The sequence below is a fragment of the Ammodytes marinus genome, assembly GCF_949987685.1.
Source record: "Ammodytes marinus genome assembly, chromosome: 16".
Taxonomy (NCBI): Eukaryota; Metazoa; Chordata; class Actinopteri; order Uranoscopiformes; family Ammodytidae; genus Ammodytes; species Ammodytes marinus.
The window spans coordinates 260,047-310,697 of NC_137220.1; the positions used below are offsets into that span (position 1 = coordinate 260,047).

Below are 50,651 nucleotides of genomic sequence, written 5' to 3' on the forward strand. Positions count from 1 at the left end.
AACCTCAGTCTTTTCATGTTTAGTTATTTATACATTTTAATCAACTGAAATTGTGAGTCTGGCACATTGTCTCTGTAAGGAGACCTCTCTCTCTCTCGCTCTCTCTCCCTCTCCCTCTCTCTCTCTCACACACACACAACTCAGTCGTGCGCTGGAACGGTGCAAAATATGATAATAGTGGGAAACAGGTGAGTGTGTTGTTTGGGCGCTGACCTGCTATAGGCTAATCACTACACTACCATTCCAAAACTGTGGAAACAGATATAGTCAAAAACTTGAGGTGACACTGACACGTAGATCTGCAGTGACAATCCGCGAGTCGCGGCCGATAATCAGTGTGCATTAATCAATACAATCGGCCATATAAAACATGCAATTTTTCTCCTTATCAATCTTCCCGTTTTCTGTTTTGTGCCCCCGAGAGCTTTCTTTTCTGCCTCTCCAACTTTAGGTCCCTGTCATCAGATGACAACACGATTCAAATGAAAGCTCTCGCGCTCCAGCGCGTGCTCGAGGGGGCGCACACTGGAGCGCTATAGTGTGGGGAGGAGGAGGCGAAGGAGCGGGGGCGCCGCCTTATCACTGACGTGCTTCTGTTATTGATCATATTATTTACACAAACGCTGTTAAATACAGAAAAATGCCGACTCCAAATAATTTTCCCCCGATCGCTTTGGCGCCCCTCTGCGCTGCATATAGTGCATACCCACTTTTTGCGCCACTGCCCCCTCTGGCAACATCTGAGAATGGACCATCAACATGATGGTCCATGATGTTATCATGTAAACATCTGGTCAATGATCAAATTCCTTTGTGATTTTCTCTACTTATGACATCTATTGCAGCATGTCCGTCCTGGGAGAGGGATCCTTTACTTTGTCGACTCTCTGAGAGTTCTTCAAATGTTTTAATCCCGGTAAAGTTTTTTACTGGGAGTTTTTTCTCAGCCGAGCTAAGGGTGTAAGGGCAGGGTGTCATATTGTATCATATTGTATGGAATGTAAAGCCCACTGAGGCAAATGTCTATGTGTGAGTAGATTTGATTTTGATCGGACATTAATTATTGGCACAACAGAACACGCGTACGACCGAGTTCTCCTACACCGCAGCAAACAGGCCTTATGCAGAGCCGGTGCATAGGCTCCATGTCAAATCATATCATATGCTCTAGTGCGGGAATGTGGCAATGGAGGATTTGCAGTACATGAGAGAACTGGATATGCCAGCGAATATGAGAGCAGTGAATCTAAACCAGATACAGACACTGAGTGCGTTTCCATGGCACAACTAGATTGGATTATCACATATATCGAACGAGACACTCGAACGGACCGTGTCACTTGTCTGTCAGACAGACAGACAGACAGATAGATCCTCCTGGCAGGATGCAGCCAGTTGGACAGAGTTGGTCTGGTCAGGTTTCATGAACTTCCCCCTGATCCCCCTGGGGCGACTGTGTCTCAGGTGGTAGAGCGGGTCGGCCGATGATCAAAGGGTTGGAGGTTCGATCCCCGCCCTGCCACCTGTGTCATGGTTGTTGTGTCCCTGGGCAAGACACTTCACCCACCTTGCCTGGTGTGAATGTGTATGACTGCTGTATGTTTGAGGTGGTGGTCGGAGGGGCCGTAGGCGCTGAATGGCAGCCACACTTCCGTCAGTCTGCCCCAGGGCAGCTGTGGCTACTATCGTAGTTTACCACCACCGGTATGACTGTGTGTGAACGAATGGAACCTGGAACCCTGTAAAGAGCTTTGAGTGCCTTGAAAAGAGCTAGATAAATCCAATCCATTATTATTATTATTATTATTATTATTATTATTATTATTATTATTATTACTGATCCAGTTTCAGCATTAATATTGTATTAACTATTCCAGGACACGTTTCTTCCTTCTTCCTCAACCATTCCTAATGTGTCTCCCCACACACACTGTCAGAGCTTAATCTCAAAGGACAACACACACCCACCACTTCACCATTATGCCCTGTGTGTGTGTGTGTGTGTGTGTGCTTGCATGTGCGTGTGCGTGTGTGTTTTAGACCAAGCATTATTTTTACTTTTCATTAAATAAAACAGTGATTTGTTCCTTTATCATTCTTAAATAAACCATGAAATTGTTTGGACAAAATGATACTAAGGTCAATGAATTCAGACTGAATGCATTTTGGTATTTCCTTTATTCACTCGGCCCTGAACAGAAATCCCTGAGAAGAACTTTAACTATAAGTTTAGTTCATGATTACTTTAAAGTGTCTGAAGGAACTTTAGAACGTTAGTAGGCCGTTTCGAACACAGCCATAGTTCCCCAACAATTCTGGTTAGGCCTGGTTAGGCCTGCTTTATCCTGGTTTAGCCTGGTTAGGCCTGGTTTAGCCTGGCCTGCTTTAGCCTGGCCTGGTTTGGTTGGTCAGACATTGGGGCGGATGGCGGCGTAGTTCTTTGTGACTCCAGAGAATCTGACGATGTGAATCTCGGGGTTTTTCTCTTTGAAATCTTGCCACAAGTATTCAGGAGACAGCACCTTACTGGGCTTATTCACCCACATGTACCTGCACACACACACACACACACACACACACACACACACACACACACACACACACACACACACACACACACACACACACACACACACACACACACACACACACACACACACACACACACACACACAGAGAGAGAACAGACATCAGACAATACAACCACAGTTAAAGGTAGAGTCAGTGATTCTGGAGAACGCTTGTTGTCAAAATACATTTTAACCAATCAGGGGCTGCCTTCCACTAACAGACAGACAGTGGGGAGGGTCCGGTTCTCTCATTCTCTTCCACTAGATCGCATTACATTAATCACTTTCTATGGGAGACACAGACACAAAGACACACACACAAAGACAGACACACACACAGACACAAAGACAGACACACACACACACACACACACACACACACACACACACACCTGTTCAGGTGACTCTCTTCTTGCCAAGCCGCCTCCACCTTCTCCTCTGCGTCGGCCTCAAAGTTGGATCGGCAGGTTTTGGCCAAACGCTGAACTGATGTTAAAAAAGATTTGATTTGATTTATAAGCACAATAAAAACAACAAGAATAACATCGGTAACCCAAATAAAACATACAGCTCTGGAAACATTCAGAGACCACTCCAAATGTCCAGCGTCTCTCGTTTTACTATCTATAGGCATCTGTTTGAGTAGAATGAACATTTTGGTTTTATTCTATAAACTACTGACAACATTTCTACCAAATTCCCCCAAAAAATATTGTCTTTTAGAGCATTTCCATGAAGTAATGTAGAGATGAAGATTGAAGAACAATCCAGACTGGTCTATATATACATACGTACAAAGGAAATATTTAAAAATAAACTAATTCTGCAGGTGACATTGTTTTAATCACAGATTTCTTTCTTTAATTGTAAAAAAAAACTATTAAATTCACAAAGTTATATAGAGGTTAGAAAAGTTAAGTTAGGTTTCTTCATTACTTTATTAGTCAATGGTTACATTGAAATTCATCTTTCCTCAACACAGGGTCAGCCATAGTACAGACAGACAGACAGACAGACAGACAGACAGACAGACAGACAGACAGACAGACAGACAGACAGACAGACAGACAGACACACTCCAGAGGGGGTCCTCACATAGGGTCAGCCATAGTACAGACAGACAGACAGACAGAGAGACAAACAGACAGACACACTCCAGAGGGGGTCCTCACACAGGGTCAGCCATAGTTTGGGGTTAAGTGTCTTGCTCAAGGACACAATGGTAGAGATGGTGGGCACCATATATGTAATAGCAGCCACCACTTTCCAGTGCCGGGGATCCAACCAGAGACCTAATGGTTACTGGGAGGAACCAGAGACCTCATGGTTACTGGGAGGAGGAACCAGAGACCTCATTGTTACTGGGAAGAACCAGAGACCTCATGGTTACAGGGAGGAGGAACCAGAGACCTCATAGTTACTGGGAGGAACCAGAGACCTCATGGTTACTGGAAGGAACCAGATACCTCATGGTTTCTGGGAGGAACCAGAGACCTCATGGTTACTGGGAGGAGGAACCAGAGACCTCATGGTTACTGGGAGGAGGAACCAGAGACCTCATGGTTACTGGGAGGAGGAACCAGAGACCTCATGGTTACTGGGAGGAGGAACCAGAGACCTCATGGTTACTGGGAGGAACCAGATACATCATGGTGACTGGGAGAAGGAACCAGAGACCTCATGGCTACTGGGAGGAGGAACCAGAGATCTCATGGTTACTGGGAGGAACCAGATACATCATGGTGACTGGGAGGAACCAGAGACCTCATGGCTACTGGGAGGAGGAACCAGAGATCTCATGGTTACTGGGAGGAACCAGATACATCATGGTGACTTGGAGGAACCAGAGACCTCATGGTTACTGGTAGTATGTCCTAGAGAACTCTAGGACATACTACCAGTCCAGAGAGTCAGAAACAGACAGACAGACAGACAGACAGACAGACAGACAGACAGACAGACAGACAGACAGACAGACAGACAGACAGACAGACAGACATATACCTTCCCTCAGTGTCCCTCCGAAGGCTCCCCCACAGTAGTAGAAGTCTCCCTCCCCCGGCCCGATGTACGCTCTGGACTCTGGTCTGCGCTCGTACGGGAACTTGCTCCGGTCGTCTCTGTAGTAACCTGCAGACACATAGAAACATGTGATAAAAACATGATGAAAAAGGGGCACAGTGGTTACAGCCCCCCCTCACATTTGACATTTCACACAATATTTTGACGCAAAAAAGGGTCATTTTGTCCATCAAATAATGAGCTAATATCTACCCACCCCACCCCTACCCATCCCAGCCTGACTGTCTACTGTATTGAAGTGTTTGTCCAAATAAGGATTACAGAAGGAGCAGTATTTTCTGATGTATACAATGGAAGAAGGCTGTAACCAACCAGAGGATTGTACTGTCAGTCATTTCCCTTCTGCCTGTTATTGCCGACTAACGCGTTGATATGAGATCGCAAGCGTTCGAAGTTCACGGGAGCGGCAGTTCCACGGGAGTGCGCCCGCTTGTCGTGCCACCTGACAGAATGCCGCGCCTTCTCTCTGCCCGCTCGCCTCTCCATTGAGAATACATTGCCAGGGGCGACAAACGCGTTCCGTCTGAAACGCCCGCAATGCGTTAATATGAGATGAGGCTGTTGTGTACTGACCTGGGTGCAACACAGCCACCAGTCCTCCCAGTGACTCCGTTCCCCAGCGACCATGGAACTTAGAGTCCACGTCCAGGCAGAAGATGAAGTCATGTTCCTGGAGCTTCTCCTCCACCAGCGTCTGGATGAACTCCATCCTACGCGCTGAGATCTGCTGCCAACGGTCTGAACTGGGCACCGCACGCACCGTCAGCTGGGGAGACACGGATAGGTGAGAAGAACTGACATGACATTCATTATTGTGAGTGAGTGAGTGAGTGAGTGAGTGAGTGAGTGAGTGAGTGAGTGAGTGAGTGAGTGAGTGAGTGAGTGAGTGAGTGAGAAACACATGCAGGTGTCCTTGCCTCTGCAAGGGACTGGCAGCTGTTTGAAGACCTTGAGCAACAACTGAAGTTCCTACAAAGTGACCACCACCTTGAGACCAGACATTGTTCTCCTGTCCCAATCCACCAAGCTCGTGCTTCTGTTGGAGCTCCCAGTCCGTTGGGAAGAAGCTTGGAAGAGGTTAGGAAGCTAACCAAGGACCAGGGACCTGGTTAGCAGTTTACAGCTGGATGGAGAGCGTGTACCTGTCTGCCGGGGGCCATCTTGACTGAGGGCACGTCCTCCGGCCGGTCGGTGAAGACGTACATGTGAACGCTGAAACCAACGAAGAAGTGCTGCTCTGCTGTCTCCAGGAAGTCCTTCAGGAACATGGTGTATCTGTTCAGAGGTCAGAGGTCAAACCACAATCATTAGCTGTGTTGGGAAAGCCTACTAACGTCCTACTAGCGTCCTACTCATACTAAAAGCCCTACTAACGTCCTACTAGCGTCCTACTCATACTAAAAGCCCTACTAACGTCCTACTAACGTCCTACTCATACTAAAAGCCCTACTAACGTTCTACTAACGTCCTACTCATAATAAAAGCTCTACTAACGTCCTACTCAGACTAAAAGCCCTACTAACGTCCTACTAGCGTCCTACTCATACCAAAAGCCCTACTAATGTCCTACTCAACTAACGTCCTACTAGCGTCCTACTAACCTCCTACTCATACTAAAGCCCTACTAGCGTCCTACTCATATTAACGTCCTACTCATACTAACGTCCTACTCATACTAAAAGCCCTACTAACGTCCTACTCAGACTAAAAGCCCTGCTAACGTCCTACTCATACTAAAATCCCTACTAACGTCCTACTCATACCACCCTCCTACTCATACTAAAATCCCTACTAACGTCCTACTCATACTAACGTCCTACTCATACTAAAAGCCCTACTAATGGCCTACTCATACTAAAAGCCCTTCACGTCCAACTCTGATTGGAAGGCAGCCCCTGATTGGTTCATGTAGTCATCAATCTAGCCTCCAGTCAGACCGGACCCTTCCCACTTTCTGTCTGTTAGTGGAAGGCAGCCCCTGATTGGTTCATGTAGTCATCAATCTTGCCTCCAGTCAGACCGGACGCTCCCCTTTGTCTGTCTGTTAGTGGAAGGCAGCCCCTGATTGGTTCATGTCGTCATCAATCTAGCCTCCAGTCAGACCCTCCCCACTGTCTGTCTGTTAGTGGAAGGCAGCACCTGATTGGTTAAGGGATGAACATTAGGTCAGAACGCAGGCCCTGATTGGCTGGAGCATTCTTTTGACCAGGCTCCTCCCCACGGAGATTGAAGGAGTGAGTGAGTGAGTGAGTGAGTGAGTGAGTGAGTGAGTGAGTGAGTGAGTGAGTCTTTCTTCTTACTTGCCCACAGCGAACACAGTGGCTGACATGCTGATGTTCTGTAGTTTGAAGACGCTGTCCAGCAGCAGAGGCTCAAAGGTTCCCTCCCACACCACCGGGGCCAGCCAGGGAGACAGGGAGACGACATCAGTACGGCTATACAGACAGACAGGCAGGGAGAGAGACAGGGAGATGACATCAGTACGGCTAGACAGACAGACAGACAGGGAGATGACATCAGTACGGCTAGACAGACAGACAGACAGGGAGATGACATCAGTACGGCTAGACAGACAGACAAGCAGGGAGAGAGACAGGGAGATGACGTCAGTACGGCTAGACAGACAGACATGCAGGGAGAGAGACAGGGATACAGGGAGACGACATCAATACGGCTAGACAGACAGACAGGGGGACAGGGAGACTGGGAGACGACATCAGTACGGCTAGACAGACAGACGGGGACAGACAGGGAGAGAAACAGACAGACAGAGAGAGAGAGAGACAGAGAGACAGACAGGGGGAGAGACAGACAGACAGTGAGAGAGACAGACAGGGAGAGAGAGACAGACAGGGGGACAGACAGATAGACAGGTAGAGAGAGAGAGACAGACAGGCAGTGGGACAGGGAGAGAGACAGAAAGACAGGCAGGCAGGGAGAGAGACAGACAGACAGAGAGACAGACAGACAGTGGGAGAGACAGACAGACAGGGAGAGAGAGAGACAGACAGACAGAGAGACAGACAGGGAGAGAGAGACAGACAGGGGGACAGACAGATAGACAGGTAGAGAGAGAGACAGACAGGCAGTGGGACAGGGAGAGAGACAGACAGACAGTCAGGGGGAGAGACAGACAGGGATAGAGGCAGACAGACAGACCGACACAACTTCAGTACGGCTAAGATTACACAGACACACTGACTTAATGACAGTTCAAGCACTATTTCTTCAGTTCCCGTGGTGTGGATGAATAATAATCACGTTACTCAGTATTAACATTTGAAGTCAAATACAGTAGAGCAGTGATACTCACCCATTGGTGATGCTTGGCTGTTTATACTGCAGACTGAAACACACAGTCACACAGACAGACAGGGAGAGAGACAGACAGACAAACACACAGTCACACAGACAGGCAGGGAGAGAGACAGACAGACAGACAGACTATGCGTTAACAAACACCGTCTCTTGAAGAGTGTCTATATGCTATTATTAAACGCCTTGCTCCTAAAGGTGTATTCAGTGATTCAAGGCAAGGCAAGTTTATTTATATAGAACAATTCAGACACAAGGACATTCAAAGTGCTTTACAGAGGCAAGATTAAAATACATAATACAAATAATACATTTAAAAGCGAATGAATAGAAGTAGAACATTTACATTAAATTAAAATTACAGGTTAAAATGGAAACAGAAAAGTCTTTCCAGAGATTCTAAAAGCTGCTTCTCAAGAGAATACTTGTTTCAAAATCTATTTCCGTCAGAAATCAGTGAATATCTCATCATGATCTACCACCTGTCTGTCTGTCTGTCTGTCTGTCTGTCTGTCTGTACTGTTTAAAAACTCTTGAAAAATAGGTAAAAAAAGATACACAATTCAAGGTGTATTTCACTTGTAATAAGTCAACATGGAACAATTGACTTCACTTGGTAAGATGTGGAATTTGTAGGAACGTTTATTCATACAGGTAAATCCCATTGAGACCTTTCATCTATAGGGTTAGGGTTATACAGGTGAATCCCATTGAGACCTTTCATCTATAGGGTTAGGGTTATACAGGTGAATCCCATTGAGACCGGAGACTCTTTATCAAGGGAGACCTGTTCCCATTCCCACGTTACCATTCACACACATTCATACACCGATAGCAGCAGCAGCTACCACGCAAGCTAACTATCTGGAGACATTTAGGGTTCAGTGTCTCTTTGCCCAGGGACACTTGGACATGTGGCGGGGAGACGGGGGATCCAACCACTGACCCTGTAACCCAGTGGACGACCTCGCTACACACTGAGCTACAGACGCCCCAGACAGACAGACAGACAGACAGACAGACAGACAGACAGACAGACAGACAGACAGACAGACAGTAACCCAGTGGACGACCACCCTACACACTTCACCACAGATGCCCCAAAATAAGAATCAATATTTAAGCCTTTCATAAAGCCCTGGTCTGATGTACTCACTCGTCAGGAGACTCCAGGTGGGACAACTCGTTCTTCATTTGTTTATGAGATCTGTGGAAACAATTACAGTCAATCCCTGCGTTCCGAATCTCATACTTTCTATATATAGTATGTAGAAAAAAGATTTAGGATGTCCCGATTCTTGTGGCCAGATTTAGGATGGTTAGAAGTACCCGGATGTCCTACTTCATCCGGCCAAGATTGTTAGTGTTTGAAAACTGCATCATATTTGGGCGATTCTGACCCACAATCCAGTGCGCACGTGAAGTGACGTCACATCGACAAAGCCTCCATATGAAAACACACAGACACAAAAGAGGAAAAAAGGCAGGCTGCATATGCTAGGACAGTGCTTCTCAAATGGTGGGCCGCACCCCCCCTGACAACTCACTGCGCCCCTTGGGGGTTGTCAGGGGGGGGGCGCGGGCTGCCTTGATTTCCAAGGGTGGTAGGATGGCCTAGAGGTAAGGTGGCCGACCAGTAACCATGAGGTCGCTGGTTCGATCCCCGGCACCGGACAGGAGGGTGTGAGTCGTAAAACTAGCAGAGGCTGGTATTGTGTCTACGGTGCCCACCATCTCTACCATTGTGTCCTTGAGCAAGACACTTAACCCCAAAACTGCTCCAGGGGCGCTGCACTGCGGCTGACCCTGCGCTCTGACCCCCTCCGAAGTGTGGTAACTTGAGAGGGGATGTGCGAAAAGACAAATTTCAATGTGCCTCGTGTACAACTGACAAATAAAGATAACTTAACTTAACTTAACTGACCAAAACAAAAATATTTTTTTTAAGTGCTAGCAAGCGCGATGAGTGTTTATGTATGATCATATCCGCGCGAAAGGCCGCGATTTGCAGTAAATACATGTCTGCATGTGTCTACCAAGTGTCTCTGTAGGCTATTTAAAAATAAATCAAGCAAGTAGACTAATAATAACATTAATGAATTATTGGTTATCGCATCACAGAAGGCCTATTGGCCTATAATAATACAAAAACACCACCTTAACTATGTTTACAGTTTAAAATGTTTTGAATGAAATGCAAACCTCAGTGAATCATTTGCTCGTGTTTCTCTGTCCTGAGATTCACACAGACTGAGCAGTCTTGTTTAAATGTTACAAATTTAGCTAATAAACTGAACTTTGAATTTTTTTGTTGCAGAAGTTCTCAGCTGGTTATCGCATCACAGAAGGCCCATTGGCCTATAATAATAATAAAAAAATTAGGGCTGTCAAGCGATTCAAAATATTAATCTAATTAATTACAGGCTCTGTGATTAATTAATCTAAGTCAGGGGTTTCAAACTCATTTTCACAAAGGGCCGAATTACGACTTGATAATCACACGAAGGGCCAGAAATGTAGCTTACTGACATGCCTTCTTTTTAATCCAAAAATCAAACAACATATCTAGGTATATAACCTGCGTACATACAGGGGCATAGGCTAGGTTTTGTTTATATATTTTGGGGGACAAATTATAGGTGGGGGGTATGGGGGTGCTCCCCCAGAAATGTTTGTGCGTCAAACACTTAATTTCCTGTATTCTGGTAGTTTATTCTGTTTCTGTTTTCTGCGTTAATTTATTGTAGAAATGTCTTTATTTTTGTAAAGGAAAAGACAACATTCAGGTTCCTGGTGAAACAATTCTAAAGGACTATAATGCAGTAAGGCTCTCAGGCATCCTGGATTGAGCCACAATATGTTTTCTCTTGGATTTTTCTAAACTTTCTGCATATTCAAAACATCACGTTTTTTTATTTTATTTTTTATAGGAATCATGACGCAGCAGTGTTAACTATTTATGACACTTTACATTGGTAATGAAATGCAAAGCCACCATTGGAAACAAAACGGGTGGGCTATCAGCGGCTATCTAACATTAGCTAGTGAGCTATATTGTAACTTGAGGCAAAAGTTAGAAACCAGATAATGTTAGCATTCATCCTTAGACAGTTTGTTAACAGAATTTAATTTGCTTTATTGTATAATATTTTAATGCACAATACATGCTTTCTGGCTGTTGAACTTTGTCCCAGTTTTGCTACAAGTGTTATTTAGCCTTGAAGAAGAAACTGCCTAATAAGATTTTGGCACAATACAGAGGTATGACGCATTCATGTGCACAGTAAGAAAAGACTCCCTAAATTTCCCATATCCTGTTATCTGCCTAATTAAAAACATTTCTGCTTTCGCCAGCAAAAACAAGGGCTGGACACACCAAACTTAGTATGTGTTTGCGCACACACCAACTTCTCTTGCATATAATCTCTGTACACTGTTCATTCGATGTATTCAATCATGTAACCCCATTTGTGATGCATGTTGTTTGACCCTTGCATGCTGTTTGCAAGTAAATTCACCTGCTTCCAAGAAGGCCTGACTCAGTTTCAATTATTCAAACACTTGGGTAGTTTGATGAAATAATTCTAGTAACACAGTTGACACAATCAATCATCAATATTAGCATGCTATTTAGCTACATAGATTGGCCTATTTACAGCCATTAGAAAACTGACATATTTTCTTCAATGCAAGTTCATCAATTCATGGCTTAAAATCCTGAGCTGTGGAACTTTCAGCAGACATTCCTAGTGGTAAGCTGCGAGTGTCCTAACGGTTGGGAGCGTGTGCGACGTGCGGATATGGCACAGGCTCCACATGAGAGAAAAAAAAAAAAAAATAATGTTTTTTTTTATGCGGGCCAAATTTAATAGAATTGCCGAATTGGTTCGCGGGCCAGATTAAATATCGAAACGGGAAAGATTTGGCCCGCGGGCCAGAGTTTGACACCCCTGATCTAAATGAATCGCATACTTATATAACACTTTTATACCTGTTTATAAACAGCTGTATAGCCTACCGTCTCTCTCTCACACAAAGAAGGAAAAAAAGACAGGCATATGCTTGGAAGAGTGAGAGGGAGCGGGTGTCCGTTTGAAGGAGATGATCGCAGCTAGCAAACAAAAGTGAGACAGAGGAAGATTGAGAGATACTGTTTTGAACCTATTGTTAATTAGGCACCCACTAAATCAATAATGCACAGACACTGCGGAGAATAACATAAGACGTATTCCTACCTTCATGCTTATTTGCCCGGAGCTTCCCATAAAACATCCCTCTCTATGCTTCTTTCTTTACTCTTTAATCCCGTGCGGGCCGTGTCCGCAAGCTACAGGTGCAGCTCCGCTATCGCCTCACCTCTTCTGCACCGGGTCAAAGGGCAATATAAGCTCAGTGAATCATTTGCTCTTGTTTCTCTGTCCTGAGATTCACACAGACTGAGCAGTCTTGTTTAAATGTTACACATTGAGCTAATAAACTGAACTTTGACAGAAAATAATTGAGAACCACTGTGCTAGGAAGAGTGACGGGGGAAGGGTCCGTTTATACGGGAGACGAGGGTTAGGGTTAGGGTTAGGGTTAGGGTTAGGGTTAGGGTTAGGCTAGCAAACAAAAGTGAGATGGGAGATTGAGAGATACTGAGAGTTTTGAACCTACATTGTTAATTCACCCACTAAATCAATAATGCACAGACACTGCGGAGAGGAAGGTGTGAAAGACCGGCTAATCTGCATCTACACATACATGCACTCACAGACACACACACACACACACACACACACACACACACACACATATATTCCTTTCTGATGACTAGACGCCTGTAAATTTGACTGACAATTTTTGTTTTATCTGTAATTCACGTTTACTGTAATACTATTATTTTTATTTAATGTTTTATGCATTTATTTAGATTTGTTTATTTATTTATTTCAAGCTATTTTATTTGCCACTATTATTATTACCGTTATTATTTTATTTTCATGGTTCCCCCTAGGTTCTATGACTAAGACAAAGTCACCTGTTCACATATACTATAGCGATTGTATGAACAAAAAAAAGTTAAAAAAAAATGTATATAGTTGTATAGTAGTTATGTTTTCAACATAAGTTATACGGTTAATTTAATTTCAATGTTCATTGCCAGACTCCCAAGAAAGAAGCTTTCAAAAAAACTTCTTTATGAAGGTTTGTGTTACACATGGGAAAAATAGTATTTTTTGGAAATCTGTTTTTACGTTTATTGTGTGATTTTGGGTCCAATATGATCATTTAATATGTAAAAAAGATAGAAATAACTATCAGGTCCTATATGTGAGGGTGTGCAGAACAGAAATATACTAAACATTGGCATGATGAACATTTCTTAATGTAGTTTAGTAAGGATCATTCAAAAGTATGGGAGAACGGGGGAATCTGAGGCATCGGGTAATGTGAGCCACCCCCTGTATCTAGGCAACGGAAAACATTTGTGGTCATGTGAGATATATGTTTTCAAGCCCCTCTCATTTCCCCATGGCCCTGAAAGAGAGGACCTCATGGTGCTGTGGTAAGCATGTTTTTTTCACCAAAATAGGTATGTTGCATGTAAAAGTAAATGTTCTTGCTGTCAACTTAATCAACTGTTGTGCCAAAGCAAATGTATTCACGTAGTTCTGGAATGTGTGGCTAGCTTTCAGGATTATTACTGTTACAATATGTGTTGTTATGGTAGTTTCAGAGTGGAAAAAGTAAGTGGATCAATTTACCCCACAGCTGGGGTAAAGTGAGCCACATGACAACTTTTTTTGAAACAATCATATTTTCACTGCCCTTTGTCTTGAAAAAATTCTGCTAATGCCCATTTCTAGGAAACATCCTGAATTAATGGGGCATGTGTAAATTTGAGTGATAAATAATTTTAGCTCGCTTAGAGGGGAGCAAATGTAAAAAGTGGCTCAGATTACCCCGTTCTCCCCGGCTAAAATAGCCCCGGGCCTCAGAGGGTTAAGTGAATGGTGGCGTCCCTATTTTTTATTTTTATTTTTTATTTTTTTTAACCGTTATTTATACAGGTAAATCCCATTGAGACCGAAGACTCTTTATCAAGGGAGACCTGTTTTCCTTTCCCACGTTACCATTCACACACACATTCATACACCGATAGCAGCAGGCTAACTATCAACATTCACACGAGGCAAGGTGGGTGAAGTGTCTTGCCCAACACAACCATGACACAGCTGGCAGGGCGGGGATCGAACCTCCAACCCTTTGATCATCAGCCGACCCGCTCTACCACCTGAGCCACAGTCGCCCAACTTTAGTAAATTATTAATGTATTGTTATTTTCAGATTAATTTCTAATATCAAAATGAATCCGAATGAGCCGTAACCACTACACACTGAAGTTTGTCTGTTCTGAGCTACTGTACAAACATGGCGGTGCAACAGGTCACAGATAGAAGAGGTTATTCTACACTAATTAAAACACACTGATGAATATCGTATCCCATCTCTACCAACTCTGTTCTGACACATGAAAACAAACACTACACACTGCACCTTGTATTGTTGTGGGTCTATCAGTATATTCAAATTACATTTAGTGTGTGTGTGTGTGTGTGTGTGTGTGTGTGTGTGTGTGTGTGTGTGTGTGTGTGTGTGTGTGTGTGTGTGTGTGTGTGTGTGTGTGTGTGTGTGAGTGTGTGTGTGTGTGTGTGTGTGTGTGTGTGTGTGCGTGTTACCTGCAGTTCTGGGTGATGTAGTTGTACGTCAATCTGTGAATTCAAACACAAACATAATCAATAATTAATAACTGACCTCTAGTCACACACACACACACACACAAGCACCCACACACACACACACACACACACACACACACACACATTATAGTTACTCACAGCAGCAGGACCATTGCTGACAGCAGAGTCACAGTCACAGTTCTACCAGGAAACAACGCCATGTTCAAACCTGCAGAGAGGACACATGTGACTTCTTTGTCTACTTGTGATCGGATTCCATGAACCCGCTCTGTATGTAAATCAACACGTACATCATTTCCATTTGCGTTGGTGTTTTTAACCGGTGATGTTCCAACATGTAAACATACAGGGCTGTATCGGTGATGTTCCAACATGTAAACATACAGGGCTGTATCGGTGATGTTCCAACATGTAAACATACAGGGCTGTATTGGTGATGTTCCAACATGTAAACATACAGGGCTGTATTGGTGATGTTCAAACATGTAAACATACAGGGCTGTATCGGTGATGTTCCAACATGTAAACATACAGGGCTGTATCGGTGATGTTCCAACATGTAAACATACAGGGCTGTATCGGTGATGTTCCAACATGTAAACATACAGGGCTGTATTGGTGATGTTCCAACATGTAAACATACAGGGCTGTATCGGTGATGTTCCAACATGTAAACATACAGGGCTGTATTGTCCTATTCATTCTGGTGCATCACTGGATCACATAATGTGGAAGCTTCTGAAGAAACATTATGTTTTTCCATTAGAATATCTGTTAAAAATGAATGAACTACACGTCATCAATCAAAATGAGTGTGCGACGTGATCCCAATTTAGTATAATTTAATATGACCAAGTCAGCATGTAATTATTGAAAATAATGGGTTTTGTGTTGACTACACATTATTTTATTGAAGGTGAACTGACCATGTGGTTATTATAAGACTTAATGGAACATTTAGTCATTAAATGGCCCTTCAGATCCTACATTTAAATCTGACACATCCTTTCTTTATACTTGTTATGTTTCCACGATAAAAGCAGCTCAGCCAGAATGATTCAAGGTGTTCAGAAACGCCCTGCAGGTTTCACTGATGACGTGAGCTCAGACTACAATCAACCTGCTGTTGATTCTACTGAACGAACTAACAATACTACATGTGAAACTTTATAAACGCATTGTTCTTTAACTCGGATTTAAACTCTACAGCAAATTTCAAATAGATATAAAGAAACAGCCAATCAGCATCAAGAAACATTTCTACCGTCCAGTTAAACAGCGACACAGCACAATGTGATCAAAGTGATCCTGATGATCAGACATTATATATATCAACAGGTTTCTGTGGGAGGATTCTCACCTGCTGAGCTGACTTCAGGTCGACTTACAGACACTTTCCAGCTTCATGTGGAGGAAACACAGAGAGAAGATGCTGCTCATTCCATCCTGCTCAGTCCTGGTGTTATACCACAATCAAAGTTTAATATCAAACACGGAAGCAGGTGTGGCTAATCTCGTAGTTTACCACCACCGGTATGACTGCCAGGAAAAGCGTCTCTGAGTGCCTCGGCAATAAAGCGCTATAAAACCTATCAATTAAACTGCAGTTTTCTCTGGAAAGTCCCGACTCTTTAATTTCACTTCTCTGATTGTATCAAGCCTGGACTGTTTTTGACGAATGCTTACACACATGTTTGGCCCACTGTGTCAAAACACACAGGCAGAATAGGACAAAGCACATGGAGATAAACTTCCAACTTATACGTAGGGATGGGAATTGTTAAGAATTTAACGATTCCGATTCCGATTCTGCTTCTCGATCCGATTCCTTATCGATTCTCTAATCGATTCTCATTGGGTGAGAGAATAAGTACAAATTAGTTTGTTTGTATTAACTCTCTTTAATATCTGATCAGAGGTGTGTCTAGTCTGTGCCTTGAAAGATTATCAAGAGTAGGCTACTTGAGGATTAGGAAAATGTCAATTTTCACATTAATTGGTCCAAACAAAAAAAAAAATGTTTGGCTTTTAAGCCCAAATGCCATTATGTTCCTAAAAACTAAAAACACAGACTGAAAACAGTCAAGGAAGAGCTTGTGCCTTTTGGAATATTAACAGTGCTGATTGGCACTTGAAACCAAATTCAACTGACATAATAAATATAAACAAGTCTTTTGAAGGCAAGGCAAGGTAAGGCAAGTTTATTTCTAAAGCACAATTCAGACACAAGGCCACTCAAAGTGCTTTACAGGGGCAAGATTAGAATACATAAAACACATTATAAAACATTTAAAAGCGAATAAAAGAAGCAAATAAAATGAAAATTGCAGGTTAAAATGGAAATAAAAAAGTCTTCAGACTCGATTTAAAAGAACTGAGAGTTGCAGCAGACCTCAAGTTTTCTGGGAGTCTGTTCCAGATTGTTGGTGCATAAAAACTAAAAGCTGCTTCTCCTCGTTTAGTCCTAACTCTAGGGACTGTAAGTAGACCTGTCCCAGATGACCTAAGGGCTCTGGACGGTTCATAACTTATCAGCATATCAGTAATGTATTTTGGCCCTAAACCATTTAGTGCTTTATAAACCAACATCAGAATTTTGAAATCAATTCTTTGAGTGACTGGAAGCCAGTGTAAAGACCTCAGAACTGGGGTAATGTGATCCACTTTTTTGGTCCTAGTGAGGACTCAAACAGCAGCGTTCTGAATTAGCTGAAGCTGTCTGATTGATTTTTTTGGAAGGCCAGCAAGGACACTGTTACAGTAGTCAAGTCTACTAAAGATAAATGCATGGACAAGTTTTTCAAAATCTTGCTGAGACATAAGCTAAGACCAACTATCAACTTTGGCAAATTAACCATTTTTATGCAGAACAATCATCATGTTTGCCCTCTCAGGAAGGATACGAGATATTTAATTTATGTTCAGTGTTATTATATGATGATTGCGCCCTTACTCTGAAAGGGCAACGTGATGATGTCACTACGTTCACGTGAAGGAACCCTTTCCTTATAGGTCCGTGGAAGGAACGCCTCAGGTCAAACTGTCACGTTGTACGTTGTTGTTGAACTGATGTGCACAGCAGTCAGTCATGTAGGCTATTCAAGAAGAGAATAAATTCGGCAGAAAGGCTAAAAGAGAATGTATCGCTTTGCTTATTCTTCACCACGCCAGCGACGAGGAGTCACTGCTCCATCTCAGCTTTACAACGTACATGCTGTTCTAATGTGCAGCGCGCTGTTTATTATTAATATAACGGCCCGTCATCAGACACACGTAGCGGATGGGTTTATACATCGATCGCTGCATCAAGTAATCCAGGGCAGAGCTTTTTGTATCGGGCAGAGAGCGTTATTTTAAGTGTGTCTTACTGTCTTTATAAAGTGTCTTGTTAAACGTTTTCTTATCACCGGACCGCCGAGTCCCGCTGTGTGTTGTTTTCGGTCTGTCTCCACCGGCGTGCGTAAAGGCAGCATGATAACAGCTGATGAACGAGAGTAAACAGCGGGCCTTTGGCAGCGGTAAAGACATCCTTTTAGCTTTGCTTTATGCTGCTCTCGCCTTTTTATGTATCTCCCTCTTTCACTTGCCCACACCTAGGCTTACACACACGTTAATTCATACATTGTATGTTCAAATCCAAGTGATGGGCAATTCTGGTGCCGACTAGTAAGGCAGCGGACGTTTAAACGTTTAACCGTCAGGATCGCAGTCTGCGCGCTTGCATGTTTGATGAAATGGAAACTTTACAATTGTTGCAAGTGGCCGTATTGTCGCCTTTTCGCGTGAAATACAACCACACTTTAGAGTGCTGCTGCCTCGATGTCATGTTTGCTGCGTTCTGAACCAAAACAAAGCAGCGCGTGTCTGAAGTCATGACGCATTTGCTACGAGCGGAACCGATAAGCGGCATCGTTAAGCATGTTAACGATTCCAAGGAATTGGTTCACTAGGCAACCGGTCTCATTGATTCCCATCCCTACTTATACGGCAAAATGAAACTCGTGAAACAAAACCATTTCAAAACTGTTTTTAGCATCAAAACAATACACACATGCACCTTTGAATTACTCTTTCCTTGCAGCAACAACACACAGATGTGCTTTATGCAACACACAGCTGTATTCAGTACTTTGGATGGTTTTTGACTTTAAAAGTCTCATACAGATTTTTTTCCGTGAAAGATTGTTTATAATCTATTTTATTTTCATATCTAGACACATGAAAATAAAAATAAAAAAGCTTCAGAAAAAAAAGTCTATTTTACAATGTCATGGTTTTGGCAAACAGAAAACCAATAGGTAGGATGCAGTTCAAAAAGCACTTCAGTGTGTCACTATGCTGTAAACTCTGAAACAATTACGAGAAAAAAAAAAAACAGTGTTGTACGGAATGGTGGATTATGAATCCTTTGGATACCGCCTCACGCTTGCGTCTGGCCACATCGCCTCATCGACATCACATGCAATGTCATCCTTTGAGAAGCAACAGGGAAATGATCACCTGATATCCAGTCTAAATCTCCTAATTATGGAGCTATTGTGTTGTTGGGCTGGAATCTCTGCCCAGGCTCCTATATTGTTAGGCCATGATCTATAACATGGTCCACTATAGTGTCCCTGTCTCCGTCTGTTGTCTCCTTTGTCATCGTCCTCCTGCCGCTCTCTCTTGTCCTCTTCCCCTGACTCTCTCTCTCTCTCCTCCTCTTCCCCTGACTCTCTCTCTATCTCTCTCCTCCTCTTCCCCTGACTCTCTCTCTCTCTCTGTCTCTCTCTCTCTCCTCCTCTTCCCCTGACTCTCTCTCTATCTCTTCCTCTTCCCCTGACTCTCTCTCTCTCTCTCTCCTCCTCTTCCCCTGACTCTCTCTCTCTCTCCTCCTCTTCCCCTGTCTCTCTCTCTCCTCCTCTTCCCCTGACTCTCTCTCTCTCTCTCTCCTCCTCTTCCCCTGACTCTCTCTCTCTCTCCTCCTCTTCCCCTGTCTCTCTCTCTCTCTCCTCCTCTTCCCCTGACTCTCTCTCTGTCTCTCTCTCTCTGTCTCTCTCTCTCTCTCTCCTCCTCTTCCCCTGTCTCTCTCTCTCTGTCTCCTCCTCTTCCCATGACTCTCTCTCTGTCTCTCTCTCTCTCTCTGTCTCTCTCTATCTCTCCCTCCTCCTCTTCCCCTGTCTCTCTCTCTCTCTCTCCTCCTCTTCCCCTGTCTCTCTCTCTCTGTCTCCTCCTCTTCCCCTGACTCTCTCTCTCTCTCTCTCTCTCTGTCTCTCTCTCTCCTCCTCTTCCCCTGTCTCTCTCTCTCTCCTCCTCTTCCCCTGTCTCTCTCTCTCTGTCTCCTCCTCTTCCCCTGACTCTCTCTCTGTCTCTCTCTCTCTCTGTCTCTCTCTCTCTCTCCTCCTCTTCCCCTGTCTCTCTCTCTCCTCCTCTTCCCCTGTCTCTCTCTCTCTCCTCCTCTTCCCCTGACTCTCTCTCTCTCTCTACTCTAATCTACAACTAGGCTCAGTATTAAAACTATTTTGCCGTTTGCAGTTTTATCCCATGCAGAAAAAATAAATCTGTGTTTTTTGTATAAGCGGTCTGGTTCCAGTTTATCCTTTTAGGTCTTACACTGAATAATACTTGGTCGCATACACGATGGAGTGAAAATGACAAATCATCCTTTTATCACAGACGATAAAACAATACACAGCGAGGTCAGCGGCCAGTGCAGCACAGTTTAAGGCATAATAAGGAAGTTTGGGTAATAAAATACGTTTGGGAATATCAAAATGGTAATAAAATTAGATAAAGCTTGGCCAGCATCCTAGGAGTGAGCTGGCCTTCTTTATCAGTCTGTGAATACTTGGACTATAGACTCAGGTTAGGTCATTTAGATAGGACTGCAAGCACACACATATTACAGTTTTTTTCAATTGCTAAAGCACAGTGGGCACAACTAAAACCACACGTGCAACATTCTTAACACAGTGTGCACCACAAAAGTCCATGGGTTCTAAACTGTGTTTCCTTTTTCATTAATTTCACACAAAATGCAGTCAGAAACCTCATTGACCAAAACTCAAGAGCTCTTCTCCCATTCATAAACAACAACCTGCAAAACACTGTGTATTTCTGGCAAAAAATGTTTTTTTCCTGATTCGCTAAACCAGTACCGTAAAGTCTAGAAAAGCTGCGCCGGTCAAAATAGAAGCGCCCCGTCAACATTTAAAATGTAAATCCTTTATTGACTACAGATCCGGGTCCGTATAGGACGGCGTCTGGGTCCGGACAATGCTAAGTATGATGTACAAGGCTAAGGAAGGGAGGGGGGGAGGGGGGCATCACAAAGCATCACAATTCAGAATCCCCCAAAGCATTACAATTCAGGATCGGTTTGAATAGTGTGTAAGTTACACATACAGTATTACAGGAGAGAGAGAGAGAGAGAGAGAGAGAGAGAGAGAGAGAGAGAGAGAGAGAGAGAGAGAGAGAGAGAGAGAGAGAGAGAGAGAGAGAGAGAGAGAGAGAGAGAGAGAGAGAGAGAGAGAGAGAGAGAGAGAGAGGGAGAGGGAGAGGGAGAGGGAGAGGGAGAGAGAGAGAGAGAGAGAGAGAGAGAGAGAGAGAGAGAGAGAGAGAGAGAGAGAGAGAGAGAGAGAGAGAGAGAGAGAGAGAGAGAGAGAATACATAATAGTTTATTGTAAGGGAATTTGGTGACAAACTTAACCTCAGTCTTTTCATGTTTAGTTATTTATACATTTTAATCAACTGAAATTGTGAGTCTGGCACATTGTCTCTGTAAGGAGACCTCTCTCGCTCTCGCTCTCGCTCTCTCTCCCTCTCCCTCTCTCTCTCTCACACACACACAACTCAGTCGTGCGCTGGAACGGTGCAAAATATGATAATAGTGGGAAACAGGTGAGTGTGTTGTTTGGGCGCTGACCTGCTATAGGCTAATCACTACACTACCATTCAAAAACTGTGGAAACAGATATAGTCAAAAACTTGAGGTGACACTGACACGTAGATCTGCAGTGACAATCCGCGAGTCGCGGCCGATAATCAGTGTGCATTAATCAATACAATCGGCCATATAAAACACGCAATTTTTCTCCTTATCTATCTTCCCGTTTTCTGTTTTGTGCCCCCGAGAGCTTTCTTTTCTGCCTCTCCATCTGTAGGTCCCTGTCATCAGATGACAACACGATTCAAATGAAAGCTCTCGCGCTCCAGCGCGTGCTCGAGGGGGCGCACACTGGAGCGCTATAGTGTGGGGAGGAGGAGGCGAAGGAGCGGGGGGCGCCTTATCACTGACGTGCTTCTGTTATTGATCATATTATTTACACAAACGCTGTTAAATACAGAAAAATGCCGACTCCAAATAATTTTCCCCCGATCGCTTTGGCGCCCCTCTGCGCCGCATATAGTGCATACCCACTTTTTGCGCCACTGCCCCCTCTGGCAACATCTGAGAATGGACCATCAACATGATGGTCCATGATGTTATCATGTAAACATCTGGTCAATGATCAAATTCCTTTGTGATTTTCTCTACTTATGACATCTATTGCAGTATGTCCGTCCTGGGAGAGGGATCCCTTACTTTGTCGACTCCCTGAGATTTCTTCAAATGTTTTAATCCCGGTAAAGTTTTTTACTAGGAGTTTTTTCTCAGCCGAGCTAAGGGTGTAAGGGCAGGGTGTCATATTGTATCATATTGTATGGAATGTAAAGCCCACTGAGGCAAATGTCTATTTGTGATTTTGGGCTATACAAATACAACTGATTTGATTTGATTTTGATCGGACATTAATTATTGGCACAACAGAACACGCGTACGACCGAGTTCTCCTACACCGCAGCAAACAGGCCTTATGCAGAGCCGGTGCATAGGCTCCATGTCAAATCATATCATATGCTCTAGTGCGGGAATGTGGCAATGGAGGATTTGCAGTACATGAGAGAACTGGATATGCCAGCGAATATGAGAGCAGTGAATCTAAACCAGATACAGACACTGAGTGCGTTTCCATGGCACAACTAGATTGGATTATCACATATATCGAACGAGACACTCGAACGGACCGTGTCACTTGTCTGAGTATACATGGCCTTTCAGAAATCGGATAAATGTCCGATGCATGGCTGTCTCCACTATGCTAGGTGGCGCTGTAGCCCTTTCAACCATGCTTTCAACAAGTGGTTTTAGAGCCACGTCCGGTTCCCTTCCGTCAATAACCCTATCACGCGCAGCATAGACATTATAATGTCTATGACGCGCAGGCACACAAGCACAGAACGAGAAGTCCGATACGCGATGTCCGATCCCTGTATACATGCAGAGAGAAAGCCGACAATGAACAAGTTATCTAGGTGTTCTTATCCGACTTCTCTTGTCCGTTATTGTGCCGATTTGTGTCCGAAGTAGATCGGATGAAGGTGTTTACATGCAGTTTAAAAGTCCTGTTGAGGTCTTATTCGTTTAGTTACCCGATTATGAGTCTGCATGGAAACGCACTGACTGTCAGACAGACAGACAGACAGACAGACAGACAGACAGATCCTCCTGGCAGGATGCAGCCAGTTGGACAGAGTTGGTCTGGTCAGGTTTCATGAACTTCCCCCTGATCCCCCTGGGGCGACTGTGTCTCAGGTGGTAGAGCGGGTCGGCCAATGGTTGAAGGGTTGGAGGTTCGATCCCCGCCCGGCCACCTGTGTCATGGTTGTTGTGTCCTTGGGCAAGACACTTCACCCACCTTGCCTGGTGTGAATGTGTATGACTGCTGTATGTTTGAGGTGGTGGTCTGAGGGGCCATTGGCGCGGAATGGCAGCCACGCTTCCGTCAGTCTGCCCCAGGGCAGCTGTGGCTACTATCGTAGTTTAACACCACCGGTATGACTGTGTGTGAATGAATGGAACCTGGAACCCTGTAAAGAGCTTTGAGTGCCTTGAAAAGCGCTAGATAAATCCAATCCATTATTATTATTATTATTATTATTATTATTATTACTGATCCAGTTTCAGCATTAATGTTGTATTAACTATTCCAGGACACGTTTCTTCCTTCTTCCTCAACCATTCCTAATGTGTCTCCCCACACACACTGTCAGAGCTTAATCTCAAAGGACAACACACACCCACCACTTCACCATTATGCCCTGTGTGTGTGTGTGTGTGTGTGTGTGTGTGTGTGTGTGTGTGTGTGTGCTTGCATGTGCGTGTGTGTTTTAGACCAAGCATTATTTTTACTTTTCATTAAATAAAACAGTGATTTGTTCCTTTATCATTCTTAAATAAACCATGAAATTGTTTGGACAAAATGATACTAAGGTCAATGAATTCACACTGAATGCATTTTGGTATTTTTTTTATTCACTCGGCCCTGAACAGAAATCCCTGAGAAGAACTTTAACTATAAGTTTAGTTCATGATTACTTTAAAGTGTCTGAAGGAACTTTAGAACGTTAGTAGGCCGTTTCGAACACAGCCATAGTTCCCCAACAATTCTGGTTAGGCCTGGTTAGGCCTGCTTTATCCTGGTTTAGCCTGGTTTAGCCTGGCCTGCTTTAGCCTGGCCTGGTTTGGTTGGTCAGACATTGGGGCGGATGGCGGCGTAGTTCTTTGCGACTCCAGAGAATCTGACGATGTGAATCTCGGGGTTTTTCTCTTTGAAGTCTTGCCACAAGTATTCAGGAGACAGCACCTTACTGGGCTTATTCACCCACATGTACCTGCACACACACACACACACACACACACACACACACACACACACACACACACACACACACACACACACACACACACACACACACACACACACACACACACACACACACACACACACACACACACACAGAGAACAGACATCAGACAATACAACCACAGTTAAAGGTAGAGTCAGTGATTCTGGAGAACGCTTGTTGTCAAAATACATTTTAACCAATCAGGGGCTGCCTTCCACTAACAGACAGACAGTGGGGAGGGTCCGGTTCTCTCATTCTCTTCCACTAGATCGCATTACATTAATCACTTTCTATGGGAGACACAGACACAAAGACAAAGACACAAAGACACAGACACAAAGACAGACACACACAAAGACACAGACACAAAGACAGACACACACAAAGACACAGACACAAAGACACAGACACAAAGACAGACACACACACAAAGACAGACACACACAAAGACACAGACACAAAGACAGACACACACACACACAAACACACACACACACACACACCTGTTCAGGTGACTCTCTTCTTGCCAAGCCGCCTCCACCTTCTCCTCTGCGTCGGCCTCAAAGTTGGATCGGCAGGTTTTGGCCAAACGCTGAACTGATGTTAAAAAAGATTTGATTTGATTTATAAGCACAATAAAAACAACAAGAATAACATCGGTAACCCAAATAAAACATACAGCTCTGGAAACATTCAGAGACCACTCCAAATGTCCAGCGTCTCTCGTTTTACTATCTATAGGCATCTGTTTGAGTAGAATGAACATTTTGGTTTTATTCTATAAACTACTGACAACATTTCTACCAAATTCCCCCAAAAATATTGTCATTTAGAGCATTTCCATGAAGTAATGTAGAGATGAAGATTGAAGAACAATCCAGACTGGTCTATATATACATACGTACAAAGGAAATATTTAAAAATAAACTAATTCTGCAGGTGACATTGTTTTAATCACAGATTTCTTTCTTTAATTGTAAAAAAAACTATTAAATTCACAAAGTTATATAGAGGTTAGAAAAGTTAAGTTAGGTTTCTTTATTACTTTATTAGTCAATGGTTACATTGAAATTCATCTTTCCTTAACACAGGGTCAGCCATAGTACAGACAGACAGACAGACAGACAGACAGACACACTCCAGAGGGGGTCCTCACATAGGGTCAGCCATAGTACAGACATACAGACAGACAGACAGACAGACAGACAGACACACTCCAGAGGGGGTCCTCACACAGGGTCAGCCATGGTACAGACACACAGACAGACAGACAGACAGACAGACAGACAGACACACTCCAGAGGGGGTCCTCACACAGGGTCAGCCATAGTTTGGGGTTAAGTGTCTTGCTCAAGGACACAATGGTAGAGATGGTGGGCACCATATATGTAATAGCAGCCACCACTTTCCAGTGCCAGGGATCCAACCAGAGACCTAATGGTTACTGGGAGGAACCAGAGACCTCATGGTTACTGGGAGGAGGAACCAGAGACCTCATTGTTACTGGGAGGAACCAGAGACCTCATGGTTACAGGGAGGAGGAACCAGAGACCTCATAGTTACTGGGAGGAACCAGAGACCTCATGGTTACTGGAAGGAACCAGATACCTCATGGTTTCTGGGAGGAACCAGAGACCTCATGGTTACTGGGAGGAGGAACCAGAGACCTCATGGTTACTGGGAGGAACCAGCGACCTCATGGTTACTGGGAGGAGGAACCAGAGACCTCATGGTTACTGGGAGGAGGAACCAGAGACCTCATGGTTACTGGGAGGAGGAACCAGAGACCTCATGGTTACTGGGAGGAGGAACCAGAGACCTCATGGTTACTGGGAGGAACCAGAGACCTCATGGCTACTGGGAGGAGGAACCAGAGATCCCATGGTTACTGGGAGGAACCAGATACATCATGGTGACTGGGAGGAACCAGAGACCTCATGGTGACTGGTAGTATGTCCTAGAGAACTCTAGGACATACTACCAGTCCAGAGAGTCAGAAACAGACAGACAGACAGACAGACAGACAGACAGACAGACAGACAGACAGACAGACAGACAGACAGACAGACAGACAGACAGACAGATATATACCTTCCCTCAGTGTCCCTCCGAAGGCTCCCCCACAGTAGTAGAAGTCTCCCTCCCCCGGCCCGATGTACGCTCTGGACTCTGGTCTGCGCTCGTACGGGAACTTGCTCCGGTCGTCTCTGTAGTAACCTGCAGACACACAGAAACATGTGATAAAAACATGATGAAAAAGGGGCACAGTGGTTACAGCCCCCCCTCACATTTGACATTTCACACAATATTTTGACGCAAAAAAGGGTCATTTTGTCTATCAAATAATGAGCTAATATCTACCCACCCCACCCCTACCCATCCCAGCCTGACTGTCTACTGTATTGAAGTGTTTGTCCAAAGAAGGATTACAGAAGGAGCAGTATTTTCTGATGTATACAATGGAAGAAGGCTGTAACCAACCAGAGGATTGTACTGTCAGTCATTTCACTTCTGCCTGTTATTGCCGAATAACGCGTTGATATGAGATCGCAAGCGTTCGAAGTTCACGGGAGCGGCAGTTCCACGGGAGTGCGCCCGCTTGTCGTGCCGCCTGACAGAATGCCGCGCCTTCTCTCTGCCCGCTCGCCTCTCCATTGAGAATACATTGCCAGGGGCGACAAACGCGTTCCGTCTGAAACGCCCGCAATGTGTTAATATGAGATGAGGCTGTTGTGTACTGACCTGGGTGCACCACAGCCACCAGTCCTCCCAGTGACTCCGTTCCCCAGCGACCGTGGAACTTAGAGTCCACGTCCAGGCAGAAGATGAAGTCATGTTCCTGGAGCTTCTCCTCCACCAGCGTCTGGATGAACTCCATCCTACGCGCTGAGATCTGCTGCCAACGGTCTGAACTGGGCACCGCACGCACCGTCAGCTGGGGAGACACGGATAGGTGAGAAGAACTGACATGACATTAATTATTGTGAGTGAGTGAGTGAGTGAGTGAGTGAGTGAGTGAGTGAGTGAGTGAGTGAGTGAGTGAGTGAGTGAGAAACACATGCAGGTGTCCTTGCCTCTGCAAGGGACTGGCAGCTGTTTGAAGACCTTGAGCAACAACTGAAGTTCCTACAAAGTGACCACCACCTTGAGACCAGACATTGTTCTCCTGTCCCAATCCACCAAGCTCGTGCTTCTGTTGGAGCTCCCAGTCCGTTGGGAAGAAGCTTGGAAGAGGTTAGGAAGCTAACCAAGGACCAGGGACCTGGTTAGCAGTTTACAGCTGGATGGAGAGCGTGTACCTGTCTGCCGGGGGCCATCTTGACTGAGGGCACGTCCTCCGGCCGGTCGGTGAAGACGTACATGTGAACGCTGAAACCAACGAAGAAGTGCTGCTCTGCTGTCTCCAGGAAGTCCTTCAGGAACATGGTGTATCTGTTCAGAGGTCAGAGGTCAAGCCACAATCATTAGCTGTGTTGGGAAAGCCTACTAACGTCCTACTAGCGTCCTACTCATACTAAAAGCCCTACTAACGTCTTACTAACGTCCTACTCATACTAAAAGCCCTACTAACGTCCTACTAACGTCCTACTCATACTAAAAGCCCTACTAACGTTCTACTAACGTCCCACTCATACTAAAAGCCCTACTAACGTCCTACTCATACTAACGTCTTACTAACGTCCCACTCATACTAAAAGCCCTACTAACGTCCTACTCATACTAAAAGCCCTACTAACGTCCTACTAGCGTCCTACTCATACTAAACAGCCTACTAACGTCCTACTCATACTAAAAGCCCTACTAACGTCCTACTAGCGTCCTACTCATACTAACGTCCTACTAACGTCCTACTAGCGTCCTACTCATACTAAACAGCCTACTAACGTCCTACTCATACTAAAAGCCCTACTAACGTCCTACTCATACTAACGTCCTACTAGCGTCCTACTCATACTAAAAGCCCTACTAACGTCCTACTCATACTAAAAGCCCTACCAACATCCTACTCATGCTAACCTCCTACTCATACTAAAAGCCCTACTAATGTTCTACTCATACTAAAAGCCCTTCACGTCCAACTCTGATTGGAAGGCAGCCCCTGATTGGTTCATGTAGTCATCAATCTAGCCTCCAGTCAGACCGGACCCTCCCCACTGTCTGTCTGTTAGTGGAAGGCAGCCCCTGATTGGTTCATGTAGTCATCAATCTAGCCTCCAGTCAGACCCTCCCCACTTTCTGTCTGTTAGTGGAAGGCAGCCCCTGATTGGTTAAGGGATGAACATTAGGTCAGAACGCAGGCCCTGATTGGCTGGAGCATTCTTTTGACCAGGCTCCTCCCCACGGAGATTGAAGGAGTGAGCGAGTGAGTGAGTGAGTGAGTGAGTGAGTCTTTCTTCTTACTTGCCCACAGCGAACACAGTGGCTGACACACTGATGTTCTGTAGTTTGAAGACGCTGTCCAGCAGCAGAGGCTCAAAGGTTCCCTCCCACACCACCGGGGCCAGCCAGGGAGACAGGGAGACGACATCAGTACGGCTAGACAGACAGACAGGCAGGGGGACAGACAGACAGGCAGGGAGACAACATCAGTACGGCTAGACAGACAGACAGGCAGGGGGACAGACAGACAGGCAGGGAGACGACATCAGTACGGCTAGACAGACAGACAGGCAGGGAGAGAGACAGGGAGACAACATCAGTGCGGCTAAACAGACACACAGGCAGGGAGAGAGACAGGGAGATGACATCAGTACGGCTAGACAGACAGACAGGGGGACAGGGAGACTGGGAGACGACATCAGTACGGCTAGACAGACAGACAGGGGGACAGACAGACAGACAGGGGGAGAGACAGACAGACAGTGAGAGAGACAGACAGGGAGAGAGAGACAGACAGGGGGACAGACAGATAGACAGGTAGAGAGAGAGACAGACAGGCAGTGGGACAGGGAGAGAGACAGGGAGAGACAGAAAGACAGGCAGGCAGGGAGAGAGACAGACAGACAGAGAGACAGACAGACAGTGGGAGAGACAGACGGACAGGGAGAGAGAGAGACAGACAGACAGTCAGGGGGAGAGACAGACAGACAGACCGACACAACTTCAGTACGGCTAGGATTACACAGACACACTGACTTAATGACAGTTCAAGCACTATTTCTTCAGTTCCCGTAGTGTGGATGAATAATAATCACGTTACTCAGTATTAACATTTGAAGTCAAATACAGTAGAGCAGTGATACTCACCCCTTGGTGATGCTTGGCTGTTTATACTGCAGACTGAAACACACAGTCACACAGACAGACAGGGAGAGAGACAGACAGACAAACACACAGTCACACAGACAGGCAGGGAGAGAGACAGACAGACAGACAGACTATGCGTTAACAAACACCGTCTCTTGAAGAGTGTCTATATGCTATTATTAAATGCCTTGCTCCTAAAGGTGTATTCAGTGATTCAAGGCAAGGCAAGTTTATTTATATAGAACAATTCAGACACAAGGACATTCAAAGTGCTTTACAGGGGCAAGATTAAAATACATAATACAAATAATACATTTAAAAGCGAATGAATAGAAGTAGAACATTTAAATTAAATTAAAATTACAGGTTAGAATGGAAACAGAAAAGTCTTTCCAGAGATTCTAAAAGCTGCTTCTCAAGAGAATACTTGTTTCAAAATCTATTTCCGTCAGAAATCAGTGAATATCTCATCATGATCTACCACCTGTCTGTCTGTCTGTCTGTCTGTCTGTCTGTCTGTCTGTACTGTTTAAAAACTCTTGAAAAATAGGTAAAAAAAGATACACAATTCAAGGTGTATTTCACTTGTAATAAGTCAACATGGAACAATTGACTTCACTTGGTAAGATGTGGAATTTGTATGAACGTTTATTCATACAGGTAAATCCCATTGAGACCATTCATCTATAGGGTTAGGGTTATACAGGTGAATCCCATTGAGACCGGAGACTCTTTATCAAGGGAGACCTGTTCCCATTCCCACGTTACCATTCACACACATTCATACACTGATAGCAGCAGCAGCTACCACGCAGGGTGCAAGCTAACTATCTGGAGACATATAAGGTTCAGTGTCTCTTTGCCCAGGGACACTTGGACATGTGGCGGGGAGACGGGGGATCCAACCACTGACCCTGTAACCCAGTGGACGACCTCGCTACACACTGAGCTACAGACGCCCCAGACAGACAGACAGACAGACAGACAGACAGACAGACAGACAGACAGACAGACAGACAGACAGACAGACAGACAGACAGTAACCCAGTGGACGACCACCCTACACACTTCACCACAGATGCCCCAAAATAAGAATCAATATTTAAGCCTTTCATAAAGCCCTGGTCTGATGTACTCACTGGTCAGGAGACTCCAGGTGGGACAACTCGTTCTTCATTTGTTTATGAGATCTGTGGAAACAATTACAGTCAATCCCTGCGTTCCGAATCTCATACTTTCTACTATATAGTATGTAGAAAAAAGATTTAGGATGTCCTGATTATTGTGGCCAGATTTAGGATGGTTAGAAGTACCCGGATGTTCTACTTCATCCAGCCAAGATTGTTAGTGTTTGAAAACTGCATCATATTTGGGCGATTCTGACCCACAATCCAGTGTGCACGTGAAGTGACGTCACATCGACGAAGCCTCCATATGAAAACACACACACACACAAAAGAGGAAAAAAGGCAGGCTGCATATGCTAGGACAGTGCTTCTCAAATGGTGGGCCGCACCCCCCCTGACAACTCACTGCGCCCCTTGGGGGTTGTCAGGGGGGGGCGCGGGCTGCCTTGATTTCCAACTGACCAAAAAAAAAATATTTTTTTTAAGTGCTAGCAAGCGCGATGAGTGCTTATGTATGATCATATCCGCGCGAAAGGCCGCGATTTGCAGTAAATACATGTCTGCATGTGTCTACCAAGTGTCTCTGTAGGCTATTTAAAAATAAATCAAGCAAGTAGACTAATAATAACATTAATTAATTATTGGTTATCGCATCACAGAAGGCCTATTGGCCTATACTAATAAAAAAACAACACCTTAACTATGTTTACAGTTTAAAATGTTTTGAATGAAATGCAAACCTCAGTGAATCATTTGCTCGTGTTTCTCTGTCCTGAGATTCACACAGACTGAGCAGTCTTGTTTAAATGTTACAAATTTAGCTAATAAACTGAACTTCGAATTTTTTTGCTGCAGAAGTTCTCAGCTGGTTATCTCATCACAGAAGGCCCATTGGCCTATAATAATAATAAAAAAATTAGGGCTGTCAAGCGATTCAAAATATTAATCTAATTAATTACAGGCTCTGTGATTAATCGCATACTTATATAACACTTTTATACCTGTTTATAAACAGCTGTATAGGCTACCGTCTCTCTCTCACACAAAGGAGGAAAAAAAGACAGGCATATGCTTGGAAGAGTGAGAGGGAGCGGGTGTCCGTTTGAAGGAGATGATCGCAGCTAGCAAACAAAAGTGAGACACAGAGGAAGATTGAGAGATACTGTTTTGAACCTATTGTTAATTAGGCACCCACTAAATCAATAATGCACAGACACTGCGGAGAATAACATAAGACGTATTCCTACCTTCATGCTTATTTGCCCGGAGCTTCCCATAAAACATCCCTCTCTATGCTTCTTTCTTTACTCTTTAATCCCGTGCGGGCCGTGTCAGCAAGCTACAGGTGCAGCTCCGCTATCGCCTCACCTCTTCTGCACCGGGTCAAAGGGCATTATAGAAGTGCGATTAATCTGCGTTCATTTTTTTAATCGCGTTAATTTTTCTGTGATTAATTAATTTAAATTAATGCGTTAATTTGACAGCCCTAAAAAAAAACACCACCTTAACTATGTTTACAGTTTAAAATGTTTTTGAATGAAATGCAAACCTCAGTGAATCATTTGCTCTTGTTTCTCTGTCCTGAGATTCACACAGACTGAGCAGTCTTGTTTAAATGTTTCACATTGAGCTAATAAACTGAACTTTGACAGAAAATAATTGAGAACCACTGTGCTAGGAAGAGTGACGGGGGAAGGGTCCGTTTATACGGGAGACGAGGGTCAGGGTTAGGGTTAGGCTATCAAACAAAAGTGAGATGGGAGATTGAGAGATACTGAGAGTTTTGAACCTACATTGTTAATTCACCCACTAAATCAATAATGCACAGACACTGCGGAGAATAACATAAGATAACTTCAAGGTTCCTTTTGTCTCTCTTCGCCCCACAGGGAGGAGGGTGTGAAAGACCGGCTAATCTGCATCTACACATACATGCACTCACAGACACACACACACACACACACACACACACACACACACACACACACACACACACACACACACACACAGGGACAATAGGAGAGCAGATCAGACCAATAGGGCGTCATATGGAAGGTGACCTGTGTACACTGCAGGCAGACAATGCATACCTGCCAGGCAACTCCCTGGAAACATGAAGCCTGTTATGTGGCACCCTGTCTGATTGATGACAGAAACGGTTTTGAGGAGTGGCACAAGAAAACGAAGACAAGAGCTTTTGGACTCTTCTTGTACAAATGTACATAGTTCAAATGAATGGGAGAAATGGATGATACAGTGTAGGGTGAAAGTTTGTGAACCCCTTGAACCTTTTGGAATTTTATTTATTTTGACCATTATTAATTAATTTTTATCAATACTAGTATTTTATATATGAAATAACAGATGTTTGTTTATCAATTCAAACATTTTCTTTTCCAGAAATCAATTGTTAAACAGATAAAACAAATAATTTGACAACTGTTGTATGTGCAAAAGTTTGTGAACCCTGAGCTGCATTGCTTAAATGGAGCAGGTAAACACAATCAGATGGGCCAAATTGAGTCATGAAATTGACCAATGTAGTGAGAGATCTTTAGGGAAGAAATTGGGCGCCACTAGATAAAACAAAGATAAAACCAGGTCAGTTTAGGCTCACCAAACTGAACCCATACAGGTCAGACATGCTAAAAGGGAAACAAATCTCAGAGGATCTCAGGAATAGAGTTTTGATGTTGCACATTTGTCTGGGGACAGCTATAAATTCATATAAAAAAAATTGAGCTCCAACTGATGTATGGGAATATGTAAGTGCATGTATATATATATATATATATATATATATATATATATATATATATATATATATATATATATATATACATACATATATATATATATATATATACATACATATATATATATATATATACATATATATATATATATATATATATACATATATATATATATATATGTATATATTACTTTTTGATGACTAGACGCCTGTAAATTTGACTGACAATTTTTGTTTTATCTGTAATTCACGTTTACTGTAATACTATTATTTTTATTTAATGTTTTATGCATTTATTTAGATTTGTTTATTTATTTATTTCAAGCTATTTTATTTGCCACTATTATTATTACCGTTATTATTTTATTTTCATGGTTCCCCCTAGGTTCTATGACTAAGACAAAGTCACCTGTTCACATATACTATAGCGATTGTATGAACCAAAAAAAGTTAAAAAAAAATGTATATAGTTGTATAGTAGTTATGTTTTCAACATAAATTATAGGGTTAATTTAATTTCAATGTTCATTGCCAGACTCCCAAGAAAGAAGCTTTCAAAAAACTTCTTTATGAAGGTTTGTGTTACACATGGGAAAAATAGTATTTTTTGGAAATCTGTTGTTACGTTTATTGTGTGATTTTGGGTCAAATATGATCATTTAATATGTAAAAAAGAAAGAAATAACTATCAGGTCCTATATGTGAGGGTGTGCAGAACAGAAATATACTAAACATTGGCATGATGAACATTTCTTAATGTAGTTTAGTAAGGATCATTCAAAAGTAGGGGAGAACGGGGGAATCTGAGGCATCGGGTAATGTGAGCCACCCCCTGTATCTAGGCAACGGAAAACATTTGTGTTCATGTGAGATATATGTTTTCAAGCCCCTCTCATTTCCCCATGGCCCTGAAAGAGAGGACCTCATGGTAATAATAATGATAATAATGGATTGGATTTATATAGCGCTTTTCAAGGCACTCAAAGCTCTTTACAGGGTTCCAGGTTCCATTCATTCACACACAGTCATACTGGTGGTGGTAAACTACCATAGTAGCCACAGCTGCCCTGGGGCCGACTGACGGAAGCGTGGCTGCCATTCAGTGCCTACGGCCCCTCCGACCACCACAGCAGTCATACACATTCACACGAGGCAAGGTGGGTGAAGTGTCTTGCCCAAGGACACAACAACCATGACACAGGTGGCAGTGCGGGGATCGAACCGCCAACCCTTGGATCTTCTCATCTTTCCCTGTAACCTTCAGGGCTGGAATGTAGAGTAGGCCTAGTTGTAGAGTATGACAGGCTGATGTTATAATCCAGTTGGGTCTTCTCCTGTGTTCTGGGTCCCAGGCTATTCTCGCTGGTTCTGATTTTCCTATGCTTTGACCCCCAGACACTAGCTGGCTCTAAGGGTCCTGTGTTCTGACCCCCAGACTGTGTTCTAATCTAACTGGTTCTATCTTTCATTTGAATCTTATTAAAACCTTTTGAATTATAATATGTTATATTTGATTTTGTTCAGAGTTACTTTCAAGTGTTTAGAAAATTAGCTTTGCTTAATTGACCAAACCCCATCATTCTTTTACTAGTCCGACATTAGTTCTGGAATGTGTGGCTAGCTAGCTTTCAGGATTCTTACTGTTACAATATGTGTTGTTATGGTAGTTTCAGAGTGGAAAAAGTAAGTGGATCAGTTTACCCCACAGCTGGGGTAAAGTGAGACACATGACAACTTTGTTTAAAACAATCATATTTTCACTGCCCTTTGTCTTGAATAAATTCTGCTAATGCCCATTTCTAGGAAACATCCTGAATTAATGGGGCATGTGTAAATTTGAGTGATAAATCATTTTAGCTCGCTTAGAGGGGAGCAAATGTAAAAAGTGGCTCAGATTACCCCGTTCTCCCCTATGCAAAAACGGCTAAAATAGCCCCGGGCCTCAGAGGGTTAAGTTAATGGTGGCGTCCCTATAACTTTAGTAAATTATTAATGTATTGTTATTTTAAGATTAATTTCTAATAGCAAAATGAATCCGAATGAGCCGTAACCACTACACACTGAAGTTTGTCTGTTCTGAGCTACTGTACAAACATGGCGGTGCAACAGGTCACAGATAGAAGAGGTTAGTCTACACTAATTAAAACACACTGATGAATATCGTATCCCATCTCTACCAACTCTGTTCTGACACATGAAAACAAACACTACACACTGCACCTTGTATTGTTGTGGGTCTATCAGTATATTCAAATTACATTTAGTGTGCGTGTGTGTGTGTGTGTGTGTGTGTGTGTGTGTGTGTGTGTGTGTGTGTGTGTGTGTGTGTGTGTGTGTGTGTGTGTGTGTGTGTGTGTGTGTGTGTGTGTGTGTGTGTGTGTGTGTGTGTGTGTGTGTGTGTGTGTGTGTGTGTGTGTGTGTGTGTGTGTGTGTGTGTGTGTGTGTGTGTGTGTGTGTGTGTTACCTGCAGTTCTGGGTGTTGTAGTTGTACGTCAATCTGTAAATTCAAACACAAACATAATCAATGATTAATAACTGACCTCTAGTCACTCACACACACACACACAAGCACCCACACACACACACACACACACACGCACACACACACACGCACACACACACACACACACGCACACACACACACAAGCACCCACACACACACACACACACAAGCACCCACGCACACACACACACACACACACAAACACACACACACACACATTATAGTTACTCACAGCAGCAGGACCATTGCTGACAGCAGAGTCACAGTCACAGTTCTACCAGGAAACAACGCCATGTTCAAACCTGCAGAGAGGACAGTTTAAGATACACATTCTGTCTGTCTGTCTGTCTGTCTGTCTGTCTGTCTGTCTGTCTGCCTGTCTGCCTGTCTGTCTGTCTGTCTGTCTGTCTGTCTGTCTGTCTGTCTGTCTGTCTGTCTGCCTGTCTGTCTGTCTCTGTCTGTCTCTGGAACAGTTTAACTAAGGCCCTGTTTTCCACCTGGGGTTATCCAATTTAGTATAATTTCATATGACCAAGTCAGCATGTAATTATTGAAAATAATGGGTTTTGTGTTGACTACACATTATTTTATTGAAGGTGAACTGACCATGTGGTTATTATAAGACTTAATGGAACATTTAGTCATTAAATGGCCCTTGAAGGTCCTGCATTTAAATCTGACACATCCTTTCTTTATACTTGTTATGTTTCCACGATAAAAGCAGCTCAGCCAGAATGATTCAAGGTGTTCAGAAATGCCCTGCAGGTTTCACTGATGACGTGACCTCAGACTACAATCAACCTTAATGCAAAAAAAAGCCATAAAAATTGTAAATCATGCTAACTATTATGCATCAACAAATCCTCTTTTCATTAAACTCCACGCCTTGAAATTAGAAGATCTAGCTGTCCTCAGAACGGCAGTTGTAATGTACAAGGCACATCACAGAGCACTCCCGCACTGCATCCAGGAGCTGTTTGGGGCTAGAGAGGTTCATTACAAATTAAGAGGTTCACAGCCCGAGGAGAACTACATTCGGACAAACTGTTCTGTCAGTCAAAGGAACTAAATATTGGAATACTCTCCCACTCACAATAAGAGACTCACAACATGATTCAACCTTCAAAACACCTCAAACAGTGGATAAAAGAAAACCAAGTCTGTGACCACCTCTAAACTCTTTTATTTTCTTGTGTTATTTGTGCCTTTGTATATGTATTCATTTTTTAACCTGTATTTCTCTGCTTGCCAGGGACAACAGATGGAATCTAGCATTTTTGCTAAAATCTGGCATTTTTACAGCTGTAAATGTTACAGCTGTTCATGAATATGCACTGTCCCTAATAAATAAACAAACAAACAAACATATGTTTAAAAGTACAAGGGCAAGAAGAAACACCAAAAGCAGGTGCATTTCCGTTAAAGGTATCAACCTATGGAACCAATTAGACTACGAACTAAAAACGTGCAGCTCTACTAAAAAATTTAAAAAAAAATTCAAAGCCAAGATAATAGAAAAATATAAAACATTACTATGACATCAATACTAGGAGCAATACCAATATTGCTGCTGTGAATCTGACAGCTGTGTACATGCTTTTTTTATGTATGGAGGAAATGTGTATATATACTTATATTTTTAATTTTAATTCATCCCTTTTATTTTATTTTTATTTTAATTTTTTGTTGCTTCCTTTTGTTTATTTGTTGTTGTTTTTCTTTTCTTCTTCTTCTTTTTTTTATCAATAACTCTAAACGTAATAATACTAACAAACTAAAATCAAACTAACTGTGGAAATCAATTCAATGAAATGTATTGCACTTGCATATAGAGGGAGTCCCCAGTAAAATGTTGATATATATTTATATGGTAACAGTGTGCACTATGTAATATGGAATAGAATGTATGGAAAGTATATAGTAATGTATAAGTATAATCAAACTATAACTGTGCAGTTCATTATAATAACTTAACTACAACTAAACTATAAGTTGTATTGTTTTATATTTTTAGGCTATTGCTTTTTTTTTTTTTGCTTTTTTTCAAATATTATATTGTATTATACTATAGTATATTATATTGCATTGTATTGTATTATATTATAGTATAGTATATTGTGTTGAATTGTATTATATTGCATTGATTGTATTATGTTTGTTATGTTGTATTGTGTTATGTTATGTTATATTTTATTTTTGTGATACATTGTATATTTTATAGCAGTATGTAAAGAGGGTAGGCATAATAAGCCTCGGCTTCGTCCTATACCCTTTTTCGGCCATTGATGCTTTTAAGGAAAGTTGTTTATCTTCTTTGTGTTGTGTCTTGTGGTCATGGACCGAAAATAAAAACATTTACTACTACTACTACCTGCTGTTGATTCTACTGAACAAACTAACAATACTACATGGGAAACTTTATAAACGCATTGTTCTTTAACTCGGATTTAAACTCTACAGCAAATTTCAAACAGATATAAAGAAACAGCCAATCAGCATCAAGAAACATTTCTACCGTCCAGTTAAACAGCGACACAGCACAATGTGATCAAAGTGATCCTGATGATCAGACATTATATATATCAACAGGTTTCTGTGGGAGGATTCTCACCTGCTGAGCTGACTTCAGGTCGACTTACAGACACTTTCCAGCTTCATGTGGAGGAAACACAGAGAAGATGCTGCTCATTCCATCCTGCTCAGTCCTGGTGTTATACCACAATTAAAGTTTAATATCAAACACGGAAGCAGGTGTGGCTAATCTCGTAGTTTACCACCACCGGTATGACTGCCAGGAACCCTGTAAAGCGTCTCTGAGTGCCTCGGCAATAAAGCGCTATAAAACCTATCAATTAAACTGCAGTTTTCTCTGGAAAGTCCCGACTCTTTAATTTCACTTCTCTGATTGTATCAAGCCTGGACTGTTTTTGACGAATGCTTACACACATGTTTGACCCACTGTGTCAAAACACACAGGCAGAATAGGACAAAGCACATGGAGATAAACTTCCAACTTATACGTAGGGATGGGAATTGTTAAGAATTTAACGATTCCGATTCCGGTTCCGATTCTGCTTATCGATCCGATTCCTTATCGATTCTCTAATCGATTCTCATTGGGTGAGAGAATAAGTACAAATTAGTTTGTTTGTATTAACTCTCTTTAATATCTGATCAGAGGTGTGTCTAGTCTGTGCCTTGAAAGATTATCAAGAGTAGGCTACTTGAGGATTAGGAAAATGTCAATTTTCACATTAATTGGTCCAAACAAAAAAATAAATGTTATGCTTTTAAGCCCAAATGCCATTATGTGCCCTAAAAACTAAAAACACAGACTGAAAACAGGAAGGAAGAGCTTGTGCCTTTTGGAATATTAACAGTGCTGATTGGCATAATAAATAAATATAAACAAGTCTTTTGAAAAGATAAGACCAACTATCAACTTTGGCAAATTAACCATTTTTATGCAGAACAATCATCATGTTTGCCCTCTCAGGAAGGATACGAGATATTTAATTTATGTTCAGTGTTATTATATGATGATGGCGCCCTTACTCTGAAAGGGCAACGTGATGATGTCACTACGTTCACGTGAAGGAACCCTTTCCTTATAGGTCCGTGGAAAAAACGCATTGTTCTTTAACTCGGATTTAAACTCTACAGCAAATTTCAAACAGATATAAAGAAACAGCCAATCAGCATCAAGAAACATTTCTACCGTCCAGTTAAACAGTGACACAGCACAATGTGATCAAAGTGATCCTGATGATCAGACATTATATATATCAACAGATTTCTGTGGGAGGATTCTCACCTGCTGAGCTGACTTCAGGTCGACTTACAGACACTTTCCAGCTTCATGTGGAGGAAACAGAGAGAAGACGCTGCTCATTCCATCCTGCTCAGTCCTGTCTAAGTGTGATCTGAGGACGCTGTCACACCCTCATACCTTCACTGTCAAGTTCAAAAACCAGTTCAACAAGTGAAGTGTGTTTTCAGTCTGTCCCCGCCTCCTCTCCTTCTATTGTTGATCTGTCACATCATCCAAGGCATTAACTGTGGTGTTTGATATACGCACTTTAAAACTCAGTATTCTTCCAATCTTCAGTGATTTATTTTTTAATAAAGGGATTCCAAAAATGAGTAAAACAGTTTTCAAAATAACAGTTAAACTCTTAACTAAACAGGATGCTTGAGGTGCTGGAAAACAAACATTTAAATGAGAGTGCTGAAAGTGATGTGTTTCCACAGTGTCTGGTTGTGACATACTGACACCGGCTGCCATTCTCCACGGAATTCGCAGGCGGCCCAAAACACGCCCCATCTAATCATTCAAATAATTTGATCAACAATTAATACACTTATTCAACTTAAAGAATAGGATGGCTGTAAAAGTCCCTGGGTATAAGTGATATGTTTATAATATAAGTTTAACATTGAATCTGATGATTTCAGAGGTGTGTGTGTGTGTGTGTGTGTGTGTGTGTGTGTGTGTGTGTGTGTGTGTGTGTGTGTGTGTGTGTGTGTGTGTGTGTGTGTGTGTGTGTGTGTGTGTGTGTGTGTTGCAGTAAAATAATCAATTATAAAAAAAAACCTTGTCAGTTTGTAGAACGTTTAACTGACATCACATTATAAAGTAAATATAGCTCTACCAGAAAGTGACTTTTAACACTGTTTTTACCCACTTTCAAGGACACACTTTTAAAACCTGACTGGTTTTAACAACATATTTTATCCAAATACGGGCTGAAGTCCTCTCGGACGTGGATTTTAACCTCCTTTCAAACAACATGGCTGTCCTCAGCTGACACTGACAGCGTGGGAAAAGAAACCCCGACACCAGCACTATCACACTCACGGACTTTAACGTGGTCGGTTCTTATTGAAATTGGTTTTATCCGCGCTGCAAAGATCTTAACAAAATATCAAGCCACTGGCGACGATCTTTTAACCGGACAAACTGCTGCAAGCGCTGCGGGCCTGGTAGCTAAACCGGCCCAGTCAACAGAGACCAGCAATGGCACTTACCTCTCCATCTACTCCCTGCGATGGCTGTTTTCGGCTGAGCCAGAAAGTCGCCGAACTTGAGGGACGAGTCTCTCGCCTCTACCAGATTGGAGAGGACGAGCGGATCCTCGACACAATGTTAGAACAAGCACAAGCGCAGTGTTCCAGCACCACGGCGGCTGCAGCAGGTGAGGCTGCTGGAGACCTCGATGACACGGTGCCGTGGACCAACACCACCCAGCCCCCGACTGGAGACCAGTGGACCCAACTGGGAGCAAAACCTAAGGCTCTCCTGTGTTCCACCCGGGGGAAACACAGCAGTAAACCGGGGAGTCATCGGGGGAAACACAGCAGTAAACCGGGGAGACCATCGCCCCCGTGTAGGCCTACACCTGCAGCTCAGGATCTATGCCTCTCCAACCAGTTCATCGTGCTGGGTGAACAGGAGTTTCCTCCACTCGATGGATCAATGCAACGGGCCCCAGAACACAGGCTGTCTGCTCCCCCGACCCGCACCAATGACACGGCTGGCTCCATGCCAGCGGCTCGGCCCTCTACTCTCCGGAAGGCTGTGTCAGTAACGTTCACTCCTCGGCCAAATCCTCCTACAGTCGGTTCATCTGCTCGCCAGGCTTCGAGCACCCTGGCTTCTCCTCCCACCAGCAGGACCTCCACCCGACCCGTCCCAGCAGCCACCGCCAACAGAGAGTCGCAGCCTGACCGGAGCCTTCGGCAGCGTCCAGCTGACAGCGGCGCCGGCCCTCGTCCCCTTCCCACGACGCTCCATCATCAGGCATGTGAAAACACAATCCTCCACAACAGTGTGCCTTCCCAGTGCGACTGTCAATGATGTTGCTGATGAAATCCGCGGCGTTTTGGAGGCCCAGCCCTCTGTGAACACCGTGGTGGTTCACGTTGGAACCAATGATGCCCAAAGGCAGCAGGCTGAAATTTTAAAGCAGGATTTTTTCCGGCTTTTTGGCATTCTAAAGCAGGCCAGAGTGAGAGTCCCCACCCTCGGCCGCGGAATGGGGCGTTTCACAAGACTGCTGAGCCTACACACCTGGCTGTCCGCAACCTGCCTTGAGCACGGGGCAGTTTTCATTGATAATTTGAATCTTTTTTGGGAACGCAGGGACTCCTTTAAACAGGATGGCCTCCACCTTAATTTCAGGGGATCGCGACTTCTCATCTTCATCAACCTGCTCACTGGATGCGATCCCTACTGCCTTTTTTAAAGATGTTTTAGACAGCTTTCTAGATGATGTACTAGATATAGTTAATTGCTCTCTGGAATCAGGTATTTTTCCAGAGTCACTTAAAACAGCTTCAGTCATGCCATTACTGAAGAAAAATAATCTTGATCCTTCTGTGCTAAACAATTACAGACCTATATCAAACCTGCCTTTTTTGGGAAAGATTTTAGAGAAAGTTGTCTTAAAGCAATTAACTGTATTTTTACATGAGAACAATGTTCATGATAAATGTCAGTCCGGTTTCAGGAAAGGCCACAGCACCGAAACTGCGCTCATTAAAGTAGTTAATGACCTGAGAGAGAACATGGATCATAAAAACATTTCTGTCCTCATACTCCTTGATCTGTCAGCCGCATTTGATCGATCACAACATATTCCTAAAACGCCTTAATAACTGTATCGGCCTTTCAGACACAGTCCTCTCATGGTTCCACACGTATCCCACGGGCAGAAGTTATTTTATCACGCTTGCTGACCAAGTCTCGGACACACATGAAATATTCTCCGGTGTTCCTCAGGGTTCCATTCTTGGACCGTTATTGTTTTCATTGTATATGGTGCCTCTTGGCAAACTCATCTGTGATCACGGAATCAACTATCGTTTCTATGCTGACGATACTCAGTTGTATTTATCTGTAGCCTGATCTGTATCAGACAATCCCAATTCTCTTACTTCCCTCACAAATTGTCCGTCCACAATCAAACAGTGGATGAGTGAAAACTTTCTTAAATGAAATGAGGACAAAACTGATATTCTTATCATTGGTACCGAGGTGCAAAGAAAAACAATTTTAAGAAAATTGGGAAGTCTGACTGTACAAAACAAGAATACTGTAACAAGTCTGGGTGTCATTATTGATTCACAGTTGGATTTTAAATCACATATCAACAATACTGTCAACATTGCATTTTTTCACCTAAGGAACATTGCTAGAGTCAGACCTTACCTTTCCTTGGAAGATGCAAAAAAATTGATGCATGCATTTGTATTTTTGCGTCTGGACTACTGCAATGCACAGGGGCTCAGGGGCACTTTACACGACAACACGAAACGGTGCATACGCGAAAATATTTTTGCGGGTGCACTATATCATTTACATGAAAACAGCAAACGCAGGCATGAAACCGCAAGTTTTTGAGATCTACTCCCAGGGAGGATTTTTTGGAAAACACAACGGTTTTGGTTTCTTGTAAACACCGAAACCATTTTCCCTGGTAACGCTGACGTCACGGCTCCACTTCACGTATGCGTAGTCTATAACATTTGCTGTCAAAATACCCACACGCGAGTTATAAAGTTAGAAGACAACATAACATGCACGGTGTCTCCGCGGCACCATCACTGTGATCAGCGGAGAGTGTCGCGCAGGGCTCAAATATAACACTCGCCAATTTAGTCTAAGCAATTAGTAAGTTATTGAGACCACCGGCCACTTTTTCTGGGGAAAGATTTGTGCTCTGCCGGTTTTTCTAGCAAAATAAACATGTGTAGCTTCTATATGCCAGGGACACGGCTCTCTCTACATTAAAAAACACTATCCATAGTTCAGCGCGCAGCGGTTAAGTTACTGTTCAACAAAAGAAGCATTAAGGCTACGGCTTCACAGTAAAAGCATTTCACTGGACACAAGTGAGTTGACTTTTATTTTGAAGTACTCCTCACAGGAAGGTATCCGCTCACGAAGCCCCTTCACTATCAGCATGTTTTCTGTTTTCACGAGTTCAATGCGGTGAAATAAGAGGACAGAAACCTTGACATTTACAATACTTATAACCCCAAACTTACACCAACCGCTTTATGAACGTTAGTAAGGTTTTATGCATCAAATTGTACCGGAAGAGCTATCTACTAGGCTGTGTCACCGCTGACTATTGGCTTGGCATGGCTGCTACACTGCTACTACAGCGATTTCGGCCCGTTTCCTCTGAAAACATGTGTACGAGTGAAGATGTCAGATAAATTGTGTCTGAACAGGGTTTTTTTTTTAAACCAAAAACGGGAAAACTGTCTCGTTTTCCCCATGTAAACTAGGGACCCTCAGACTAATTAAACCAAACTTAAGCCATATCCATGACAGTGACTTAAACGTCCCAGTTTAACTAGTCCACATTAAGGCTCCTGGCTTAATCTGGCCCTGTCTGTGAAACCAGCCCAACATGTTGTACAGTAGCAGAGAGAAGGAGCTCAGGCGCCCCCTACTGGTTCAATATGGTGTTTGTTTGATTTTGCTCTGACACAAACTCTGAGACTTTATGCTGTGTTTGTAAAACTCTGAATAACAATAACCTCTAAACCTCCAACAGAACCATCAAAACTTGAAACTTTTCTCAGAAAAATATTGAAAGTCTGAAAACGTGTTTTTTCATCAAATCAGTTTCCCACAAACTATCATCAGAATAAGCACAAGAAGCAACAACTTCACGCTGACAATATGAATCATGTTTGTACTGTTTTAATCTCCTGATCACTGTCAGTAAATATGTAACAATAATGTGTTAGGAAACTGGTTCTGTAGTTAGAGCTGAGCAGAATAAAAACCAGCTGCTGGAGCTGAAACGCCCCTTAGTGGTTCAGCCACGTCATCACACGATGATCCCTCAGATAACACACAGCAACACTGCAGCTGTCCGGCTCAGATAACACACAGCAACACTGCAGCTGTCCGGCTTATATTATATAACAACTGGACTAACATCAGAAATGTTTGTTTTCCTCATGAGGTGACTGTTTCCCTAGTATGAAAACAATCATAACAGCAATAAATTAGCAAAAAGAAATGCTTATAACAGTCATAATGCAGAGAAATGCATTTCCTGCTGAAATACTAGTGAATGCTGAAAAAGCTTAAACTGGATAGCTGAGTATGAGGATTTTAAATAGTTTGGAAAGTTCTCATTAGCATTAAAAGGAGTTGAAAAGTTGAATACACCTAGGTTATAGTTATAGTTATAGTTATATAGTTAACTAGTTAACTAGTTCTAGTTCTAGTTATAGGCCTATATTTATATAGTTATATAGTTAAATAGTTCTAGTTCTAGTTCTAGTTCTAGGCCTATAGTTATATAGCTATATAGAACTAGTTCTAGTTATAGGCCTATAGTTAACTAGTTCTAGTTCTAGTTATAGGCCTATAGTTATAGCTATATAGTTAAATAGTTATAGTTCTAGTTAAAGGGGAGAGTATCCCTTCAACTGTATTAAAGGCACTACGAGTAAGATGGCACGTTGGCGTCCCCTTTGGACAAAAGCGGTAGTATTTTTACGACGCCCGCTGTCGCAAATGCTCGTGCCAGGCGCGTGAGCGTGGACTGAGAAGGGCGCAATATAGTGCATGTTCGTGTGTTGAAAGTGTGAGGACTCTTTTCGGCTCCGTGAGAGTGGTTTTGACACTGCATCAACTAATGCCAGTCAGTACACACACCTGCTTGCAATGAGTTGATTCAGCAGCGTCACCTAACTACTCTCTCTCTCACGGAGCTGTGTCCTCACAGAAAGCGAATGAATGAGAGACGGCAGTTAGTAGACTATGGATCACGATGAGGTAATGTGTTTGTGTTGTTGATGTAAATAATGACTATTTCAGATAATGGTTATCTGATGATGGTGAAGCAAAGCAAACTTTGTGTTAGTACCAACCGCTCATTCATTTAGCAGTCTAGTTTCGCTCTCGTGAAATTGTATACACGTTGCTTGGCAACGTCCTCCCGCCCGCCTATCACTCACTCTCCCTTTTCGCTTTTCTTCATTGCATTCTCTTTTTTTTCTTTGATGGTTCAGCCCCGTTATCAGTCATTTATGACGACAAATAACTCTCAAACAAGGCTCCCGCTCCCCTTCCCTCACCTGGAGGGATAGGCTTCTCAAATCGCGTAACTGCGCCACACTGAAATCTGCAACCAATACGGATATGTGACCATAGAGCCTGCACGAGCGAACCGAAAATCGGACTGGGTGTGCGACCAGACCAAAAGCAGTAATAAAAACTATATAAAAACGTCTTTCTTTGCACTGATGGTCTCGTTTGCTGTTAAAGGTAATTTATGATTATCAGAGGAAACATGAGGTTGTTTAAAAGATATTTAAATGTTACTCGTATCCGCTTTAATGCCTTTCTTTTGTCCTAACCAACTGTAACACTGCTGCAATTGGAAACTGTCAATCAAATCCCCTGAGCCAATGGGATGCAGTCAGCAGCCAACAGACATCCGCCCACTTTCCCCAGGTGAACCTAATCAGCTGATCAAGGATTCAGGCAAAAGGCAGCAGGACAGTCATTAAAAAACCAGTCAAGGAGAACTGTTGAAGGATAAACGACAGACAGACCTTTACTGAGACTGCAAGCCCCTGAGAGCTGATGTGCCCCTGAGGAGGAATCTTTCTATACTGAACACTGGTGAGACCTCCACAATGGGAAACCTGATCAAAATGCTGCTCCCAAGTTGAGCAGACTTGTGATTATCTGACCTGTTTGCTTCAACAGGTGAGGCCCTGGAGCAGAGATGATGGTGAGCTAAAGGAGCAGAAAAGACTAAAACACTTCCCTCAAAAGGCCTCAAGCCTGGCTGCCTGGTGTGGTAGGAGTGTCCCCTTCTGCTCACACAACACATCAACTATCTGCAGTACATGATGTGTTAGGTGCATTGATTTATGTTTATTTTGATTGATATATGAATAGAACTGGGAATGTTTATTTAATTGTATGGAGGAAAAGGTGCCTGTAAGACTAACTGTGAGCCTTAAGAGATATATGAATTGAAGGCCTATTTTATTTTGTGGAATTTTAAGTTAAAGTGTTTTTGTTATTAGTTTAAGTGAAGTGGGGGGGGGGGGGTGCGTCCTGCATGGCCCCAGTAGAAAGTACGACTGAAATATATCCGTGGCTGCACTCGAAACATTGCACTCGACACTGACACACCTCAAAGTGACAACATTAAAGCGGCAACGAGTAACTCTTAAATATATTTTGAACAGCCTCATGTTTCCTCTGATAATCATAAATTACCTTTAACAGCAAACGAGACCATCAGTGCAAAGAAAGACGTTTTTAAATAGTTTGTATTACTGCTTTTGATCTGGTCGTACACCCAGTCCGATTTTCGGTTCGCTCGTGCATGCTCTATGGTCACATATTCGTATTGGTCGCAGATTTCAGTGTTTTCGCAACAACGCGATTTGAGAAGCCTATCCCTCCAGGTGAGGGAAGGGGAGCGGGAGCCTTGTTTGAGACAATTATTTGTCGTCATAATGACTGATAACGGGGCTGAACCATCAAAGAAAAAAAAGAAAATGCAATTAAGAAAAGCTAAAAGGGAGAGTGATATAGGCTACGGGCGGGACGAAGGCGTTACCAAGTGTAACCCTAGGGTACACAATTTTACTTTAACTGAGATGTTTGTAAATAATATGTTATCAAAGAAATCAAACTGTAACAGAGTACTGGGCTAATAGGTAGGTTGGTCTCGTGGAGCTGGTGGAGGATTAAAGACACGACACAGATATTTGGTAACCGGTTTTGTATTTCAAATAAACAAAGAATAATCACTTGACTCAATCAAGGAAATATAAACAAACATAAATAAAAATGAGGCCTTCAATTCAATTATCTTAGATGTTCACACTTGTTATGGGCACACTTTACTCCATACATTTAGATCCACAGTTCCCAGTTCTACTCAAACATTGATTAGACTAAACATAAAACAATGCATCCCACACACTTCATTCACTGCAGGTTAGATGTGTTTGTGGGTGCAGAATGTTCAAGGAAGTCAGGGTTTGTTTGGGCAGGGGAAATCCTACCACACTCCAGGCAGCCAGGCTTGAAGCCTGCCTTTTTAGGGAATTGTACTCGAGTTTGTTCTTCTCCTTTAGCTCGCCATCATCTCGCTCCGGCAATAGGGCCTGACCTGTTTAGGTAAACAGGTAAGATTACAAGTCTGCTCAATTTGGGAGCAGCATTTCAATTAAGTGTTCCATTTTGGAGCTCTCACCAGTGTTCAGTGTTGGAAGCGTCCTCCTCAGCAGCAGATCAGCTCCCCCATGTTTTCAGTCACAGTCCAGGTAAGTATGTTTTGTTTCCAGGGTTGGTAAGTTTGGTTGTGTCTCTCCTGTGTTGTGCTTCTCTTCCAAAAGTTCTGATTGACTGGGGTTTTAACTGTGTCCTGCTGCCTGAATGCTTAATTAGCTGATTTGGTTCACCTGGGGAATGGGGGTTGGCTCAGGGGATTTAATTAGCTCAGGGGATGTGATTGACAGTTTGCCCATTTCAACAGTGTTACACAAGCAACGTGTACACAATTTCACGAGAGCGAAACTAGACTGCAGTGTTTACTCCTAAATGAATGAGCAGTTGGTACTAACACAAAGTTTGCTTTGCTTCACCATCATCAGATGACCATTATTCATCTGAAATAGTCATTATTTACATCAACAACACAAACACATTACCTCATCGTGATCCATACTAACTGGCGTTTCTCGCTTTCTGTGAGGACACGTCTTTCAGCTCCGTGAGAGAGAGAGAGAGAGTAGTTAGGTGACACTGCTGCATCAACTCATTGCAATCAGGTGTGTGTAGCACTGACTGGCATTAGTTGATGCAGTGTCGAAACCACTCTCACGGAGCCGAAAAGAGTCCTCACACTTTCAACACACGGACATGCACTATATTGCGCGGCGCCCTACTCAGTTGACACTCGCACGCCTGGCAGCTTTGCGACAGCGGGTGTCGTAAAAATACTACCGCTTTTGTCCAAAGGGGACGCCAACGTGCCATGTTACTCGTAGTGGCTTTAAAGACAACGCTGTAGAAAGTTCATATGGGTTGGTATGAGTCCAGGATCACACTGAACTGAGACGCCTGCATTTAATCCGAGGGGTACCTTGGGCTGATTGCATGCCTGATTGACTGATTCCTAGCTGCTAGTGCAGTCATACAGCAACAACACAAATCGCTCTAGAGGCTCCATCCAGTTGTCTATGGAATAAGCCAAGACAAAGAAGGGTCGGAAGTTAGTATGAGTAGGACGTTAGTAGGGCTTTTAGTATGAGAAGGATGTTAGTAGGGCTTTTAGTCTGAGTAGGACGTTAGTAGGGCATTTAGTATGAGTAGGACGCTAGTAGGGCATTTAGTATGAGTAGGACGTTAGTAGGGCATTTAGTATGAGTAGGACTTTAGTAGGGTTTTTAGTATGAGTAGAAGGTTAGTATGAGTAGGACTTTAGTAGGGTTTTTAGTCTTAGTAGGCCGAGCTAGTTGAGCTCATAGATGAGCTAGTTGGACCTTTTCGGGCTGAAGATGGTCTCAAAATCAACTCCCAAACCTACTGCCAGTTTCTAGAAGATACTTTCTTCAAGCAGTGGTACAGGAAAAAGTCTGCATCTTTCAAGAAGACCATGATTTTTATGCAGGACAATGCTCCATCACATGCATCGAAGTACTCAACTGCATGGCTAGCCAGTAAATGACATGACCCCCTTCCTCACCTGCCTTAAACCCTATTGAGAACCTGTGGGCCCTGCTTAAACGGGATATTTACAGTGAAGGAAATCAGTACACCTCTCAGAACAGTGTCTGGGAGGCTGTGGTTGCTGCTGCACAAAAAGTTGATCGTCAACAGATCAAGAAACTGACAGACTCCATGAATGGAAGGCTTGTGACAGTTATTGGTCACTGTTTTTTTTTTTTTGGCATGTCGGACATTTTTATTTGTAAATGTTGATTTGTTTTATTATTCTCACTTTAACAGATGAAAATAAACAAGTGAGATGGGAAAATTTTCGTAGAATTTTTGCAGAATAATTCTGCATACTAATAGTTGCCTAATAATAGCTAAACATCCTCAAAAATACAACTTGCCTAATAATTTTGCACACAGTGTATATTGTCTATTCTCTATCTATGGCCCCGGTCCTCCGCGGGACTAGTGCCGCACTGGGGCATGCTCTCTGGGGGCGGGGTGCTGGGGGGCAGGCTCTGGGTCTGGGGGGCTGGCACCGATTGTGTGTCGGTGGGGAACGGTAGAGTGTAAATCAATGTAATTTAATGTTAATTGTGTTCATATTGTTTAACATTGTTAAATCAGGATAGTAGTCTTTCTACTCGCTTGCTTGTTCAATCTTTAAATTCATTTTTGCTTTGCTCACTGGTTACTTGTCTGTTCTCTTCCAGTTTTCCCTGGTCGTGACGAGACTGTGTGGATCTGGTCCCCCCTCCGGTACCATCTGAGAATGGACCATCAACGGGGAAGATGTTGCAGTGGTTAAGGATGCCACCTGGAGACGTGGGATGTAATCCCGGCGCTGGAAACCTTAGTTTTCCCTGGTGGAGACGAGACGG

The 50,651-nt window shown here is 43.2% G+C and overlaps 2 protein-coding genes across 2 annotated transcripts; both read right to left on the reverse strand.

Moving 5' to 3' along the window:
• Positions 1-2,190: 2,190 nt before the first annotated feature.
• LOC307263292 (globoside alpha-1,3-N-acetylgalactosaminyltransferase 1-like) lies at positions 2,191-39,956 on the reverse strand. The gene is made up of 13 exons (XM_080044419.1): positions 39,865-39,956; positions 38,662-38,755; positions 16,071-16,111; positions 14,849-14,918; positions 14,690-14,722; positions 9,124-9,174; positions 7,966-7,998; positions 6,953-7,087; positions 5,795-5,927; positions 5,226-5,418; positions 4,575-4,700; positions 2,963-3,056; positions 2,191-2,550 (listed from the first exon to the last, which is right to left on the reverse strand). The coding sequence occupies exons 4-13, from the start codon at positions 14,908-14,910 to the stop codon at positions 2,409-2,411; spliced, it is 1,002 nt and encodes a 333-aa protein (XP_079900545.1). The 5' UTR covers positions 14,911-14,918; positions 16,071-16,111; positions 38,662-38,755; positions 39,865-39,956; the 3' UTR covers positions 2,191-2,408.
• On the reverse strand, positions 24,033-36,344 carry LOC307262929 (globoside alpha-1,3-N-acetylgalactosaminyltransferase 1-like; the record flags this gene model as incomplete). The annotated part of the gene is made up of 9 exons (XM_080043952.1): positions 24,033-24,403; positions 24,922-25,015; positions 26,510-26,635; positions 27,161-27,353; positions 27,493-27,642; positions 27,718-27,850; positions 28,820-28,954; positions 36,012-36,044; positions 36,283-36,344. 9 exons carry the CDS (start codon positions 36,342-36,344, stop codon positions 24,262-24,264), a joined length of 1,068 nt encoding a protein of 355 aa, XP_079900078.1. The 3' UTR covers positions 24,033-24,261.
• Positions 39,957-50,651: the final 10,695 nt, after the last annotated feature.

Excerpts from the sequence above, each read along its gene's own strand:
- LOC307263292 (XM_080044419.1), bottom strand. The coding sequence starts at position 14,910 with ATGGCGTTGTTTCCTGGTAGAACTGTGACTGTGACTCTGCTGTCAGCA. Across the intron at positions 9,175-14,689 it reads TACATCACCCAGAACTGCAG|ATCTCATAAACAAATGAAGA; the intron begins GTAACACGCACA and ends TTGTTTCCACAG. Across the intron at positions 5,419-5,794 it reads AGATGGCCCCCGGCAGACAG|CTGACGGTGCGTGCGGTGCC; the intron begins GTACACGCTCTC and ends GTGTCTCCCCAG.